Below are 70,033 nucleotides of genomic sequence, written 5' to 3' on the forward strand. Positions count from 1 at the left end.
CAGGTATAAAGGGAATCAAACAGACAAAGAGCTGCACTGGTCCAGAGAAGGAGACACTGGACAGTCTGGGACACTGGAGGAAGAGGAATTAACTGCCGGCTGGGGAACTTGCTCAGAACCCATTTGGTTTCAACAGCTCCTCCAATTTCGGATTTTGGTGAGTTCTCCCAACTGTGAGATGTGATCTGGCTTCATTCAATTAAATTTTGATAAGTCCTATTGTCTTCAGCTACTTGTCCTATCAAAGCAGCTTCTTATGCTCTCTAAATTACATTGTGTCAACATTTATTTTGCCACTCTGGTTTCCTGCTTTTGATGGTTCATGCCCCTTTTTTTTCTAACTCCAACATTACTGTTTTGAATCTCTTTACTTTATCTGCCTCACCTAAGATCCTAGACTTGTGCTGTCCAATACAGTAACTACAAGCCTCACATGGCCACTACATTGAAATCAAGGCAACTAAATAGCAAAATTTCATATCCTTGGTAGTGCTCACCACGTCACATATTCTGTCAGCGGACATGCATGGCAGTTACTGTTTTGTACCAAGCAGATGTAAAGGTTGTCCTTCATCTTGGAACGTTTACTGGCACATTGACCTACATCTGATGCTTTTATTTAATTTGTATGGAAATACTTCATTTTCTGCTTCCTTTAATTAATTAATTTCCTTTCACAGATTTCATCAAATGATTTCCTTCATTTTATTTCTTATATGTCTAGGGATAGGTTTTATGTGGGTTTTTTTGTTTGTTTGTTTGTTTTGTGTGTGTTTTTTGGGGCCACAACCGCGGCATATGGAAGTTCCCAGGCTAGGGGTTTAATCGGAGCTACAGTTGCCAGCCTACATCACAGCTACAGCAGTGCCAGATCCAAACCACATCTGCAACCTACACCAGAACTCATGGCAATGCTGGATCCTTAATCCACTGAGCGAGGCCAGGGATGGACCCCTCAACATCATGGTTCCTAGTCGGATTCGTTTCTGCTGCACCACAACAGGAACTCCCCAGGTTTTTATGTTAAAATAATTACCTCAAGATAACATAAATCTCTTGAGATATTTATTTTATTTCTTCCAAAGAATTAATACATCATGAATTGTCCTGGATATTTGATACATATCCACAGTTAGCAAATTATGGATTAACCCAGGGCTTCTCTATTTCTGGTTGAAGCTGGTAACTGCACTTCCAGGTTGAAGGGAGGGCAGGAGAACAGCAACTTAGCAAATATCTTTAGGGAGATTTCTGTTTCAAGAGAGATGGGACATAATGAAGGGAAAGATTGTGGATATATGGAGAGGTGTGGACTGCTCTTTATTCACTGCTTTTCTTTGGCACCCACTTTTAAAATAGTGTCTCGAAAGTGTGAACTTTCTGTATCTGAACAAAGAATGAAAAATAAATTGCTTAGCCTCTAAATGCACTCGGCCAACCACCAGATTCCATAACTGCTTGGGCACTGCCCCTCACATGCAGGGGAGTTTGAACCATCTTGTCATAATTGTCACTTGAAGGATGTATTTTATCCTTTCTCCTAGGAAATGTGATTACAACTTGAAGAATCCATACCTTAGGTGGAGAGCCACCTTGGTGGCTATTTCTCCAGTTGGACTAATTTTCTGAGGTAAAAACCAGGGACCAAAATGTAATGGAAACCAACCTGAAATCTTTCTGTTGGCTTCTCTGTGTCAGCAGATTCTAGGAGAGTGGGATGCTTCCAAACTCTGCTGGACACGATGCAGCTGCCAGGAAGCCGAGAAGGTTCCCTCCCAGCTTCTTCCCCAGGCAGGTGACCCTTAAGGTGATCTCATCATATCCTGAAAAACAGGTAAACTTTTGGTTACATTTCCAAGCAATTAAAGCTGTTCATACACATACCCATGTGTGCTTTTAAACATTAATATGTCCTGGGAGTGAAAACATGCCCATTTACCAAGAAGCTCTGTTCCATTCTGCACTTTACCTTTTGATTCAAATAACTGTTCCCAAAAAAGTCTTCCTGCTGACACGGCCATCAGGTTCATTCAGGTCTGTCCTGCTTTGCCCTTTACTCCTGGGCATGCACCAAGTTGCTGTTTTGCCTCCTTCCTCCTGGTGTCTGGCATTTTCATAGTTTTCAATGTATTTCTTCCAATAGAAATCAAGCCCCAGATCCCTGTGGACAAGTGTCCTTGTTCATACAAATTTGGGCGAGTGATGGCCTTTCAGGCATGTTCCCAGGTGTCCAGTCTCGGAGTGATCTCTGACCTCAAAGCCTGGTGGCAGGGATTCCAGGGATCCTCTAAGTCTCAGGCAGGAATGATCAGACTTCTCTGTGCAGCAATGACCCAGGGCTGGGCTCATCCACAGCTGGCTGGACCAGCAGAGGGAGGCCCAGCACACAGAAGAGGTTCATAGACTTCTTGAGGGCCTCGGAAAACTGCTCTTGCTTGGATGGATATCAGCGTTTCTGAGGAGCCTTCAGGCTACATGAGTCACAAGAATCAAATATGCCAAAAACAAAACAGAACAAAAAAATCCAAACAAAACCCCAAAGAAACTCTCCATCAACAAAGAGCTCTTCAAACACAGCACAAATGGCCAGTCCAAAGGCAGTTTCCAGACCCAGTGATCAAGCAGTCCTCTCCAGCAACGTCATTGTGGAAGCCCCCCACCCTCATCCTACCCCCGACCCCACTCCGAGCTCCCCTGTAACAAGTTCATACTGAATACTTTTGGACTTGCAACACAAACTGCTTCCTTTATGTATCCAGGAGTGTTTGAGTGTGTTGCAGGGGTGCAGCACAGCTCACTGCAGTGCCAGAGGCCTCTGCTTCTTCTTGTTCTTTTTCTTGGAGGCCTTGGTCCTCCTTCCAGACAAGGGATGCTCCCCATGTTCGTTGCGCCCTCAGGTGGGGCGTCCCTGGTTGAAGTGCTGACCCCGCAGTTTTCCTGTGCGGGCAGTTTCCTTCCGGTCCCATCTCCGAATTTCGACCTGTGGATGACGACTGCATTGGTCGGGAGGGCAGGCTCTACTTTCCTGAGGTTGAATTCAGCCTTAGGTCGGCTGTGTTCCTGGTGGCGTCTCCACTGCTCCAAGGTGATCTCCTGGATGTCAGTTTCTGCCAGAGGCCCCTCCGATGCAGACACTCTGATGCTGGAGGGGCTTCTGGGCTCCCCAACCGCTGCATCCCTGCCTATAGGATCAGCTCCCGGAGACCGAGGTGCCCTGTCTGCTGACGCTCCACCGGTGGCTCTTTCCAGCTCGCCCCTCTGGATGTAAAAGAGGACATAGGCGCTTTGGCTCAGGGCAGAAGCAGTGTCACAGGCGGTGACCTTCGAATCATCCATTCTGTACCACCAGCCATTTCCCGCTCTGATGTAGCAGAAGTAGTGTCCTTGGTGACAGGTCCACCCAGAGTGCACCAGCACAGCGAAGAGCTCGTAGTCCAGGGCTCCGGCCTTCTGCACAGACAGGTAGGGCTGCAGGTCCAGGTGCTCAGGGTATCGCACTTTCTTGTCCATCTTGTCGCCAGTGACATCCGTGAACCGCTTCAGCACAAGGATCAGGACCTTGGAGGCCCTGTGCAAAGTCAGCCTCTTGGTGGCGGGTCCCTTCCTGAGACAAACACCACAATGGTAGGCATTTCCCCGTCCAGTTTTTCAGCCTTCACCAGCTCTCTCAGGGCTTGCTCCACACTCTGAGCTGCCGTGATATCCAGGGTGACGTCCAGATAAGGGTCAAAAGTGTCTGAAACACCAAGACAGCGGAGACACTGGATCTGAGATCTCCAGCACCCTCCAAAGATTTGCTGGATGAGGGTGTCTTCCGAGGGACATCTCTGCATGGCATCCAGAGCGAACATTAGGAACTCGTGGGCATCTTCCTGCCTGTGTCTGTGGAAGCTGGCGACCAGGTCCTTCCGAGGCTGGATGACATCTCCGGGATGCAGGAGGGCTCGGGTCACGTGAGCTCGCACAGCACACAGCATGCAGAAGGGCTGCTTCTGGCAGGCTCTCTGGTGCTGCCCATTCAGCAGAGAGATGGCCAGGGGGGCGTGTGTGTCAGACACTGCAGCACTGCGTTCACATAGCACGTGTTGCCCAGGTTCTGAAGCCCAGCACCCACCACGGATGGTCTCCAACTCAGAGGCCCCTTTGTGGGCACCGGTCCTACTGCCGCCACAGGAGCCGCATCAGCCTGCTGGTTGCAAAGTGCCTGGGATGATGGCGATGGTTTCTCGGGTCCAGAGGGTCCCCAAGGCAAATCAACAGCTGCAGCTGACCACGGAGATGTGCGTTTTGGTGGAAAGATGTTGGGCAGACGCTCCTGGCCCCAGCCAAGAGAAGCAACCTCCATGACTGCAGATGACCGCCCAAGACTTCCTATCTCAGAGCTGCGCTGCACAAGGACGCGGCCTTCCCCAGGACTGTCTGCAAATGGCCCCTTTGGGCGCTCCACCAGCCCTTTTATAGCCCATCCCACTCGCGTCAGGGCCAAGATCCAATCCGCTGCGAGCTCTGGATTGGATTATGGGCTGTGGGCGTGGCCACTCTTAATCCCCTGACCGAGGAATGAATACAAGGATTTCTGTTCACAAACCCTTGGAAACAGCTCTGATGGGGTTATGTGTAAAGATGCTCCGAATATGAATGAGTTGGGGCCAAGTAGATACAGGCCTTAGCCTTGCTCAACCCACTCATTTTGGGGAAGTGGGGAGGACCACGATTCAGTTCATAACAAACTGCTTCAAAAGATTTCTGCCCTTTAGGCCACCCTCACCCAAAGGAAAAACAAATATTTTTACACCACTTTCTCAACTCTAATTTCCACTGTACTCTTTCCAGACAGGTTTTCTTGAGAGTTTTTTTTTTTTTGTCTTTTGTCTTTTTTGTTGTTGTTTTGTTGTTGTTGTTGTTGTTGTTGCTATTTCTTGGGCCGCTCCCGCGGCATATGGAGGTTCCCAGGCTAGGGGTTGAATCGGAGCTGTAGCCACCGGCCTACGCCAGAGCCACAGCAACGCTGGATCCGAGCCGCGTCTGCAACCTACACCACAGCTCACGGCAACGCCGGATCGTTAACCCACTGAGCAAGGGCAGGGACCGAACCCGCAACCCCATGGTTCCTAGTCGGATTCGTTAACCACTGCGCCACGACGGGAACTCCGAGAGTTTTTGATTTAAATTTAAATAGTTTATGAATATCCCCTGGCTTTCAGAGTCATTTCAAGTGATCCCAGGAGTATGGGACATTTAGTTTTTCATGAACTAGATGAGCATTTTGCAAAGTGAGTTCACATGCTACATAGGCAGATCCCTTTACTTCCAACCCAGAATGTGTATAGAACTGGATTTTTTTTGGCCAGGCCCCACACGCAGTAGTTCCTGGGCAAGGGATAGAACCTGCGCCACAGCAGTGACAACACCAGATCCTTCACCACAGGCCACAGGAAAACTCCTAGAACTGTAACTCTTTTAAAAAAATTGCTATCCGATGCTTTTGCTTCTAACGGAGCACAGTGCTGGAGGCCAGAAGTCCCCAGGTCAGGGTGTAGGTGGGTTTGTTTTCTGCGAGCCCTCTGTCCACAGAGTGTGGACTGCTAAGGACTTTCTGTGTCCTCACATGGCCTTTCCCCTCCACACACCCTGGAGTCTCTTGATTTTCTTCTAGGGACATCAGTCTGATTGGATGAGGGACCCACCCCAGAGGGTCACTGTAACCTAACCACCACTTTATCTGCCCCTTCTCATCTGGTATACAGGCCCAGCCTGATGTATTAAAGGTGAGGGATTCCCATATGAATGTGGGGGATGGGAACACAATCAGCTCCTAAAGTTGGTTCAGGGAGTCTTGTTGCTGTACAGTGGAAATGAATCTGACTAGGTTCTGTAAGGATGGGATTCGATCCCTGCCTCACTCAGTGAGTGGGTTAAGGATCCCACTGCTCTGAGCTTTGGTGTAGTTCATAGATGCAGCTCACATCCTGCATTGGTGTGGATGTGGTGTAGGCCAGGATCTGTAGCTCCCATTTGCCCCTTAGTCTGGGAACTTCCCTATGCTGCTGGTTCAGCCCTAAAAAAAGAAAAGTTGGCTCATTCTTTTTGTGTTTGTTATGTTTTATTTATTATTTTATTGCGTTTATTGTTTGTTATTTATTATGTTATTGTTTTATTTATTATTTTTATTCATTTTTTCATTTATGTACAGTTGATATAAGGTATGATATTCATTTCAAGTATACAACTCAGTCATTCAGTGTTTTTATCAATAATACTGCATGTAAAGTAATTATAAAATATTGGCTATACAGCCATTGTTGTACATTATAACTCTGTTACTAGTCTATTTCATGCCTTGTAGTATAAAGGGTTGGTGCTGACTTTGGAGACTGGCTTGACATGTTTCAGGATGTTCCTCACAAGCAAAAATATCATGTGATGCTCAGGAAACATTTCCCTCAAGAGAATCCCCTCAGCATTGTAGATCAACAACCATCATCTAATATAATATATATAGGAAAGTTGTGGTGGAAATAGTGAAGATGAACAACAGTAAGGATGATGCTGATGATGATCATGGCGAGGGAAATGTATATATTCATGTGATAACCCTGCAGTTATGGAGATGAGAGGACAGACGTCCCTGATGGGGGAAGAGGTAATGACATTATTTCTCAGGGGGTAGCTGTCACAGTTCTGGGTTCAACAGAGGAGTATGTTCCACAAGGGCAAAGCCTATTGGCAGGAAGATAAAGCCACCATCCTATCCCTTGGAGAGCAATGGGAACTTTGGTCCTCCGCAGCCGTGGGAGCAGAGGCTGAAGGGCAAAGGGAGACCTTGAGCATGGAACCCCACCAGACACTATCAGCTCTCAGCGGTGAGGGCAGCTGGCTGACAGGGTGTGGTCCACCTGGGGAGGCAGATCCTGGCCACACCTAGCACTGAAGCCTCGCTCAGGTTTTGTCCCCCCTCACACAAAGCTGCATTCCTGCCAGCTGCAGCTGGCAGGCCCACAGGACTCAGACCTCTAGACCCTGCTAGGGACAGAGTTGCTGTAGGTCAGCATCCTCATCACCCTCCATCTGCATGGTGACAGGGCTGTGGGACCTGTCATGGGCTCACTGGAGGACTTGATGTCAGCACCGGCAAAGATGATCAGCTCCAAAGAACCACCTGCCTTCAGGGGACAGCCTCCCCAGAAGGGGGGACATGCAGGGAGTGGCAGTGGGAGGGAAGATACTGCTCTGGATGCTCTGGCCCCATTCACACAGATACAAAGGACCAGGTTAGGACCCCGCCGCAACCTGTGGAGTTGACAGGCTCTTGTTCAAGGCTGAGGCGCAGCTCGACTTCCCATTTGCATGTATTTCTCCCTCCTCATCATTTCCAAAGACTTTTCACTCCGAGATCATCCTGAAAAAATATCCAGCACACAGAACCCCTTTTGTCTGCCCTCTGGGAACCAAAATAGTGACACATGTGAAAGGATTGCTGGGAAAATGGAGAAAAATTGTTTTATTTTATTATTTTATTTTATGATATTTTACTTTTTTAGGGATGCACCCGTAGCATAGGAAAGTTCCCAGGCTAGGGGTGGAATTGGAGCTGCAGCTGCTGGCCCACACCACAGCCACAGCAACAGCAGATGGGAAACCTACAGCACAGCTCATGGCAACACCACATCCATAACCCACTGATCAAAGCCAGGGATCGAACTGCATCCTCATGAGTACTAGCCTGGTTTTTAACATACTAAGCCAAAATGGGAACTCCCTGCATTTTTTTTTTTTTTGTCTTTTGTCTTTTTTTTGTTGTTGTTGTTGTTGTTGTTGTTGTTATTATTGTTGCTATTTCTTGGCCGCTCCCACGGCACATGGAGGTTCCCAGGCTAGGGGTTGAATCGGAGCTGTAGCTGCCAGCCTACGCCAGAGCCACAGCAACGCGGGATCCGAGCCGCGTCTGCAACCTACACCACAGCTCACGGCAACGCCGGATCGTTAACCCACTGAGCAAGGGCAGGGACCGAACCCGCAACCTCATGGCTCCTAGTCGGATTCGTTAACCACTGCGCCACAACGGGAACTCCGGAACTCCCTGCATTTTATTTTCAATTCTATATTTCTCCCAGGGAATTCTAGCTCCATTTCCACAGAATCCCCTTGCCTGAGGCCTGCTTATTTGGAAGACACAGAATGTTTCCCAGTGTACAGAACACACTCAAAAGTACTTATGAGTAAGAAAGAATGAATGGATTCTTTTTTTCCAAAATGTCCTTACATTTTGATCTCCAGATTTGCATGAGGTTACAACTTTGCATTAATCGAGGAAATCCAATCAAATTGAACAGGGTGTATTTCCCAGACTGAAACCATATTAGGGTCAGTAACCTTCTAGATAGGGTGTATCCCTGGAGACTAGCCCAGACTGGGTTATAAATTGTCCTGCAGGTATAAAGGGAATCAAACAGACAAAGAGCTGCACTGGTCCAGAGAAGGAGACACTGGACAGTCTGGGACACTGGAGGAAGAGGAATTAACTGCCGGCTGGGGAACTTGCTCAGAACCCATTTGGTTTCAACAGCTCCTCCAATTTCGGATTTTGGTGAGTTCTCCCAACTGTGAGATGTGATCTGGCTTCATTCAATTAAATTTGATAAGTCCTATTGTCTTCAGCTACTTGTCCTATCAAAGCAGCTTCTTATGCTCTCTAAATTACATTGTGTCAACATTTATTTTGCCACTCTGGTTTCCTGCTTTTGATGGTTCATGCCCTTTTTTTTCTAACTCCAACATTACTGTTTTGAATCTCTTTACTTTATCTGCCTCACCTAAGATCCTAGACTTGTGCTGTCCAATACAGTAACTACAAGCCTCACATGGCCACTACATTGAAATCAAGGCAACTAAATAGCAAAATTTCATATCCTTGGTAGTGCTCACCACGTCACATATTCTGTCAGCGGACATGCATGGCAGTTACTGTTTTGTACCAAGCAGATGTAAAGGTTGTCCTTCATCTTGGAACGTTTACTGGCACATTGACCTACATCTGATGCTTTTATTTAATTTGTATGGAAATACTTCATTTTCTGCTTCCTTTAATTAATTAATTTCCTTTCACAGATTTCATCAAATGATTTCCTTCATTTTATTTCTTATATGTCTAGGGATAGTTTTATGTGGGTTTTTTTGTTTGTTTGTTTGTTTTGTGTGTGTTTTTTGGGGCCACAACCGCGGCATATGGAAGTTCCCAGGCTAGGGGTTTAATCGGAGCTACAGTTGCCAGCCTACATCACAGCTACAGCAGTGCCAGATCCAAACCACATCTGCAACCTACACCAGAACTCATGCAATGCTGGATCCTTAATCCACTGAGCGAGGCCAGGGATGGACCCCTCAACATCATGGTTCCTAGTCGGATTCGTTTCTGCTGCACCACAACAGGAACTCCCCAGGTTTTTATGTTAAAATAATTACCTCAAGATAACATAAATCTCTTGAGATATTTATTTTATTTCTTCCAAGAATTAATACATCATGAATTGTCCTGGATATTTGATACATATCCACAGTTAGCAAATTATGGATTAACCCAGGGCTTCTCTATTTCTGGTTGAAGCTGGTAACTGCAACTTCCAGGTTGAAGGGAGGGCAGGAGAACAGCAACTTAGCAAATATCTTTAGGGAGATTTCTGTTCAAGAGAGATGGGACATAATGAAGGGAAAGATTGTGGATATATGGAGAGGTGTGGACTGCTCTTTATTCACTGCTTTTCTTTGGCACCCACTTTTAAAATAGTGTCTCGAAAGTGTGAACTTTCTGTATCTGAACAAAGAATGAAAAATAAATTGCTTAGCCTCTAAATGCACTCGGCCAACCACCAGATTCCATAACTGCTTGGGCACTGCCCCTCACATGCAGGGAGTTTGAACCATCTTGTCATAATTGTCACTTGAAGGATGTATTTTATCCTTTCTCCTAGGAAATGTGATTACAACTTGAAGAATCCATACCTTAGGTGGAGAGCCACCTTGGTGGCTATTTCTCCAGTTGGACTAATTTTCTGAGGTAAAAACCAGGGACCAAAATGTAATGGAAACCAACCTGAAATCTTTCTGTTGGCTTCTCTGTGTCAGCAGATTCTAGGAGAGTGGGATGCTTCCAAACTCTGCTGGACACGATGCAGCTGCCAGGAAGCCGAGAAGGTTCCTCCCAGCTTCTTCCCCAGGCAGGTGACCCTTAAGGTGATCTCATCATATCCTGAAAAACAGGTAAACTTTTGGTTACATTTCCAAGCAATTAAAGCTGTTCATACACATACCCATGTGTGCTTTTAAACATTAATATGTCCTGGGAGTGAAAACATGCCCATTTACCAAGAAGCTCTGTTCCATTCTGCACTTTACCTTTTGATTCAAATAACTGTTCCCAAAAAAGTCTTCCTGCTGACACGGCCATCAGGTTCATTCAGGTCTGTCCTGCTTTGCCCTTTACTCCTGGGCATGCACCAAGTTGCTGTTTTGCCTCCTTCCTCCTGGTGTCTGGCATTTTCATAGTTTTCAATGTATTTCTTCCAATAGAAATCAAGCCCCAGATCCCTGTGGACAAGTGTCCTTGTTCATACAAATTTGGGCGAGTGATGGCCTTTCAGGCATGTTCCCAGGTGTCCAGTCTCAGAGTGATCTCTGACCTCAAAGCCTGGTGGCAGGGATTCCAGGGATCCTCTAAGTCTCAGGCAGGAATGATCAGACTTCTCTGTGCAGCAATGACCCAGGGCTGGGCTCATCCACAGCTGGCTGGACCAGCAGAGGGAGGCCAGCACACAGAAGAGGTTCATAGACTTCTTGAGGGCCTCGGAAACTGCTCTTGCTTGGATGGATATCAGCGTTTCTGAGGAGCCTTCAGGCTACATGAGTCACAAGAATCAAATATGCCAAAAACAAAACAGAACAAAAAATCCAAACAAAACCCCAAAGAAACTCTCCATCAACAAAGAGCTCTTCAAACACAGCACAAATGGCCAGTCCAAAGGCAGTTTCCAGACCCAGTGATCAAGCAGTCCTCTCCAGCAACGTCATTGTGGAAGCCCCCCACCCTCATCCTACCCCCGACCCCACTCCGAGCTCCCCTGTAACAAGTTCATACTGAATACTTTTGGACTTGCAACACAAACTGCTTCCTTTATGTATCCAGGAGTGTTTGAGTGTGTTGCAGGGGTGCAGCACAGCTCACTGCAGTGCCAGAGGCCTCTGCTTCTTCTTGTTCTTTTTCTTGGAGGCCTTGGTCCTCCCTTCCAGACAAGGGATGCTCCCCATGTTCGTTGCGCCCTCAGGTGGGGCGTCCCTGGTTGAAGTGCTGACCCCGCAGTTTTCCTGTGCGGGCAGTTTCCTTCCGGTCCCATCTCCGAATTTCGACCTGTGGATGACGACTGCATTGGTCGGGAGGGCAGGCTCTACTTTCCTGAGGTTGAATTCAGCCTTAGGTCGGCTGTGTTCCTGGTGGCGTCTCCACTGCTCCAAGGTGATCTCCTGGATGTCAGTTTCTGCCAGAGGCCCCTCCGATGCAGACACTCTGATGCTGGAGGGGCTTCTGGGCTCCCCAACCGCTGCATCCCTGCCTATAGGATCAGCTCCCGGAGACCGAGGTGCCCTGTCTGCTGACGCTCCACCGGTGGCTCTTTCCAGCTCGCCCCTCTGGATGTAAAAGAGGACATAGGCGCTTTGGCTCAGGGCAGAAGCAGTGTCACAGGCGGTGACCTTCGAATCATCCATTCTGTACCACCAGCCATTTCCCGCTCTGATGTAGCAGAAGTAGTGTCCTTGGTGACAGGTCACCCAGAGTGCACCAGCACAGCGAAGAGCCGTAGTCCAGGGCTCCGGCCTTCTGCACAGACAGGTAGGGCTGCAGGTCCAGGTGCTCAGGGTATCGCACTTTCTTGTCCATCTTGTCGCCAGTGACATCCGTGAACCGCTTCAGCACAAGGATCAGGACCTTGGAGGCCCTGTGCAAAGTCAGCCTCTTGGTGGCGGGTCCCTTCCTGAGACAAACACCACAATGGTAGGCATTTTCCCCGTCCAGTTTTTCAGCCTTCACCAGCTCTCTCAGGGCTTGCTCCACACTCTGAGCTGCCGTGATATCCAGGGTGACGTCCAGATAAGGGTCAAAAGTGTCTGAAACACCAAGACAGCGGAGACACTGGATCTGAGATCTCCAGCACCCTCCAAAGATTTGCTGGATGAGGGTGTCTTCCGAGGGACATCTCTGCATGGCATCCAGAGCGAACATTAGGAACTCGTGGGCATCTTCCTGCCTGTGTCTGTGGAAGCTGGCGACCAGGTCCTTCCGAGGCTGGATGACATCTCCGGGATGCAGGAGGGCTCGGGTCACGTGAGCTCGCACAGCACACAGCATGCAGAAGGGCTGCTTCTGGCAGGCTCTCTGGTGCTGCCCATTCAGCAGAGAGATGGCCAGGGGGGGCGTGTGTGTCAGACACTGCAGCACTGCGTTCACATAGCACGTGTTGCCCAGGTTCTGAAGCCCAGCACCCACCACGGATGGTCTCCAACTCAGAGGCCCCTTTGTGGGCACCGGTCCTACTGCCGCCACAGGAGCCGCATCAGCCTGCTGGTTGCAAAGTGCCTGGGATGATGGCGATGGTTTCTCGGGTCCAGAGGGTCCCCAAGGCAAATCAACAGCTGCAGCTGACCACGGAGATGTGCGTTTTGGTGGAAAGATGTTGGGCAGACGCTCCTGGCCCCAGCCAAGAGAAGCAACCTCCATGACTGCAGATGACCGCCCAAGACTTCCTATCTCAGAGCTGCGCTGCACAAGGACGCGGCCTTCCCCAGGACTGTCTGCAAATGGCCCCTTTGGGCGCTCCACCAGCCCTTTTATAGCCCATCCCACTCGCGTCAGGGCCAAGATCCAATCCGCTGCGAGCTCTGGATTGGATTATGGGCTGTGGGCGTGGCCACTCTTAATCCCCTGACCGAGGAATGAATACAAGGATTTCTGTTCACAAACCCTTGGAAACAGCTCTGATGGGGTTATGTGTAAAGATGCTCCGAATATGAATGAGTTGGGGCCAAGTAGATACAGGCCTTAGCCTTGCTCAACCCACTCATTTTGGGGAGTGGGAGGACCACGATTCAGTTCATAACAAACTGCTTCAAAAGATTTTGCCCTTTAGGCCACCCTCACCCAAAGGAAAAACAAATATTTTACACCACTTTCTCAACTCTAATTTCCACTGTACTCTTTCCAGACAGGTTTTCTTGAGAGTTTTTTTTTTTTTTTTTTTTTTTTTTTTTTTTTTTTGTCTTTTGTCTTTTTTGTTGTTGTTTTGTTGTTGTTGTTGTTGTTGTTGCTATTTCTTGGGCCGCTCCCACGGCATATGGAGGTTCCCAGGCTAGGGTTGAATCGGAGCTGTAGCCACCGGCCTACGCCAGAGCCACAGCAACGCTGGATCCGAGCCGCGTCTGCAACCTACACCACAGCTCACGGCAACGCCGGATCGTTAACCCACTGAGCAAGGGCAGGGACGAACCCGCAACCTCATGGTTCCTAGTCGGATTCGTTAACCACTGCGCCACGACGGGAACTCCGAGAGTTTTTGATTTAAATTTAAATAGTTTATGAATATCCCCTGGCTTTCAGAGTCATTTCAAGTGATCCCAGGAGTATGGGACATTTAGTTTTTCATGAACTAGATGAGCATTTTGCAAAGTGAGTTCACATGCTACATAGGCAGATCCCTTTACTTCCAACCCAGAATGTGTATAGAACTGGATTTTTTTTGGCCAGGCCCCACACGCAGTAGTTCCTGGGCAAGGGATAGAACCTGCGCCACAGCAGTGACAACACCAGATCCTTCACCACAGGCCACAGGAAACTCCTAGAACTGTAACTCTTTTAAAAAAATTGCTATCCGATGCTTTTGCTTCTAACGGAGCACAGTGCTGGAGGCCAGAAGTCCCCAGGTCAGGGTGTAGGTGGGTTTGTTTTCTGCGAGCCCTCTGTCCACAGAGTGTGGACTGCTAAGGACTTTCTGTGTCCTCACATGGCCTTTCCCTCCACACACCCTGGAGTCTCTTGATTTTCTTCTAGGGACATCAGTCTGATTGGATGAGGGACCCACCCCAGAGGGTCACTGTAACTAACCACCACTTTATCTGCCCCTTCTCATCTGGTATACAGGCCCAGCCTGATGTATTAAAGGTGAGGGATTCCATATGAATGTGGGGGATGGGAACACAATCAGCTCCTAAAGTTGGTTCAGGGAGTCTTGTTGCTGTACAGTGGAAATGAATCTGACTAGGTTCTGTAAGGATGGGGATTCGATCCCTGCCTCACTCAGTGAGTGGGTTAAGGATCCCACTGCTCTGAGCTTTGGTGTAGTTCATAGATGCAGCTCACATCCTGCATTGGTGTGGATGTGGTGTAGGCCAGGATCTGTAGCTCCCATTTGCCCCTTAGTCTGGGAACTTCCCTATGCTGCTGGTTCAGCCCTAAAAAAGAAAAGTTGGCTCATTCTTTTTTGTGTTTGTTATGTTTTATTTATTATTTATTGTGTTTATTGTTTGTTATTTATTATGTATTGTTTTATTTATTATTTTTTATTCATTTTTTCATTTATGTACAGTTGATATAAGGTATGATATTCATTTCAAGTATACAACTCAGTCATTCAGTGTTTTTATCAATAATACTGCATGTAAAGTAATTATAAAATATTGGCTATACAGCCATTGTTGTACATTATAACTCTGTTACTAGTCTATTCATGCCTTGTAGTATAAAGGGTTGGTGCTGACTTTGGAGACTGGCTTGACATGTTTCAGGATGTTCCTCACAAGCAAAAATATCATGTGATGCTCAGGAAACATTTCCCTCAAGAGAATCCCCTCAGCATTGTAGATCAACAACCATCATCTAATATAATATATATAGGAACGTTGTGGTGGAAATAGTGAAGATGAACAACAGTAAGGATGATGCTGATGATGATCATGGCGAGGGAAATGTATATATTCATGTGATAACCCTGCAGTTATGGAGATGAGAGGACAGACGTCCCTGATGGGGGAAGAGGTAATGACATTATTTCTCAGGGGGTAGCTGTCACAGTTCTGGGTTCAACAGAGGAGTATGTTCCACAAGGGCAAAGCCTATTGGCAGGAAGATAAAGCCACCATCCTATCCCTTGGAGAGCAATGGGAACTTTGGTCCTCCGCAGCCGTGGGAGCAGAGGCTGAAGGGCAAAGGGAGACCTTGAGCATGGAACCCCACCAGACACTATCAGCTCTCAGCGGTGAGGGCAGCTGGCTGACAGGGTGTGGTCCACCTGGGGAGGCAGATCCTGGCCACACCTAGCACTGAAGCCTCGCTCAGGTTTTGTCCCCCTCACACAAAGCTGCATTCCTGCCAGCTGCAGCTGGCAGGCCCACAGGACTCAGACCTCTAGACCCTGCTAGGGACAGAGTTGCTGTAGGTCAGCATCCTCATCACCCTCCATCTGCATGGTGACAGGGCTGTGGGACCTGTCATGGGCTCACTGGAGGACTTGATGTCAGCACCGGCAAAGATGATCAGCTCCAAAGAACCACCTGCCTTCAGGGGACAGCCTCCCCAGAAGGGGGGGACATGCAGGGAGTGGCAGTGGGAGGGAAGATACTGCTCTGGATGCTCTGGCCCCATTCACACAGATACAAAGGACCAGGTTAGGACCCCGCCGCAACCTGTGGAGTTGACAGGCTCTTGTTCAAGGCTGAGGCGCAGCTCGACTTCCCATTTGCATGTATTTCTCCTCCTCATCATTTCCAAAGACTTTTCACTCCGAGATCATCCTGAAAAAATATCCAGCACACAGAACCCCTTTTTGTCTGCCCTCTGGGAACCAAAATAGTGACACATGTGAAAGGATTGCTGGGAAAATGGAGAAAAATTGTTTTATTTTATTATTTTATTTATGATATTTTACTTTTTTAGGGATGCACCCGTAGCATAGGAAAGTTCCCAGGCTAGGGGTGGAATTGGAGCTGCAGCTGCTGGCCCACACCACAGCCACAGCAACAGCAGATGGGAAACCTACAGCACAGCTCATGGCAACACCACATCCATAACCCACTGATCAAAGCCAGGGATCGAACTGCATCCTCATGAGTACTAGCCTGGTTTTTAACATACTAAGCCAAAATGGGAACTCCCTGCATTTTTTTTTTTTTTTTTGTCTTTTGTCTTTTTTTTTGTTGTTGTTGTTGTTGTTGTTGTTGTTATTATTGTTGCTATTTCTTGGGCCGCTCCCACGGCACATGGAGGTTCCCAGGCTAGGGGTTGAATCGGAGCTGTAGCTGCCAGCCTACGCCAGAGCCACAGCAACGCGGGATCCGAGCCGCGTCTGCAACCTACACCACAGCTCACGGCAACGCCGGATCGTTAACCCACTGAGCAAGGGCAGGGACTGAACCCGCAACCTCATGGTTCCTAGTCGGATTCGTTAACCACTGCGCCACGACGGGAACTCCGAGAGTTTTTGATTTAAATTTAAATAGTTTATGAATATCCCCTGGCTTTCAGAGTCATTTCAAGTGATCCCAGGAGTATGGGACATTTAGTTTTTCATGAACTAGATGAGCATTTTGCAAAGTGAGTTCACATGCTACATAGGCAGATCCCTTTACTTCCAACCCAGAATGTGTATAGAACTGGATTTTTTTTTGGCCAGGCCCCACACGCAGTAGTTCCTGGGCAAGGGATAGAACCTGCGCCACAGCAGTGACAACACCAGATCCTTCACCACAGGCCACAGGAAAACTCCTAGAACTGTAACTCTTTTAAAAAAATTGCTATCCGATGCTTTTGCTTCTAACGGAGCACAGTGCTGGAGGCCAGAAGTCCCCAGGTCAGGGTGTAGGTGGGTTTGTTTTCTGCGAGCCCTCTGTCCACAGAGTGTGGACTGCTAAGGACTTTCTGTGTCCTCACATGGCCTTTCCCCTCCACACACCCTGGAGTCTCTTGATTTTCTTCTAGGGACATCAGTCTGATTGGATGAGGGACCCACCCCAGAGGGTCACTGTAACCTAACCACCACTTTATCTGCCCCTTCTCATCTGGTATACAGGCCCAGCCTGATGTATTAAAGGTGAGGGATTCCCATATGAATGTGGGGATGGGAACACAATCAGCTCCTAAAGTTGGTTCAGGGAGTCTTGTTGCTGTACAGTGGAAATGAATCTGACTAGGTTCTGTAAGGATGGGATTCGATCCCTGCCTCACTCAGTGAGTGGGTTAAGGATCCCACTGCTCTGAGCTTTGGTGTAGTTCATAGATGCAGCTCACATCCTGCATTGGTGTGGATGTGGTGTAGGCCAGGATCTGTAGCTCCCATTTGCCCCTTAGTCTGGGAACTTCCCTATGCTGCTGGTTCAGCCCTAAAAAAGAAAAGTTGGCTCATTCTTTTTTGTGTTTGTTATGTTTTATTTATTATTTTATTGTGTTTATTGTTTGTTATTTATTATGTTATTGTTTTATTTATTATTTTTTATTCATTTTTTCATTTATGTACAGTTGATATAAGGTATGATATTCATTTCAAGTATACAACTCAGTCATTCAGTGTTTTTATCAATAATACTGCATGTAAAGTAATTATAAAATATTGGCTATACAGCCATTGTTGTACATTATAACTCTGTTACTAGTCTATTTCATGCCTTGTAGTATAAAGGGTTGGTGCTGACTTTGGAGACTGGCTTGACATGTTTCAGGATGTTCCTCACAAGCAAAAATATCATGTGATGCTCAGGAAACATTTCCCTCAAGAGAATCCCCTCAGCATTGTAGATCAACAACCATCATCTAATATAATATATATAGGAACGTTGTGGTGGAAATAGTGAAGATGAACAACAGTAAGGATGATGCTGATGATGATCATGGCGAGGGAAATGTATATATTCATGTGATAACCCTGCAGTTATGGAGATGAGAGGACAGACGTCCCTGATGGGGAAGAGGTAATGACATTATTTCTCAGGGGGTAGCTGTCACAGTTCTGGGTTCAACAGAGGAGTATGTTCCACAAGGGCAAAGCCTATTGGCAGGAAGATAAAGCCACCATCCTATCCCTTGGAGAGCAATGGGAACTTTGGTCCTCCGCAGCCGTGGGAGCAGAGGCTGAAGGGCAAAGGGAGACCTTGAGCATGGAACCCCACCAGACACTATCAGCTCTCAGCGGTGAGGGCAGCTGGCTGACAGGGTGTGGTCCACCTGGGGAGGCAGATCCTGGCCACACCTAGCACTGAAGCCTCGCTCAGGTTTTGTCCCCCTCACACAAAGCTGCATTCCTGCCAGCTGCAGCTGGCAGGCCCACAGGACTCAGACCTCTAGACCCTGCTAGGGACAGAGTTGCTGTAGGTCAGCATCCTCATCACCCTCCATCTGCATGGTGACAGGGCTGTGGACCTGTCATGGGCTCACTGGAGGACTTGATGTCAGCACCGGCAAAGATGATCAGCTCCAAAGAACCACCTGCCTTCAGGGGACAGCCTCCCCAGAAGGGGGGGACATGCAGGGAGTGGCAGTGGGAGGGAAGATACTGCTCTGGATGCTCTGGCCCCATTCACACAGATACAAAGGACCAGGTTAGGACCCCGCCGCAACCTGTGGAGTTGACAGGCTCTTGTTCAAGGCTGAGGCGCAGCTCGACTTCCCATTTGCATGTATTTCTCCTCCTCATCATTTCCAAAGACTTTTCACTCCGAGATCATCCTGAAAAAATATCCAGCACACAGAACCCCTTTTTGTCTGCCCTCTGGGAACCAAAATAGTGACACATGTGAAAGGATTGCTGGGAAAATGGAGAAAAATTGTTTTATTTTATTATTTTATTTTATGATATTTTACTTTTTTAGGGATGCACCCGTAGCATAGGAAAGTTCCCAGGCTAGGGTGGAATTGGAGCTGCAGCTGCTGGCCCACACCACAGCCACAGCAACAGCAGATGGGAAACCTACAGCACAGCTCATGGCAACACCACATCCATAACCCACTGATCAAAGCCAGGGATCGAACTGCATCCTCATGAGTACTAGCCTGGTTTTTAACATACTAAGCCAAAATGGGAACTCCCTGCATTTTTTTTTTTTTTTTGTCTTTTGTCTTTTTTTTGTTGTTGTTGTTGTTGTTGTTGTTGTTATTATTGTTGCTATTTCTTGGGCCGCTCCCACGGCACATGGAGGTTCCCAGGCTAGGGGTTGAATCGGAGCTGTAGCTGCCAGCCTACGCCAGAGCCACAGCAACGCGGGATCCGAGCCGCGTCTGCAACCTACACCACAGCTCACGGCAACGCCGGATCGTTAACCCACTGAGCAAGGGCAGGGACCGAACCCGCAACCTCATGGTTCCTAGTCGGATTCGTTAACCACTGCGCCACGACGGGAACTCCGAGAGTTTTTGATTTAAATTTAAATAGTTTATGAATATCCCTGGCTTTCAGAGTCATTTCAAGTGATCCAGGAGTATGGGACATTTAGTTTTTCATGAACTAGATGAGCATTTTGCAAAGTGAGTTCACATGCTACATAGGCAGATCCCTTTACTTCCAACCCAGAATGTGTATAGAACTGGATTTTTTTTTGGCCAGGCCCCACACGCAGTAGTTCCTGGGCAAGGGATAGAACCTGCGCCACAGCAGTGACAACACCAGATCCTTCACCACAGGCCACAGGAAAACTCCTAGAACTGTAACTCTTTTAAAAAAATTGCTATCCGATGCTTTTGCTTCTAACGGAGCACAGTGCTGGAGGCCAGAAGTCCCAGGTCAGGGTGTAGGTGGGTTTGTTTTCTGCGAGCCCTCTGTCCACAGAGTGTGGACTGCTAAGGACTTTCTGTGTCCTCACATGGCCTTTCCCCTCCACACACCCTGGAGTCTCTTGATTTTCTTCTAGGGACATCAGTCTGATTGGATGAGGGACCACCCAGAGGGTCACTGTAACCTAACCACCACTTTATCTGCCCCTTCTCATCTGGTATACAGGCCCAGCCTGATGTATTAAAGGTGAGGGATTCCCATATGAATGTGGGGGATGGGAACACAATCAGCTCCTAAAGTTGGTTCAGGGAGTCTTGTTGCTGTACAGTGGAATGAATCTGACTAGGTTCTGTAAGGATGGGGATTCGATCCCTGCCTCACTCAGTGAGTGGGTTAAGGATCCCACTGCTCTGAGCTTTGGTGTAGTTCATAGATGCAGCTCACATCCTGCATTGGTGTGGATGTGGTGTAGGCCAGGATCTGTAGCTCCCATTTGCCCTTAGTCTGGGAACTTCCCTATGCTGCTGGTTCAGCCCTAAAAAAGAAAAGTTGGCTCATTCTTTTTGTGTTTGTTATGTTTTATTTATTATTTTATTGTGTTTATTGTTTGTTATTTATTATGTTATTGTTTATTTATTATTTTTTATTCATTTTTTCATTTATGTACAGTTGATATAAGGTATGATATTCATTTCAAGTATACAACTCAGTCATTCAGTGTTTTATCAATAATACTGCATGTAAAGTAATTATAAAATATTGGCTATACAGCCATTGTTGTACATTATAACTCTGTTACTAGTCTATTTCATGCCTTGTAGTATAAAGGGTTGGTGCTGACTTTGGAGACTGGCTTGACATGTTTCAGGATGTTCCTCACAAGCAAAATATCATGTGATGCTCAGGAAACATTTCCCTCAAGAGAATCCCCTCAGCATTGTAGATCAACAACCATCATCTAATATAATATATATAGGAACGTTGTGGTGGAAATAGTGAAGATGAACAACAGTAAGGATGATGCTGATGATGATCATGGCGAGGGAAATGTATATATTCATGTGATAACCCTGCAGTTATGGAGATGAGAGGACAGACGTCCCTGATGGGGGAAGAGGTAATGACATTATTTCTCAGGGGGTAGCTGTCACAGTTCTGGGTTCAACAGAGGAGTATGTTCCACAAGGCAAAGCCTATTGGCAGGAAGATAAAGCCACCATCCTATCCCTTGGAGAGCAATGGGAACTTTGGTCCTCCGCAGCCGTGGGAGCAGAGGCTGAAGGGCAAAGGGAGACCTTGAGCATGGAACCCCACCAGACACTATCAGCTCTCAGCGGTGAGGGCAGCTGGCTGACAGGGTGTGGTCCACCTGGGGAGGCAGATCCTGGCCACACCTAGCACTGAAGCCTCGCTCAGGTTTTGTCCCCCTCACACAAAGCTGCATTCCTGCCAGCTGCAGCTGGCAGGCCCACAGGACTCAGACCTCTAGACCCTGCTAGGGACAGAGTTGCTGTAGGTCAGCATCCTCATCACCTCCATCTGCATGGTGACAGGGCTGTGGGACCTGTCATGGGCTCACTGGAGGACTTGATGTCAGCACCGGCAAAGATGATCAGCTCCAAAGAACACCTGCCTTCAGGGACAGCCTCCCCAGAAGGGGGGGACATGCAGGGAGTGGCAGTGGGAGGGAAGATACTGCTCTGGATGCTCTGGCCCATTCACACAGATACAAAGGACCAGGTTAGGACCCCGCCGCAACCTGTGGAGTTGACAGGCTCTTGTTCAAGGCTGAGGCGCAGCTCGACTTCCCATTTGCATGTATTTCTCCCTCCTCATCATTTCCAAAGACTTTTCACTCCGAGATCATCCTGAAAAAATATCCAGCACACAGAACCCTTTTTGTCTGCCTCTGGGAACCAAAATAGTGACACATGTGAAAGGATTGCTGGGAAAATGGAGAAAAATTGTTTTATTTTATTATTTTATTTTATGATATTTTACTTTTTTAGGGATGCACCCGTAGCATAGGAAAGTTCCCAGGCTAGGGGTGGAATTGGAGCTGCAGCTGCTGGCCCACACCACAGCCACAGCAACAGCAGATGGGAAACCTACAGCACAGCTCATGGCAACACCACATCCATAACCCACTGATCAAGCCAGGGATCGAACTGCATCCTCATGAGTACTAGCCTGGTTTTTAACATACTAAGCCAAAATGGGAACTCCCTGCATTTTTTTTTTTTTTTTTTTGTCTTTTGTCTTTTTTTTGTTGTTGTTGTTGTTGTTGTTGTTGTTATTATTGTTGCTATTTCTTGGGCCGCTCCCACGGCACATGGAGGTTCCCAGGCTAGGGGTTGAATCGGAGCTGTAGCTGCCAGCCTACGCCAGAGCCACAGCAACGCGGGATCCGAGCCGCGTCTGCAACCTACACCACAGCTCACGGCAACGCCGGATCGTTAACCCACTGAGCAAGGGCAGGGACCGAACCCGCAACCTCATGGTTCCTAGTCGGATTCGTTAACCACTGCGCCACGACGGGAACTCCGAGAGTTTTTGATTTAAATTTAAATAGTTTATGAATATCCCTGGCTTTCAGAGTCATTTCAAGTGATCCCAGGAGTATGGGACATTTAGTTTTTCATGAACTAGATGAGCATTTTGCAAAGTGAGTTCACATGCTACATAGGCAGATCCCTTTACTTCCAACCCAGAATGTGTATAGAACTGGATTTTTTTTTGGCCAGGCCCCACACGCAGTAGTTCCTGGGCAAGGGATAGAACCTGCGCCACAGCAGTGACAACACCAGATCCTTCACCACAGGCCACAGGAAAACTCCTAGAACTGTAACTCTTTTAAAAAATTGCTATCCGATGCTTTTGCTTCTAACGGAGCACAGTGCTGGAGGCCAGAAGTCCCCAGGTCAGGGTGTAGGTGGGTTTGTTTTCTGCGAGCCCTCTGTCCACAGAGTGTGGACTGCTAAGGACTTTCTGTGTCCTCACATGGCCTTTCCCTCCACACACCCTGGAGTCTCTTGATTTTCTTCTAGGGACATCAGTCTGATTGGATGAGGGACCCACCCCAGAGGGTCACTGTAACCTAACCACCACTTTATCTGCCCCTTCTCATCTGGTATACAGGCCCAGCCTGATGTATTAAAGGTGAGGGATTCCCATATGAATGTGGGGGATGGGAACACAATCAGCTCCTAAAGTTGGTTCAGGGAGTCTTGTTGCTGTACAGTGGAAATGAATCTGACTAGGTTCTGTAAGGATGGGGATTCGATCCCTGCCTCACTCAGTGAGTGGGTTAAGGATCCCACTGCTCTGAGCTTTGGTGTAGTTCATAGATGCAGCTCACATCCTGCATTGGTGTGGATGTGGTGTAGGCCAGGATCTGTAGCTCCCATTTGCCCCTTAGTCTGGGAACTTCCCTATGCTGCTGGTTCAGCCCTAAAAAAGAAAAGTTGGCTCATTCTTTTTTGTGTTTGTTATGTTTTATTTATTATTTTATTGTGTTTATTGTTTGTTATTTATTATGTTATTGTTTTATTTATTATTTTTATTCATTTTTTCATTTATGTACAGTTGATATAAGGTATGATATTCATTTCAAGTATACAACTCAGTCATTCAGTGTTTTTATCAATAATACTGCATGTAAAGTAATTATAAATATTGGCTATACAGCCATTGTTGTACATTATAACTCTGTTACTAGTCTATTTCATGCCTTGTAGTATAAAGGGTTGGTGCTGACTTTGGAGACTGGCTTGACATGTTTCAGGATGTTCCTCACAAGCAAAAATATCATGTGATGCTCAGGAAACATTTCCCTCAAGAGAATCCCCTCAGCATTGTAGATCAACAACCATCATCTAATATAATATATATAGGAACGTTGTGGTGGAAATAGTGAAGATGAACAACAGTAAGGATGATGCTGATGATGATCATGGCGAGGGAAATGTATATATTCATGTGATAACCCTGCAGTTATGGAGATGAGAGGACAGACGTCCCTGATGGGGGAAGAGGTAATGACATTATTTCTCAGGGGTAGCTGTCACAGTTCTGGGTTCAACAGAGGAGTATGTTCCACAAGGGCAAAGCCTATTGGCAGGAAGATAAAGCCACCATCCTATCCCTTGGAGAGCAATGGGAACTTTGGTCCTCCGCAGCCGTGGGAGCAGAGGCTGAAGGGCAAAGGGAGACCTTGAGCATGGAACCCCACCAGACACTATCAGCTCTCAGCGGTGAGGGCAGCTGGCTGACAGGGTGTGGTCCACCTGGGGAGGCAGATCCTGGCCACACCTAGCACTGAAGCCTCGCTCAGGTTTTGTCCCCCTCACACAAAGCTGCATTCCTGCCAGCTGCAGCTGGCAGGCCCACAGGACTCAGACCTCTAGACCCTGCTAGGGACAGAGTTGCTGTAGGTCAGCATCCTCATCACCCTCCATCTGCATGGTGACAGGGCTGTGGGACCTGTCATGGGCTCACTGGAGGACTTGATGTCAGCACCGGCAAAGATGATCAGCTCCAAAGAACCACCTGCCTTCAGGGGACAGCCTCCCCAGAAGGGGGGGACATGCAGGGAGTGGCAGTGGGAGGGAAGATACTGCTCTGGATGCTCTGGCCCATTCACACAGATACAAAGGACCAGGTTAGGACCCCGCCGCAACCTGTGGAGTTGACAGGCTCTTGTTCAAGGCTGAGGCGCAGCTCGACTTCCCATTTGCATGTATTTCTCCCTCCTCATCATTTCCAAAGACTTTTCACTCCGAGATCATCCTGAAAAAATATCCAGCACACAGAACCCCTTTTTGTCTGCCCTCTGGGAACCAAAATAGTGACACATGTGAAAGGATTGCTGGGAAAATGGAGAAAAATTGTTTTATTTTATTATTTTATTTTATGATATTTTACTTTTTAGGGATGCACCCGTAGCATAGGAAAGTTCCCAGGCTAGGGGTGGAATTGGAGCTGCAGCTGCTGGCCCACACCACAGCCACAGCAACAGCAGATGGGAAACCTACAGCACAGCTCATGGCAACACCACATCCATAACCCACTGATCAAAGCCAGGGATCGAACTGCATCCTCATGAGTACTAGCCTGGTTTTTAACATACTAAGCCAAAATGGGAACTCCCTGCATTTTTTTTTTTTTTTGTCTTTTGTCTTTTTTTGTTGTTGTTGTTGTTGTTGTTGTTGTTATTATTGTTGCTATTTCTTGGGCCGCTCCCACGGCACATGGAGGTTCCCAGGCTAGGGGTTGAATCGGAGCTGTAGCTGCCAGCCTACGCCAGAGCCACAGCAACGCGGGATCCGAGCCGCGTCTGCAACCTACACCACAGCTCACGGCAACGCCGGATCGTTAACCCACTGAGCAAGGGCAGGGACCGAACCCGCAACCTCATGGCTCCTAGTCGGATTCGTTAACCACTGCGCCACAACGGGAACTCCGGAACTCCCTGCATTTTATTTTCAATTCTATATTTCTCCCAGGGAATTCCAGCTCCATTTCCACAGAATCCCCTTGCCTGAGGCCCTGCTTATTTGGAAGACACAGAATGTTTCCCAGTGTACAGAACACACTCAAAAGTACTTATGAGTAAGAAAAGAATGAATGGATTCTTTTTTTCCAAAATGTCCTTACATTTTGATCTCCAGATTTGCATGAGGTTACAACTTTGCATTAATCGAGGAAATCCAATCAAATTGAACAGGGTGTATTTCCCAGACTGAAACCATATTAGGGTCAGTAACCTTCTAGATAGGGTGTATCCCTGGAGACTAGCCCAGACTGGGTTATAAATTGTCCTGCAGGTATAAAGGGAATCAAACAGACAAAGAGCTGCACTGGTCCAGAGAAGGAGACACTGGACAGTCTGGGACACTGGAGGAAGAGGAATTAACTGCCGGCTGGGGAACTTGCTCAGAACCCATTTGGTTTCAACAGCTCCTCCAATTTCGGATTTTGGTGAGTTCTCCCAACTGTGAGATGTGATCTGGCTTCATTCAATTAAATTTTGATAAGTCCTATTGTCTTCAGCTACTTGTCCTATCAAAGCAGCTTCTTATGCTCTCTAAATTACATTGTGTCAACATTTATTTTGCCACTCTGGTTTCCTGCTTTTGATGGTTCATGCCCCTTTTTTTTCTAACTCCAACATTACTGTTTTGAATCTCTTTACTTTATCTGCCTCACCTAAGATCCTAGACTTGTGCTGTCCAATACAGTAACTACAAGCCTCACATGGCCACTACATTGAAATCAAGGCAACTAAATAGCAAAATTTCATATCCTTGGTAGTGCTCACCACGTCACATATTCTGTCAGCGGACATGCATGGCAGTTACTGTTTTGTACCAAGCAGATGTAAAGGTTGTCCTTCATCTTGGAACGTTTACTGGCACATTGACCTACATCTGATGCTTTTATTTAATTTGTATGGAAATACTTCATTTTCTGCTTCCTTTAATTAATTAATTTCCTTTCACAGATTTCATCAAATGATTTCCTTCATTTTATTTCTTATATGTCTAGGGATAGGTTTTATGTGGGTTTTTTTGTTTGTTTGTTTGTTTTGTGTGTGTTTTTTGGGGCCACAACCGCGGCATATGGAAGTTCCCAGGCTAGGGGTTTAATCGGAGCTACAGTTGCCAGCCTACATCACAGCTACAGCAGTGCCAGATCCAAACCACATCTGCAACCTACACCAGAACTCATGGCAATGCTGGATCCTTAATCCACTGAGCGAGGCCAGGGATGGACCCCTCAACATCATGGTTCCTAGTCGGATTCGTTTCTGCTGCACCACAACAGGAACTCCCCAGGTTTTTATGTTAAAATAATTACCTCAAGATAACATAAATCTCTTGAGATATTTATTTTATTTCTTCCAAAGAATTAATACATCATGAATTGTCCTGGATATTTGATACATATCCACAGTTAGCAAATTATGGATTAACCCAGGGCTTCTCTATTTCTGGTTGAAGCTGGTAACTGCACTTCCAGGTTGAAGGGAGGGCAGGAGAACAGCAACTTAGCAAATATCTTTAGGGAGATTTCTGTTTCAAGAGAGATGGGACATAATGAAGGGAAAGATTGTGGATATATGGAGAGGTGTGGACTGCTCTTTATTCACTGCTTTTCTTTGGCACCCACTTTTAAAATAGTGTCTCGAAAGTGTGAACTTTCTGTATCTGAACAAAGAATGAAAAATAAATTGCTTAGCCTCTAAATGCACTCGGCCAACCATCAGATTCCATAACTGCTTGGGCACTGCCCCTCACATGCAGGGGAGTTTGAACCATCTTGTCATAATTGTCACTTGAAGGATGTATTTTATCCTTTCTCCTAGGAAATGTGATTACAACTTGAAGAATCCATACCTTAGGTGGAGAGCCACCTTGGTGGCTATTTCTCCAGTTGGACTAATTTTCTGAGGTAAAAACCAGGGACCAAAATGTAATGGAAACCAACCTGAAATCTTTCTGTTGGCTTCTCTGTGTCAGCAGATTCTAGGAGAGTGGGATGCTTCCAAACTCTGCTGGACACGATGCAGCTGCCAGGAAGCCGAGAAGGTTCCCTCCCAGCTTCTTCCCCAGGCAGGTGACCCTTAAGGTGATCTCATCATATCCTGAAAAACAGGTAAACTTTTGGTTACATTTCCAAGCAATTAAAGCTGTTCATACACATACCCATGTGTGCTTTTAAACATTAATATGTCCTGGGAGTGAAAACATGCCCATTTACCAAGAAGCTCTGTTCCATTCTGCACTTTACCTTTTGATTCAAATAACTGTTCCCAAAAAAGTCTTCCTGCTGACACGGCCATCAGGTTCATTCAGGTCTGTCCTGCTTTGCCCTTTACTCCTGGGCATGCACCAAGTTGCTGTTTTGCCTCCTTCCTCCTGGTGTCTGGCATTTTCATAGTTTTCAATGTATTTCTTCCAATAGAAATCAAGCCCCAGATCCCTGTGGACAAGTGTCCTTGTTCATACAAATTTGGGCGAGTGATGGCCTTTCAGGCATGTTCCCAGGTGTCCAGTCTCGGAGTGATCTCTGACCTCAAAGCCTGGTGGCAGGGATTCCAGGGATCCTCTAAGTCTCAGGCAGGAATGATCAGACTTCTCTGTGCAGCAATGACCCAGGGCTGGGCTCATCCACAGCTGGCTGGACCAGCAGAGGGAGGCCCAGCACACAGAAGAGGTTCATAGACTTCTTGAGGGCCTCGGAAAACTGCTCTTGCTTGGATGGATATCAGCGTTTCTGAGGAGCCTTCAGGCTACATGAGTCACAAGAATCAAATATGCCAAAACAAAACAGAACAAAAAAATCCAAACAAAACCCAAAGAAACTCTCCATCAACAAAGAGCTCTTCAAACACAGCACAAATGGCCAGTCCAAAGGCAGTTTCCAGACCCAGTGATCAAGCAGTCCTCTCCAGCAACGTCATTGTGGAAGCCCCCCACCCTCATCCTACCCCCGACCCCACTCCGAGCTCCCCTGTAACAAGTTCATACTGAATACTTTTGGACTTGCAACACAAACTGCTTCCTTTATGTATCCAGGAGTGTTTGAGTGTGTTGCAGGGGTGCAGCACAGCTCACTGCAGTGCCAGAGGCCTCTGCTTCTTCTTGTTCTTTTTCTTGGAGGCCTTGGTCCTCCCTTCCAGACAAGGGATGCTCCCCATGTTCGTTGCGCCCTCAGGTGGGGCGTCCCTGGTTGAAGTGCTGACCCGCAGTTTTCCTGTGCGGGCAGTTTCCTTCCGGTCCCATCTCCGAATTTCGACCTGTGGATGACGACTGCATTGGTCGGGAGGGCAGGCTCTACTTTCCTGAGGTTGAATTCAGCCTTAGGTCGGCTGTGTTCCTGGTGGCGTCTCCACTGCTCCAAGGTGATCTCCTGGATGTCAGTTTCTGCCAGAGGCCCCTCCGATGCAGACACTCTGATGCTGGAGGGGCTTCTGGGCTCCCCAACCGCTGCATCCCTGCCTATAGGATCAGCTCCCGGAGACCGAGGTGCCCTGTCTGCTGACGCTCCACCGGTGGCTCTTTCCAGCTCGCCCCTCTGGATGTAAAAGAGGACATAGGCGCTTTGGCTCAGGGCAGAAGCAGTGTCACAGGCGGTGACCTTCGAATCATCCATTCTGTACCACCAGCCATTTCCCGCTCTGATGTAGCAGAAGTAGTGTCCTTGGTGACAGGTCCACCCAGAGTGCACCAGCACAGCGAAGAGCTCGTAGTCCAGGGCTCCGGCCTTCTGCACAGACAGGTAGGGCTGCAGGTCCAGGTGCTCAGGGTATCGCACTTTCTTGTCCATCTTGTCGCCAGTGACATCCGTGAACCGCTTCAGCACAAGGATCAGGACCTTGGAGGCCCTGTGCAAAGTCAGCCTCTTGGTGGCGGGTCCCTTCCTGAGACAAACACCACAATGGTAGGCATTTTCCCCGTCCAGTTTTTCAGCCTTCACCAGCTCTCTCAGGGCTTGCTCCACACTCTGAGCTGCCGTGATATCCAGGGTGACGTCCAGATAAGGGTCAAAAGTGTCTGAAACACCAAGACAGCGGAGACACTGGATCTGAGATCTCCAGCACCCTCCAAAGATTTGCTGGATGAGGGTGTCTTCCGAGGGACATCTCTGCATGGCATCCAGAGCGAACATTAGGAACTCGTGGGCATCTTCCTGCCTGTGTCTGTGGAAGCTGGCGACCAGGTCCTTCCGAGGCTGGATGACATCTCCGGGATGCAGGAGGGCTCGGGTCACGTGAGCTCGCACAGCACACAGCATGCAGAAGGGCTGCTTCTGGCAGGCTCTCTGGTGCTGCCCATTCAGCAGAGAGATGGCCAGGGGGGCGTGTGTGTCAGACACTGCAGCACTGCGTTCACATAGCACGTGTTGCCCAGGTTCTGAAGCCCAGCACCCACCACGGATGGTCTCCAACTCAGAGGCCCCTTTGTGGGCACCGGTCCTACTGCCGCCACAGGAGCCGCATCAGCCTGCTGGTTGCAAAGTGCCTGGGATGATGGCGATGGTTTCTCGGGTCCAGAGGGTCCCCAAGGCAAATCAACAGCTGCAGCTGACCACGGAGATGTGCGTTTTGGTGGAAAGATGTTGGGCAGACGCTCCTGGCCCCAGCCAAGAGAAGCAACCTCCATGACTGCAGATGACCGCCCAAGACTTCCTATCTCAGAGCTGCGCTGCACAAGGACGCGGCCTTCCCCAGGACTGTCTGCAAATGGCCCCTTTGGGCGCTCCACCAGCCCTTTTATAGCCCATCCCACTCGCGTCAGGGCCAAGATCCAATCCGCTGCGAGCTCTGGATTGGATTATGGGCTGTGGGCGTGGCCACTCTTAATCCCCTGACCGAGGAATGAATACAAGGATTTCTGTTCACAAACCCTTGGAAACAGCTCTGATGGGGTTATGTGTAAAGATGCTCCGAATATGAATGAGTTGGGGCCAAGTAGATACAGGCCTTAGCCTTGCTCAACCCACTCATTTTGGGGAAGTGGGGAGGACCACGATTCAGTTCATAACAAACTGCTTCAAAAGATTTCTGCCCTTTAGGCCACCCTCACCCAAAGGAAAAACAAATATTTTTACACCACTTTCTCAACTCTAATTTCCACTGTACTCTTTCCAGACAGGTTTTCTTGAGAGTTTTTTTTTTTTTTTTTTTTTTTTTTTTTTTTTTTTGTCTTTGTCTTTTTGTTGTTGTTTTGTTGTTGTTGTTGTTGTTGTTGCTATTTCTTGGGCCGCTCCCGCGGCATATGGAGGTTCCCAGGCTAGGGGTTGAATCGGAGCTGTAGCCACCGGCCTACGCCAGAGCCACAGCAACGCTGGATCCGAGCCGCGTCTGCAACCTACACCACAGCTCACGGCAACGCCGGATCGTTAACCCACTGAGCAAGGGCAGGGACCGAACCCGCAACCCCATGGTTCCTAGTCGGATTCGTTAACCACTGCGCCACGACGGGAACTCCGAGAGTTTTTGATTTAAATTTAAATAGTTTATGAATATCCCCTGGCTTTCAGAGTCATTTCAAGTGATCCCAGGAGTATGGGACATTTAGTTTTTCATGAACTAGATGAGCATTTTGCAAAGTGAGTTCACATGCTACATAGGCAGATCCCTTTACTTCCAACCCAGAATGTGTATAGAACTGGATTTTTTTTTGGCCAGGCCCCACACGCAGTAGTTCCTGGGCAAGGGATAGAACCTGCGCCACAGCAGTGACAACACCAGATCCTTCACCACAGGCCACAGGAAAACTCCTAGAACTGTAACTCTTTTAAAAAATTGCTATCCGATGCTTTTGCTTCTAACGGAGCACAGTGCTGGAGGCCAGAAGTCCCCAGGTCAGGGTGTAGGTGGGTTTGTTTTCTGCGAGCCCTCTGTCCACAGAGTGTGGACTGCTAAGGACTTTCTGTGTCCTCACATGGCCTTTCCCCTCCACACACCCTGGAGTCTCTTGATTTTCTTCTAGGGACATCAGTCTGATTGGATGAGGGACCCACCCAGAGGGTCACTGTAACCTAACCACCACTTTATCTGCCCCTTCTCATCTGGTATACAGGCCCAGCCTGATGTATTAAAGGTGAGGGATTCCCATATGAATGTGGGGGATGGGAACACAATCAGCTCCTAAAGTTGGTTCAGGGAGTCTTGTTGCTGTACAGTGGAAATGAATCTGACTAGGTTCTGTAAGGATGGGGATTCGATCCCTGCCTCACTCAGTGAGTGGGTTAAGGATCCCACTGCTCTGAGCTTTGGTGTAGTTCATAGATGCAGCTCACATCCTGCATTGGTGTGGATGTGGTGTAGGCCAGGATCTGTAGCTCCCATTTGCCCCTTAGTCTGGGAACTTCCCTATGCTGCTGGTTCAGCCCTAAAAAAGAAAAGTTGGCTCATTCTTTTTTGTGTTTGTTATGTTTTATTTATTATTTTATTGCGTTTATTGTTTGTTATTTATTATGTTATTGTTTTATTTATTATTTTTTATTCATTTTTTCATTTATGTACAGTTGATATAAGGTATGATATTCATTTCAAGTATACAACTCAGTCATTCAGTGTTTTTATCAATAATACTGCATGTAAAGTAATTATAAATATTGGCTATACAGCCATTGTTGTACATTATAACTCTGTTACTAGTCTATTTCATGCCTTGTAGTATAAAGGGTTGGTGCTGACTTTGGAGACTGGCTTGACATGTTTCAGGATGTTCCTCACAAGCAAAAATATCATGTGATGCTCAGGAAACATTTCCCTCAAGAGAATCCCCTCAGCATTGTAGATCAACAACCATCATCTAATATAATATATATAGGAAAGTTGTGGTGGAAATAGTGAAGATGAACAACAGTAAGGATGATGCTGATGATGATCATGGCGAGGGAAATGTATATATTCATGTGATAACCCTGCAGTTATGGAGATGAGAGGACAGACGTCCCTGATGGGGGAAGAGGTAATGACATTATTTCTCAGGGGGTAGCTGTCACAGTTCTGGGTTCAACAGAGGAGTATGTTCCACAAGGGCAAAGCCTATTGGCAGGAAGATAAAGCCACCATCCTATCCCTTGGAGAGCAATGGGAACTTTGGTCCTCCGCAGCCGTGGGAGCAGAGGCTGAAGGGCAAAGGGAGACCTTGAGCATGGAACCCCACCAGACACTATCAGCTCTCAGCGGTGAGGGCAGCTGGCTGACAGGGTGTGGTCCACCTGGGGAGGCAGATCCTGGCCACACCTAGCACTGAAGCCTCGCTCAGGTTTTGTCCCCCCTCACACAAAGCTGCATTCCTGCCAGCTGCAGCTGGCAGGCCCACAGGACTCAGACCTCTAGACCCTGCTAGGGACAGAGTTGCTGTAGGTCAGCATCCTCATCACCCTCCATCTGCATGGTGACAGGGCTGTGGGACCTGTCATGGGCTCACTGGAGGACTTGATGTCAGCACCGGCAAAGATGATCAGCTCCAAAGAACCACCTGCCTTCAGGGGACAGCCTCCCCAGAAGGGGGGACATGCAGGGAGTGGCAGTGGGAGGGAAGATACTGCTCTGGATGCTCTGGCCCCATTCACACAGATACAAAGGACCAGGTTAGGACCCCGCCGCAACCTGTGGAGTTGACAGGCTCTTGTTCAAGGCTGAGGCGCAGCTCGACTTCCCATTTGCATGTATTTCTCCCTCCTCATCATTTCCAAAGACTTTTCACTCCGAGATCATCCTGAAAAAATATCCAGCACACAGAACCCCTTTTTGTCTGCCCTCTGGGAACCAAAATAGTGACACATGTGAAAGGATTGCTGGGAAAATGGAGAAAAATTGTTTTATTTTATTATTTTATTTTATGATATTTTACTTTTTTAGGGATGCACCCGTAGCATAGGAAAGTTCCCAGGCTAGGGGTGGAATTGGAGCTGCAGCTGCTGGCCCACACCACAGCCACAGCAACAGCAGATGGGAAACCTACAGCACAGCTCATGGCAACACCACATCCATAACCCACTGATCAAAGCCAGGGATCGAACTGCATCCTCATGAGTACTAGCCTGGTTTTTAACATACTAAGCCAAAATGGGAACTCCCTGCATTTTTTTTTTTTTTTTGTCTTTGTCTTTTTTTTGTTGTTGTTGTTGTTGTTGTTGTTGTTATTATTGTTGCTATTTCTTGGGCCGCTCCCACGGCACATGGAGGTTCCCAGGCTAGGGGTTGAATCGGAGCTGTAGCTGCCAGCCTACGCCAGAGCCACAGCAACGCGGGATCCGAGCCGCGTCTGCAACCTACACCACAGCTCACGGCAACGCCGGATCGTTAACCCACTGAGCAAGGGCAGGGACCGAACCCGCAACCTCATGGCTCCTAGTCGGATTCGTTAACCACTGCGCCACAACGGGAACTCCGGAACTCCCTGCATTTTATTTTCAATTCTATATTTCTCCCAGGGAATTCTAGCTCCATTTCCACAGAATCCCCTTGCCTGAGGCCCTGCTTATTTGGAAGACACAGAATGTTTCCCAGTGTACAGAACACACTCAAAAGTACTTATGAGTAAGAAAAGAATGAATGGATTCTTTTTTTCCAAAATGTCCTTACATTTTGATCTCCAGATTTGCATGAGGTTACAACTTTGCATTAATCGAGGAAATCCAATCAAATTGAACAGGGTGTATTTCCCAGACTGAAACCATATTAGGGTCAGTAACCTTCTAGATAGGGTGTATCCCTGGAGACTAGCCCAGACTGGGTTATAAATTGTCCTGCAGGTATAAAGGGAATCAAACAGACAAAGAGCTGCACTGGTCCAGAGAAGGAGACACTGGACAGTCTGGGACACTGGAGGAAGAGGAATTAACTGCCGGCTGGGGAACTTGCTCAGAACCCATTTGGTTTCAACAGCTCCTCCAATTTCGGATTTTGGTGAGTTCTCCCAACTGTGAGATGTGATCTGGCTTCATTCAATTAAATTTTGATAAGTCCTATTGTCTTCAGCTACTTGTCCTATCAAAGCAGCTTCTTATGCTCTCTAAATTACATTGTGTCAACATTTATTTTGCCACTCTGGTTTCCTGCTTTTGATGGTTCATGCCCCTTTTTTTTCTAACTCCAACATTACTGTTTTGAATCTCTTTACTTTATCTGCCTCACCTAAGATCCTAGACTTGTGCTGTCCAATACAGTAACTACAAGCCTCACATGGCCACTACATTGAAATCAAGGCAACTAAATAGCAAAATTTCATATCCTTGGTAGTGCTCACCACGTCACATATTCTGTCAGCGGACATGCATGGCAGTTACTGTTTTGTACCAAGCAGATGTAAAGGTTGTCCTTCATCTTGGAACGTTTACTGGCACATTGACCTACATCTGATGCTTTTATTTAATTTGTATGGAAATACTTCATTTTCTGCTTCCTTTAATTAATTAATTTCCTTTCACAGATTTCATCAAATGATTTCCTTCATTTTATTTCTTATATGTCTAGGGATAGGTTTTATGTGGGTTTTTTTGTTTGTTTGTTTGTTTTGTGTGTGTTTTTTGGGGCCACAACCGCGGCATATGGAAGTTCCCAGGCTAGGGGTTTAATCGGAGCTACAGTTGCCAGCCTACATCACAGCTACAGCAGTGCCAGATCCAAACCACATCTGCAACCTACACCAGAACTCATGGCAATGCTGGATCCTTAATCCACTGAGCGAGGCCAGGGATGGACCCCTCAACATCATGGTTCCTAGTCGGATTCGTTTCTGCTGCACCACAACAGGAACTCCCCAGGTTTTTATGTTAAAATAATTACCTCAAGATAACATAAATCTCTTGAGATATTTATTTTATTTCTTCCAAAGAATTAATACATCATGAATTGTCCTGGATATTTGATACATATCCACAGTTAGCAAATTATGGATTAACCCAGGGCTTCTCTATTTCTGGTTGAAGCTGGTAACTGCACTTCCAGGTTGAAGGGAGGGCAGGAGAACAGCAACTTAGCAAATATCTTTAGGGAGATTTCTGTTTCAAGAGAGATGGGACATAATGAAGGGAAAGATTGTGGATATATGGAGAGGTGTGGACTGCTCTTTATTCACTGCTTTTCTTTGGCACCCACTTTTAAAATAGTGTCTCGAAAGTGTGAACTTTCTGTATCTGAACAAAGAATGAAAAATAAATTGCTTAGCCTCTAAATGCACTCGGCCAACCATCAGATTCCATAACTGCTTGGGCACTGCCCCTCACATGCAGGGGAGTTTGAACCATCTTGTCATAATTGTCACTTGAAGGATGTATTTTATCCTTTCTCCTAGGAAATGTGATTACAACTTGAAGAATCCATACCTTAGGTGGAGAGCCACCTTGGTGGCTATTTCTCCAGTTGGACTAATTTTCTGAGGTAAAAACCAGGGACCAAAATGTAATGGAAACCAACCTGAAATCTTTCTGTTGGCTTCTCTGTGTCAGCAGATTCTAGGAGAGTGGGATGCTTCCAAACTCTGCTGGACACGATGCAGCTGCCAGGAAGCCGAGAAGGTTCCCTCCCAGCTTCTTCCCCAGGCAGGTGACCCTTAAGGTGATCTCATCATATCCTGAAAAACAGGTAAACTTTTGGTTACATTTCCAAGCAATTAAAGCTGTTCATACACATACCCATGTGTGCTTTTAAACATTAATATGTCCTGGGAGTGAAAACATGCCCATTTACCAAGAAGCTCTGTTCCATTCTGCACTTTACCTTTTGATTCAAATAACTGTTCCCAAAAAAGTCTTCCTGCTGACACGGCCATCAGGTTCATTCAGGTCTGTCCTGCTTTGCCCTTTACTCCTGGGCATGCACCAAGTTGCTGTTTTGCCTCCTTCCTCCTGGTGTCTGGCATTTTCATAGTTTTCAATGTATTTCTTCCAATAGAAATCAAGCCCCAGATCCCTGTGGACAAGTGTCCTTGTTCATACAAATTTGGGCGAGTGATGGCCTTTCAGGCATGTTCCCAGGTGTCCAGTCTCAGAGTGATCTCTGACCTCAAAGCCTGGTGGCAGGGATTCCAGGGATCCTCTAAGTCTCAGGCAGGAATGATCAGACTTCTCTGTGCAGCAATGACCCAGGGCTGGGCTCATCCACAGCTGGCTGGACCAGCAGAGGGAGGCCCAGCACACAGAAGAGGTTCATAGACTTCTTGAGGGCCTCGGAAAACTGCTCTTGCTTGGATGGATATCAGCGTTTCTGAGGAGCCTTCAGGCTACATGAGTCACAAGAATCAAATATGCCAAAAACAAAACAGAACAAAAAAATCCAAACAAAACCCCAAAGAAACTCTCCATCAACAAAGAGCTCTTCAAACACAGCACAAATGGCCAGTCCAAAGGCAGTTTCCAGACCCAGTGATCAAGCAGTCCTCTCCAGCAACGTCATTGTGGAAGCCCCCCACCCTCATCCTACCCCGACCCCACTCCGAGCTCCCCTGTAACAAGTTCATACTGAATACTTTTGGACTTGCAACACAAACTGCTTCCTTTATGTATCCAGGAGTGTTTGAGTGTGTTGCAGGGGTGCAGCACAGCTCACTGCAGTGCCAGAGGCCTCTGCTTCTTCTTGTTCTTTTTCTTGGAGGCCTTGGTCCTCCCTTCCAGACAAGGGATGCTCCCCATGTTCGTTGCGCCCTCAGGTGGGGCGTCCCTGGTTGAAGTGCTGACCCCGCAGTTTTCCTGTGCGGGCAGTTTCCTTCCGGTCCCATCTCCGAATTTCGACCTGTGGATGACGACTGCATTGGTCGGGAGGGCAGGCTCTACTTTCCTGAGGTTGAATTCAGCCTTAGGTCGGCTGTGTTCCTGGTGGCGTCTCCACTGCTCCAAGGTGATCTCCTGGATGTCAGTTTCTGCCAGAGGCCCCTCCGATGCAGACACTCTGATGCTGGAGGGGCTTCTGGGCTCCCCAACCGCTGCATCCCTGCCTATAGGATCAGCTCCCGGAGACCGAGGTGCCCTGTCTGCTGACGCTCCACCGGTGGCTCTTTCCAGCTCGCCCCTCTGGATGTAAAAGAGGACATAGGCGCTTTGGCTCAGGGCAGAAGCAGTGTCACAGGCGGTGACCTTCGAATCATCCATTCTGTACCACCAGCCATTTCCCGCTCTGATGTAGCAGAAGTAGTGTCCTTGGTGACAGGTCCACCCAGAGTGCACCAGCACAGCGAAGAGCCCGTAGTCCAGGGCTCCGGCCTTCTGCACAGACAGGTAGGGCTGCAGGTCCAGGTGCTCAGGGTATCGCACTTTCTTGTCCATCTTGTCGCCAGTGACATCCGTGAACCGCTTCAGCACAAGGATCAGGACCTTGGAGGCCCTGTGCAAAGTCAGCCTCTTGGTGGCGGGTCCCTTCCTGAGACAAACACCACAATGGTAGGCATTTTCCCCGTCCAGTTTTTCAGCCTTCACCAGCTCTCTCAGGGCTTGCTCCACACTCTGAGCTGCCGTGATATCCAGGGTGACGTCCAGATAAGGGTCAAAAGTGTCTGAAACACCAAGACAGCGGAGACACTGGATCTGAGATCTCCAGCACCCTCCAAAGATTTGCTGGATGAGGGTGTCTTCCGAGGGACATCTCTGCATGGCATCCAGAGCGAACATTAGGAACTCGTGGGCATCTTCCTGCCTGTGTCTGTGGAAGCTGGCGACCAGGTCCTTCCGAGGCTGGATGACATCTCCGGGATGCAGGAGGGCTCGGGTCACGTGAGCTCGCACAGCACACAGCATGCAGAAGGGCTGCTTCTGGCAGGCTCTCTGGTGCTGCCCCTTCAGCAGAGAGATGGCCAGGGGGGGCGTGTGTGTCAGACACTGCAGCACTGCGTTCACATAGCACGTGTTGCCCAGGTTCTGAAGCCCAGCACCCACCACGGATGGTCTCCAACTCAGAGGCCCCTTTGTGGGCACCGGTCCTACTGCCGCCACAGGAGCCGCATCAGCCTGCTGGTTGCAAAGTGCCTGGGATGATGGCGATGGTTTCTCGGGTCCAGAGGGTCCCCAAGGCAAATCAACAGCTGCAGCTGACCACGGAGATGTGCGTTTTGGTGGAAAGATGTTGGGCAGACGCTCCTGGCCCCAGCCAAGAGAAGCAACCTCCATGACTGCAGATGACCGCCCAAGACTTCCTATCTCAGAGCTGCGCTGCACAAGGACGCGGCCTTCCCCAGGACTGTCTGCAAATGGCCCCTTTGGGCGCTCCACCAGCCCTTTTATAGCCCATCCCACTCGCGTCAGGGCCAAGATCCAATCCGCTGCGAGCTCTGGATTGGATTATGGGCTGTGGGCGTGGCCACTCTTAATCCCCTGACCGAGGAATGAATACAAGGATTTCTGTTCACAAACCCTTGGAAACAGCTCTGATGGGGTTATGTGTAAAGATGCTCCGAATATGAATGAGTTGGGGCCAAGTAGATACAGGCCTTAGCCTTGCTCAACCCACTCATTTTGGGGAAGTGGGGAGGACCACGATTCAGTTCATAACAAACTGCTTCAAAAGATTTCTGCCCTTTAGGCCACCCTCACCCAAAGGAAAAACAAATATTTTTACACCACTTTCTCAACTCTAATTTCCACTGTACTCTTTCCAGACAGGTTTTCTTGAGAGTTTTTTTTTTTTTTTTTTTTTTTTTTTTTTTTTTTTTGTCTTTTGTCTTTTTTGTTGTTGTTTTGTTGTTGTTGTTGTTGTTGTTGCTATTTCTTGGGCCGCTCCCGCGGCATATGGAGGTTCCCAGGCTAGGGGTTGAATCGGAGCTGTAGCCACCGGCCTACGCCAGAGCCACAGCAACGCTGGATCCGAGCCGCGTCTGCAACCTACACCACAGCTCACGGCAACGCCGGATCGTTAACCCACTGAGCAAGGGCAGGGACCGAACCCGCAACCTCATGGTTCCTAGTCGGATTCGTTAACCACTGCGCCACGACGGGAACTCCGAGAGTTTTTGATTTAAATTTAAATAGTTTATGAATATCCCCTGGCTTTCAGAGTCATTTCAAGTGATCCCAGGAGTATGGGACATTTAGTTTTTCATGAACTAGATGAGCATTTTGCAAAGTGAGTTCACATGCTACATAGGCAGATCCCTTTACTTCCAACCCAGAATGTGTATAGAACTGGATTTTTTTTTGGCCAGGCCCCACACGCAGTAGTTCCTGGGCAAGGGATAGAACCTGCGCCACAGCAGTGACAACACCAGATCCTTCACCACAGGCCACAGGAAAACTCCTAGAACTGTAACTCTTTTAAAAAAATTGCTATCCGATGCTTTTGCTTCTAACGGAGCACAGTGCTGGAGGCCAGAAGTCCCCAGGTCAGGGTGTAGGTGGGTTTGTTTTCTGCGAGCCCTCTGTCCACAGAGTGTGGACTGCTAAGGACTTTCTGTGTCCTCACATGGCCTTTCCCCTCCACACACCCTGGAGTCTCTTGATTTTCTTCTAGGGACATCAGTCTGATTGGATGAGGGACCCACCCCAGAGGGTCACTGTAACCTAACCACCACTTTATCTGCCCCTTCTCATCTGGTATACAGGCCCAGCCTGATGTATTAAAGGTGAGGGATTCCCATATGAATGTGGGGGATGGGAACACAATCAGCTCCTAAAGTTGGTTCAGGGAGTCTTGTTGCTGTACAGTGGAAATGAATCTGACTAGGTTCTGTAAGGATGGGGATTCGATCCCTGCCTCACTCAGTGAGTGGGTTAAGGATCCCACTGCTCTGAGCTTTGGTGTAGTTCATAGATGCAGCTCACATCCTGCATTGGTGTGGATGTGGTGTAGGCCAGGATCTGTAGCTCCCATTTGCCCCTTAGTCTGGGAACTTCCCTATGCTGCTGGTTCAGCCCTAAAAAAAGAAAAGTTGGCTCATTCTTTTTTGTGTTTGTTATGTTTTATTTATTATTTTATTGTGTTTATTGTTTGTTATTTATTATGTTATTGTTTTATTTATTATTTTTTATTCATTTTTTCATTTATGTACAGTTGATATAAGGTATGATATTCATTTCAAGTATACAACTCAGTCATTCAGTGTTTTTATCAATAATACTGCATGTAAAGTAATTATAAAATATTGGCTATACAGCCATTGTTGTACATTATAACTCTGTTACTAGTCTATTTCATGCCTTGTAGTATAAAGGGTTGGTGCTGACTTTGGAGACTGGCTTGACATGTTTCAGGATGTTCCTCACAAGCAAAAATATCATGTGATGCTCAGGAAACATTTCCCTCAAGAGAATCCCCTCAGCATTGTAGATCAACAACCATCATCTAATATAATATATATAGGAACGTTGTGGTGGAAATAGTGAAGATGAACAACAGTAAGGATGATGCTGATGATGATCATGGCGAGGGAAATGTATATATTCATGTGATAACCCTGCAGTTATGGAGATGAGAGGACAGACGTCCCTGATGGGGGAAGAGGTAATGACATTATTTCTCAGGGGGTAGCTGTCACAGTTCTGGGTTCAACAGAGGAGTATGTTCCACAAGGGCAAAGCCTATTGGCAGGAAGATAAAGCCACCATCCTATCCCTTGGAGAGCAATGGGAACTTTGGTCCTCCGCAGCCGTGGGAGCAGAGGCTGAAGGGCAAAGGGAGACCTTGAGCATGGAACCCCACCAGACACTATCAGCTCTCAGCGGTGAGGGCAGCTGGCTGACAGGGTGTGGTCCACCTGGGGAGGCAGATCCTGGCCACACCTAGCACTGAAGCCTCGCTCAGGTTTTGTCCCCCCTCACACAAAGCTGCATTCCTGCCAGCTGCAGCTGGCAGGCCCACAGGACTCAGACCTCTAGACCCTGCTAGGGACAGAGTTGCTGTAGGTCAGCATCCTCATCACCCTCCATCTGCATGGTGACAGGGCTGTGGGACCTGTCATGGGCTCACTGGAGGACTTGATGTCAGCACCGGCAAAGATGATCAGCTCCAAAGAACCACCTGCCTTCAGGGGACAGCCTCCCCAGAAGGGGGGACATGCAGGGAGTGGCAGTGGGAGGGAAGATACTGCTCTGGATGCTCTGGCCCCATTCACACAGATACAAAGGACCAGGTTAGGACCCCGCCGCAACCTGTGGAGTTGACAGGCTCTTGTTCAAGGCTGAGGCGCAGCTCGACTTCCCATTTGCATGTATTTCTCCCTCCTCATCATTTCCAAAGACTTTTCACTCCGAGATCATCCTGAAAAAATATCCAGCACACAGAACCCCTTTTTGTCTGCCCTCTGGGAACCAAAATAGTGACACATGTGAAAGGATTGCTGGGAAAATGGAGAAAAATTGTTTTATTTTATTATTTTATTTTATGATATTTTACTTTTTTAGGGATGCACCCGTAGCATAGGAAAGTTCCCAGGCTAGGGGTGGAATTGGAGCTGCAGCTGCTGGCCCACACCACAGCCACAGCAACAGCAGATGGGAAACCTACAGCACAGCTCATGGCAACACCACATCCATAACCCACTGATCAAAGCCAGGGATCGAACTGCATCCTCATGAGTACTAGCCTGGTTTTTAACATACTAAGCCAAAATGGGAACTCCCTGCATTTTTTTTTTTTTTTTGTCTTTTGTCTTTTTTTTTGTTGTTGTTGTTGTTGTTGTTGTTGTTATTGTTGCTATTTCTTGGGCCGCTCCCACGGCACATGGAGGTTCCCAGGCTAGGGGTTGAATCGGAGCTGTAGCTGCCAGCCTACGCCAGAGCCACAGCAACGCGGGATCCGAGCCGCGTCTGCAACCTACACCACAGCTCACGGCAACGCCGGATCGTTAACCCACTGAGCAAGGGCAGGGACCGAACCCGCAACCTCATGGCTCCTAGTCGGATTCGTTAACCACTGCGCCACGACGGGAACTCCGAGAGTTTTTGATTTAAATTTAAATAGTTTATGAATATCCCCTGGCTTTCAGAGTCATTTCAAGTGATCCCAGGAGTATGGGACATTTAGTTTTTCATGAACTAGATGAGCATTTTGCAAAGTGAGTTCACATGCTACATAGGCAGATCCCTTTACTTCCAACCCAGAATGTGTATAGAACTGGATTTTTTTTTGGCCAGGCCCCACACGCAGTAGTTCCTGGGCAAGGGATAGAACCTGCGCCACAGCAGTGACAACACCAGATCCTTCACCACAGGCCACAGGAAAACTCCTAGAACTGTAACTCTTTTAAAAAAATTGCTATCCGATGCTTTTGCTTCTAACGGAGCACAGTGCTGGAGGCCAGAAGTCCCCAGGTCAGGGTGTAGGTGGGTTTGTTTTCTGCGAGCCCTCTGTCCACAGAGTGTGGACTGCTAAGGACTTTCTGTGTCCTCACATGGCCTTTCCCCTCCACACACCCTGGAGTCTCTTGATTTTCTTCTAGGGACATCAGTCTGATTGGATGAGGGACCCACCCCAGAGGGTCACTGTAACCTAACCACCACTTTATCTGCCCCTTCTCATCTGGTATACAGGCCCAGCCTGATGTATTAAAGGTGAGGGATTCCCATATGAATGTGGGGGATGGGAACACAATCAGCTCCTAAAGTTGGTTCAGGGAGTCTTGTTGCTGTACAGTGGAAATGAATCTGACTAGGTTCTGTAAGGATGGGGATTCGATCCCTGCCTCACTCAGTGAGTGGGTTAAGGATCCCACTGCTCTGAGCTTTGGTGTAGTTCATAGATGCAGCTCACATCCTGCATTGGTGTGGATGTGGTGTAGGCCAGGATCTGTAGCTCCCATTTGCCCCTTAGTCTGGGAACTTCCCTATGCTGCTGGTTCAGCCCTAAAAAAAGAAAAGTTGGCTCATTCTTTTTGTGTTTGTTATGTTTTATTTATTATTTTATTGTGTTTATTGTTTGTTATTTATTATGTTATTGTTTTATTTATTATTTTTTATTCATTTTTTCATTTATGTACAGTTGATATAAGGTATGATATTCATTTCAAGTATACAACTCAGTCATTCAGTGTTTTTATCAATAATACTGCATGTAAAGTAATTATAAAATATTGGCTATACAGCCATTGTTGTACATTATAACTCTGTTACTAGTCTATTTCATGCCTTGTAGTATAAAGGGTTGGTGCTGACTTTGGAGACTGGCTTGACATGTTTCAGGATGTTCCTCACAAGCAAAAATATCATGTGATGCTCAGGAAACATTTCCCTCAAGAGAATCCCCTCAGCATTGTAGATCAACAACCATCATCTAATATAATATATATAGGAACGTTGTGGTGGAAATAGTGAAGATGAACAACAGTAAGGATGATGCTGATGATGATCATGGCGAGGGAAATGTATATATTCATGTGATAACCCTGCAGTTATGGAGATGAGAGGACAGACGTCCCTGATGGGGGAAGAGGTAATGACATTATTTCTCAGGGGGTAGCTGTCACAGTTCTGGGTTCAACAGAGGAGTATGTTCCACAAGGGCAAAGCCTATTGGCAGGAAGATAAAGCCACCATCCTATCCCTTGGAGAGCAATGGGAACTTTGGTCCTCCGCAGCCGTGGGAGCAGAGGCTGAAGGGCAAAGGGAGACCTTGAGCATGGAACCCCACCAGACACTATCAGCTCTCAGCGGTGAGGGCAGCTGGCTGACAGGGTGTGGTCCACCTGGGGAGGCAGATCCTGGCCACACCTAGCACTGAAGCCTCGCTCAGGTTTTGTCCCCCCTCACACAAAGCTGCATTCCTGCCAGCTGCAGCTGGCAGGCCCACAGGACTCAGACCTCTAGACCCTGCTAGGGACAGAGTTGCTGTAGGTCAGCATCCTCATCACCCTCCATCTGCATGGTGACAGGGCTGTGGGACCTGTCATGGGCTCACTGGAGGACTTGATGTCAGCACCGGCAAAGATGATCAGCTCCAAAGAACCACCTGCCTTCAGGGGACAGCCTCCCCAGAAGGGGGGACATGCAGGGAGTGGCAGTGGGAGGGAAGATACTGCTCTGGATGCTCTGGCCCCATTCACACAGATACAAAGGACCAGGTTAGGACCCCGCCGCAACCTGTGGAGTTGACAGGCTCTTGTTCAAGGCTGAGGCGCAGCTCGACTTCCCATTTGCATGTATTTCTCCCTCCTCATCATTTCCAAAGACTTTTCACTCCGAGATCATCCTGAAAAAATATCCAGCACACAGAACCCCTTTTTGTCTGCCCTCTGGGAACCAAAATAGTGACACATGTGAAAGGATTGCTGGGAAAATGGAGAAAAATTGTTTTATTTTATTATTTTATTTTATGATATTTTACTTTTTTAGGGATGCACCCGTAGCATAGGAAAGTTCCCAGGCTAGGGGTGGAATTGGAGCTGCAGCTGCTGGCCCACACCACAGCCACAGCAACAGCAGATGGGAAACCTACAGCACAGCTCATGGCAACACCACATCCATAACCCACTGATCAAAGCCAGGGATCGAACTGCATCCTCATGAGTACTAGCCTGGTTTTTAACATACTAAGCCAAAATGGGAACTCCCTGCATTTTTTTTTTTTTTTTTGTCTTTTGTCTTTTTTTTGTTGTTGTTGTTGTTGTTGTTGTTGTTATTATTGTTGCTATTTCTTGGGCCGCTCCCACGGCACATGGAGGTTCCCAGGCTAGGGGTTGAATCGGAGCTGTAGCTGCCAGCCTACGCCAGAGCCACAGCAACGCGGGATCCGAGCCGCGTCTGCAACCTACACCACAGCTCACGGCAACGCCGGATCGTTAACCCACTGAGCAAGGGCAGGGACCGAACCCGCAACCCCATGGTTCCTAGTCGGATTCGTTAACCACTGCGCCACGACGGGAACTCCGAGAGTTTTTGATTTAAATTTAAATAGTTTATGAATATCCCCTGGCTTTCAGAGTCATTTCAAGTGATCCCAGGAGTATGGGACATTTAGTTTTTCATGAACTAGATGAGCATTTTGCAAAGTGAGTTCACATGCTACATAGGCAGATCCCTTTACTTCCAACCCAGAATGTGTATAGAACTGGATTTTTTTTTGGCCAGGCCCCACACGCAGTAGTTCCTGGGCAAGGGATAGAACCTGCGCCACAGCAGTGACAACACCAGATCCTTCACCACAGGCCACAGGAAAACTCCTAGAACTGTAACTCTTTTAAAAAAATTGCTATCCGATGCTTTTGCTTCTAACGGAGCACAGTGCTGGAGGCCAGAAGTCCCCAGGTCAGGGTGTAGGTGGGTTTGTTTTCTGCGAGCCCTCTGTCCACAGAGTGTGGACTGCTAAGGACTTTCTGTGTCCTCACATGGCCTTTCCCCTCCACACACCCTGGAGTCTCTTGATTTTCTTCTAGGGACATCAGTCTGATTGGATGAGGGACCCACCCCAGAGGGTCACTGTAACCTAACCACCACTTTATCTGCCCCTTCTCATCTGGTATACAGGCCCAGCCTGATGTATTAAAGGTGAGGGATTCCCATATGAATGTGGGGGATGGGAACACAATCAGCTCCTAAAGTTGGTTCAGGGAGTCTTGTTGCTGTACAGTGGAAATGAATCTGACTAGGTTCTGTAAGGATGGGGATTCGATCCCTGCCTCACTCAGTGAGTGGGTTAAGGATCCCACTGCTCTGAGCTTTGGTGTAGTTCATAGATGCAGCTCACATCCTGCATTGGTGTGGATGTGGTGTAGGCCAGGATCTGTAGCTCCCATTTGCCCCTTAGTCTGGGAACTTCCCTATGCTGCTGGTTCAGCCCTAAAAAAAGAAAAGTTGGCTCATTCTTTTTTGTGTTTGTTATGTTTTATTTATTATTTTATTGTGTTTATTGTTTGTTATTTATTATGTTATTGTTTTATTTATTATTTTTTATTCATTTTTTCATTTATGTACAGTTGATATAAGGTATGATATTCATTTCAAGTATACAACTCAGTCATTCAGTGTTTTTATCAATAATACTGCATGTAAAGTAATTATAAAATATTGGCTATACAGCCATTGTTGTACATTATAACTCTGTTACTAGTCTATTTCATGCCTTGTAGTATAAAGGGTTGGTGCTGACTTTGGAGACTGGCTTGACATGTTTCAGGATGTTCCTCACAAGCAAAAATATCATGTGATGCTCAGGAAACATTTCCCTCAAGAGAATCCCCTCAGCATTGTAGATCAACAACCATCATCTAATATAATATATATAGGAACGTTGTGGTGGAAATAGTGAAGATGAACAACAGTAAGGATGATGCTGATGATGATCATGGCGAGGGAAATGTATATATTCATGTGATAACCCTGCAGTTATGGAGATGAGAGGACAGACGTCCCTGATGGGGGAAGAGGTAATGACATTATTTCTCAGGGGGTAGCTGTCACAGTTCTGGGTTCAACAGAGGAGTATGTTCCACAAGGGCAAAGCCTATTGGCAGGAAGATAAAGCCACCATCCTATCCCTTGGAGAGCAATGGGAACTTTGGTCCTCCGCAGCCGTGGGAGCAGAGGCTGAAGGGCAAAGGGAGACCTTGAGCATGGAACCCCACCAGACACTATCAGCTCTCAGCGGTGAGGGCAGCTGGCTGACAGGGTGTGGTCCACCTGGGGAGGCAGATCCTGGCCACACCTAGCACTGAAGCCTCGCTCAGGTTTTGTCCCCCCTCACACAAAGCTGCATTCCTGCCAGCTGCAGCTGGCAGGCCCACAGGACTCAGACCTCTAGACCCTGCTAGGGACAGAGTTGCTGTAGGTCAGCATCCTCATCACCCTCCATCTGCATGGTGACAGGGCTGTGGGACCTGTCATGGGCTCACTGGAGGACTTGATGTCAGCACCGGCAAAGATGATCAGCTCCAAAGAACCACCTGCCTTCAGGGGACAGCCTCCCCAGAAGGGGGGGACATGCAGGGAGTGGCAGTGGGAGGGAAGATACTGCTCTGGATGCTCTGGCCCCATTCACACAGATACAAAGGACCAGGTTAGGACCCCGCCGCAACCTGTGGAGTTGACAGGCTCTTGTTCAAGGCTGAGGCGCAGCTCGACTTCCCATTTGCATGTATTTCTCCCTCCTCATCATTTCCAAAGACTTTTCACTCCGAGATCATCCTGAAAAAATATCCAGCACACAGAACCCCTTTTTGTCTGCCCTCTGGGAACCAAAATAGTGACACATGTGAAAGGATTGCTGGGAAAATGGAGAAAAATTGTTTTATTTTATTATTTTATTTTATGATATTTTACTTTTTTAGGGATGCACCCGTAGCATAGGAAAGTTCCCAGGCTAGGGGTGGAATTGGAGCTGCAGCTGCTGGCCCACACCACAGCCACAGCAACAGCAGATGGGAAACCTACAGCACAGCTCATGGCAACACCACATCCATAACCCACTGATCAAAGCCAGGGATCGAACTGCATCCTCATGAGTACTAGCCTGGTTTTTAACATACTAAGCCAAAATGGGAACTCCCTGCATTTTTTTTTTTTTTTTGTCTTTTGTCTTTTTTTTTTTGTTGTTGTTGTTGTTGTTGTTGTTATTATTGTTGCTATTTCTTGGGCCGCTCCCACGGCACATGGAGGTTCCCAGGCTAGGGGTTGAATCGGAGCTGTAGCTGCCAGCCTACGCCAGAGCCACAGCAACGCGGGATCCGAGCCGCGTCTGCAACCTACACCACAGCTCACGGCAACGCCGGATCGTTAACCCACTGAGCAAGGGCAGGGACCGAACCCGCAACCTCATGGCTCCTAGTCGGATTCGTTAACCACTGCGCCACAACGGGAACTCCGGAACTCCCTGCATTTTATTTTCAATTCTATATTTCTCCCAGGGAATTCCAGCTCCATTTCCACAGAATCCCCTTGCCTGAGGCCCTGCTTATTTGGAAGACACAGAATGTTTCCCAGTGTACAGAACACACTCAAAAGTACTTATGAGTAAGAAAAGAATGAATGGATTCTTTTTTTCCAAAATGTCCTTACATTTTGATCTCCAGATTTGCATGAGGTTACAACTTTGCATTAATCGAGGAAATCCAATCAAATTGAACAGGGTGTATTTCCCAGACTGAAACCATATTAGGGTCAGTAACCTTCTAGATAGGGTGTATCCCTGGAGACTAGCCCAGACTGGGTTATAAATTGTCCTGCAGGTATAAAGGGAATCAAACAGACAAAGAGCTGCACTGGTCCAGAGAAGGAGACACTGGACAGTCTGGGACACTGGAGGAAGAGGAATTAACTGCCGGCTGGGGAACTTGCTCAGAACCCATTTGGTTTCAACAGCTCCTCCAATTTCGGATTTTGGTGAGTTCTCCCAACTGTGAGATGTGATCTGGCTTCATTCAATTAAATTTTGATAAGTCCTATTGTCTTCAGCTACTTGTCCTATCAAAGCAGCTTCTTATGCTCTCTAAATTACATTGTGTCAACATTTATTTTGCCACTCTGGTTTCCTGCTTTTGATGGTTCATGCCCCTTTTTTTTCTAACTCCAACATTACTGTTTTGAATCTCTTTACTTTATCTGCCTCACCTAAGATCCTAGACTTGTGCTGTCCAATACAGTAACTACAAGCCTCACATGGCCACTACATTGAAATCAAGGCAACTAAATAGCAAAATTTCATATCCTTGGTAGTGCTCACCACGTCACATATTCTGTCAGCGGACATGCATGGCAGTTACTGTTTTGTACCAAGCAGATGTAAAGGTTGTCCTTCATCTTGGAACGTTTACTGGCACATTGACCTACATCTGATGCTTTTATTTAATTTGTATGGAAATACTTCATTTTCTGCTTCCTTTAATTAATTAATTTCCTTTCACAGATTTCATCAAATGATTTCCTTCATTTTATTTCTTATATGTCTAGGGATAGGTTTTATGTGGGTTTTTTTGTTTGTTTGTTTGTTTTGTGTGTGTTTTTTGGGGCCACAACCGCGGCATATGGAAGTTCCCAGGCTAGGGGTTTAATCGGAGCTACAGTTGCCAGCCTACATCACAGCTACAGCAGTGCCAGATCCAAACCACATCTGCAACCTACACCAGAACTCATGGCAATGCTGGATCCTTAATCCACTGAGCGAGGCCAGGGATGGACCCCTCAACATCATGGTTCCTAGTCGGATTCGTTTCTGCTGCACCACAACAGGAACTCCCCAGGTTTTTATGTTAAAATAATTACCTCAAGATAACATAAATCTCTTGAGATATTTATTTTATTTCTTCCAAAGAATTAATACATCATGAATTGTCCTGGATATTTGATACATATCCACAGTTAGCAAATTATGGATTAACCCAGGGCTTCTCTATTTCTGGTTGAAGCTGGTAACTGCACTTCCAGGTTGAAGGGAGGGCAGGAGAACAGCAACTTAGCAAATATCTTTAGGGAGATTTCTGTTTCAAGAGAGATGGGACATAATGAAGGGAAAGATTGTGGATATATGGAGAGGTTTTCCCCACACTGAGTGATAAAAATGAAGAGAGATTGATGGAAGATCCATCAATACCCGAAGGTTTCCATGCAATAGAGATCTGGGAATAAGGAGACATATGGGGAAAATGCAAGAGGGGAAAGAGGTTGTAATAACACGGAGCTTCTTCTGATGCTTAACATTAGAGGTTGTACTACAGGTAAAACCTAGGTGATCTTGGTTGTGCCAAAGGAATTTGAGCAGAGGAAACAGACTGAGCAAAACTGATAGTTGTTGCTTATTCTAGATGTATAACTTTGCCATATACTAAAGTTTTTGGAACGTCTGCTTGTCAGTTGTAAACTGGCAAATAAAGCCAATATCCAGGAGTTCCTGTTGTTGCTTAGAGGGTTACGAACCCAACTAGTATCCATGAGCATGCTGGTTTGATCCCTGGCCTTGCTCAGTAGGTTAAGGATCCTGCATCGCCAAGAGCTGTGGTGTAGGCTGAAGACACAGCTTGAATCTGGTGTTGCTGTGGCTGTGGTGTAGGCTGGCAGCTGCAGCTCTGATTTGACCTCTAGACTGGGAACTTTCATATGCTACAGGTGCAGTCCTGAAAAGCAAAATAAAATAAAATGTATAGTAAAGGGAAGTAAAATAAAATTAAATTTAAAATAAAACCAATTTCCTCCTAAACCTCAGACACTCAGACATTGCATTATTTCTGAGTATCCTTGACCTCAAAATGAAACCATCTATTACGGTAACAGGACTCTTGTCCCCCTGCTGCTTTCAGGTGATGGGGATGGAAAGTCTAGTCTGGCAGGTGGGTACCATGGTTCCTTGAATTAACTCCATCCTCAAAGAGATTCTTAGCTGATTGCCTTCCAAGTCCATGGGGGACAGAACTAAAAATCAGGGTGGAGGGAGAGCTGGAAGGGAGGGAGGATCCAGAGGGAGAGAACCATTGTTAGTGCCTTAGGCAAGAGAATTGGGCAGGGTGGCCCTCAGTGTTCTCCTGCAGGGGGCAGGAGGCAGGAGGCAGGAGGCAGGAGGCAGGAGGCAGGGTTCCCTAGCATTGGAATCAAGGAGGACATTGAATAATTCTGGATACCCACAGGCTAATAAACCTACAAAGCTCAGTATTAAGCACATTCTTCTTTGCAAACTCTCTGAACTTTGACCTTATTGACTATCACCCATTCTTTCCCCCAATCACACATTAAATGTTTCAACACTCATAACAGGCTATTAAGTTAGCTTATATTTGGAGAATCAAAGGTTTCCTCTAGGGAAATAATTGAAACCAGTAGTCATGCTTCATAGTAGTACATCATGGTTATTGCTCATCTTGTCATGGATCTATAGTTACTTGAAATTAATAGGGAAGAGATTGAGTTATGAATTTTCAAGTGAATATTTTATTATCACCTGTCTGGAATCCTAATTATGAGGTTGTTGAAAAACTTCCATCATGCGTCATAATACACTGCATGTGCTAATTCTGTAAAATAAGTGATTTATGAAGTCAGAGAGTATGTAGATGACTGTGAATATAACTGAAGGACAGATACCAGCTCAGCAATGGAAGAGAATAGAGGTGAACCACAAACACAAACAATCTCTTATACACCATATTCATGATGTTATAGGAATCAGTGACGTTGGAAGATGTAGCTATAGACTTCACCAAGGAAGAGTAGAGCCTGCTGGACACAGCCCCAAAGAAGCTGTACAGAGATGTGATGCTGGAAAATATTAACCATCTGGCCTCTGTAGGTGAGTCTGTCTACAGGGATGAACTTGTCCAGTCCATTCATTCACTCCATGAACAAGTATTTAGAGCAGCTTCCTTGTGTCCTGTTCCAACTACTTCCTGATTCTTTGACAATCATCATAACTACCTAAAAGGAAGATTTTTTTTTTTACATGGCACTTTTCATTGTCACACTGAAATGTAATTTTTGTTACATTTCATGTATTTGTTGCTACTCAGTCTCAACACTCAGAACAGAATTGGGGATTCAAAGGATATTTTAATGCATAAATAAATGTGTCAAATATTTTTCAAATAATCCCTCTGTTCTAGTCACTGCATGAAGACTGAGACCAGAGTTGTGTAAATGACATACTTGTGATCATTCTTGTGGGGGCTCATCATAATCTGATACTATTTTATAAATAATATTCTGCCAATGTAGGGTCTTTTAATATTTCCCTTTTGGAAAAGACTGGGGACTATATTCTCTCTTTGAACTTGCACATAGGCATCAGCCTCTACAGGTGAGCACTCTTGGCTCCTGCTCTGGATGTCCTCCTGCTCTGTGGAAGGACCCCCACTATTTTGTCTGTTGAAGATATTGCCTGCACTGACCTGTCTCTTTATTTTCCTCACAACCTTACCCTGGACTTGAGGGTAGCAAAGGGTAACTAGCACAGATTAAAAATACACACTCTTTTTCATTAAACAGGGTATTGAATCAGCAAAGTAGATATGATATCCCAGCTGGAGCCAGGAAAAGAGCTGTGGAGAGAAGCAACAGGAGGTCTTCAAGGCTGGAATCCAGGTGAGCAGCAGGGCCCTGTGCTTCAATGCAAAGAGGCTGGGGTCCGTGGGGGACTATGTTTGGAAATACCAACTGAAGCTCTTGTGAACTGAGTGATATATTCTAAAATGGAAGTGAGGACATTGGGGCAAAATTCTTCACGTTGCTGTCATTCTGTGCATACATCAGTCACAATTCATATGTCCTCATGTCACTTTATTTTCTACAGGAAGAAGGATACCTGTGTAATGAATGTGTGTATAGAGTTCAACTTTCACATAGTGACTCTTGTCCTGACCCTCCCTTTTAAGTTATTTTCCTTCACATTACATTTGTATATTTTAATCCTGTTTTTTCTCCTATTAGCTCATTATTTTTCTAGTGTTTCTAGGGTTTCTTTATTTGACACAATTTCCCCATCTAAGTGCCAATTTTTGAAACTTACTCCCAAAGATCTTGGTATTTGCCTACATTATAATTCCCCTAATGTCATTCCTAAATCTAAAGGTTTTCCTATTTTTTTAGGCAGTGAAAGTTCCCTTAGCCAACAAGAAATAATGTCCATGCAACTACTCAACAAGAAGCACCTATCCTCTACCACACCAATAGTAAGTTTTGTGAGTGTGAACAATAGTCACCCAAATTAAAGACCTTGGAAAGAGATAAGCTGGGAACTGAGCATGATTGCATTCGTGGAATTAAGGTATTCTTTATGGGCAAATTTTGGAAATCCTGAAATCAGTTAAGAAATTAGTATGAACTCAAAACTGTTAACTTAAGGAAAAACAGCCAATTTCACAAACATGCTCTTCTCCTAGTCTTTAAAACATAGTGATGTCTTCAAATTAACTGGACAACTCTGGGGTTAGAATTCTATAAATGAGAAAATGTGCCAGCAGGGTAGCAACACAACATGAGTATGAGACTACTACTAGAAATATTTGAAAACGAGACTAATACTGACTGATTCTCTAGGGTTTTTAATGTAGGGAAATTAATGGGTGCATGGATGTAGGCCAACCTGTAACAGCCTCATATCTTCTTGCCCAAAGCAGGTATCCCATGCACAATCTGATCCTGTTGAATGTGATGATTTGAGTGATGAATTTACTCACAGACCTCCACCTCAACATTTATCAGCTCACCTAAGAAGAAAACATAATGTCAGAAAAGCACTTGGGAAATCATCTAGTGAAAGGTCATTGCATAGTGGACATGATCACATTCACACTAGAGGTAAATTATGTGAATGTCCTCTATGTGGGAAAGCCTTCAGTAATGGCCTTAGCCTCAGAAGACACAAGAGAGCTCACAATGGAGAGTAACCATATAAATGCCATCTGTGAGGAAGTGGCTTTTTGCAAAGGTCTGACTTTAGAAACCACAATTGGATCCACACTGGAGAGAAGCCATGCAAATGTCACCTGTGTGGGAAGGTCTTCAGTCACAGTTCCTACTTGAGACAACATGAGAAAACTCACACAGGAGAGAAGCCATACGCATGCCAGCTCTGTGAGAAAACTTTCAATCAAGTCTCTTACCTTCGAAAACATGAGAAAATCCATCCTGTAGAGAAGTGCTATGAATGTCATCAGTGTGGGAAAGCCTTTAGTCAAAGCTCTGGCCTTAGCCACCACAAGAGAATCCACACTGGAGAGAAACCACGTGTATGTCTTGTGTAAGGGAAGGCCTTCAATTAAAGCTCTGAACTGACTTGGCACAAAAGGACCCACCCTGGACAGAAACCTTATGAATGCCAGCAGTGTAGGAGGGCCTTTAGTCAGTTTGCTAATCTGAGTGACATGACAGAACCCACACTGGAGAGCAGCCCTACGAGTGTCAGTTCTGTGGGAGACGCTTCAGTCACAGTTCTCCCCTCGGATGACATGAGGGGACACAGCACTGAAGAGAAGATCAGGGGGCCCTCAGGAGACAGTCTGACCTGGGGCAACGTGGCACAAATGTCAGGTGAGTGCAGGAAAAGTCAGTCATAACTTTATTATTTAAACACATCACAATACACACCCATTAAGGCAGCATCCTCTGTAATCAAAATGGAAGCTGCTTCAGGCATCATTCTCCTCAATCCAGATAGGCTTTAGTACAAGATAGTGGATCATGTGTGTGTTGTCCCTGTGGCAAAGCCTTCAGTCACCACCTGACCCCAGAAAACAATGAATACTCAGTCTGTAAATATAATATGCATGTTTTCAGCAACAGCTCTCAACTCAAAAGACCTAGACAACTTGGGCAGAGGATAACCCCTCATTCTTCATTGATAACTATTGTTAAATGGGAGCCAACTCCACGTGGAGAAGCATTATGCCTGTAGTCACTGGTAACAAACATTCAGCCCAGCACCAGGCTAGACATTCACAAGGCACTCAATGAAAAGGGAAACACTGAAACAGGAAAGAACATGATGTATCAGAAATACCAAAGTATGCTGAGGAACATTAAAGCATACTTAGAAATAATTCATCTTGGAAAAGTACTTCAATCTAAAGCCTGAGAAGTTCTCCTTTCAAAGAGCCAAGCCTCTGGCCCTTGCATGGATTTGGACTGTAGAAAACACCCTCAGTGCCATGAAGTGAGGAAGTCTGAAGGGATCACTTAACATTAAATCCTCACATTGAGGATGTAGCAATCCTCAAAATCAAAGTAGAGTGACAGCTAGATTTCATACCACAAAAAGGGAATGGGTCAGGGAGGGGAGCCTCTAAAGAATGATTTACACACCATCAGGCATATTGTGATTTGGGGAAATACCTCTTCATGAAAATGTGGGATAACATGGAAAGTGAAGAGTTTGAGCTCTATGAAATATGGGGTTTTTTTATGTCATTAAGATTTGCAAATAGAATAATAGCTTCAGATATTCAAACGATAAAGCCCGTGGCTAAAGGAGCTAAATGGTTGTGTCTAGTTTTCTTTCTATCCCTCTACACACAGGGATTCAGGACAAGCGTCCCAGCAAGTGGGAAGAAAATCAGCCCCAATCTCAGAGTCTCTCTTTCTCAACAGCTCTCTCCCCACAATTCAACTCCACTCATTCCAACATCCCTCCAACACCATCTGTCCCCTTCTGGCCCTGGTGGGGACACAACTGTGATCTTCACTGCACTTGCCAGTCTTCCCAGAACATCATGACCCTGGTAAGGCAAGTTTCTGCAGGAGTATCAAAGTATCAAAATAGTTCACATTGGTTTATTTGTGTCTTCATTGTAATTTTTCTAGGAGACTGACCAAAAAATATGTTGTTGTGATTTATGTCAAAGGCCATTCTGGCTATGTTTTCCTCTAGGAGTTTTATAGTGTCTGGCCTTATATTTAGGTCTTTAGTTCATTTTGAGTTTATTTTTTTATATGGTGTTAAAAAATGTTCTACTTTCATTCTTTTACATGTAGCTTTGCTGTTTTCCCAGCACCATTTATTAAAGAGGCTATCTTTCTTCCTTACACTGTATGTTCTGTCCTCCTTTGTCACACACTAGTTGACCATAGGTACTTGGGTTCAATACAAAATAGGACATGCTTTACAATTTGGGACCCAGTGATGATTCCAGAAGAAACCATGCGTCTGTACAGTAAAGAAGGATATTATTTTCAATCCTTCCCTTTAAAAAATCAATGTTATCAACTAAGAGTCCTTGAATAATGTGTAAAGTGTTGCACAGAGGCAAGAAGTCAGAGATACAAACATTTCCTAAAGGTGAATAGTAGATATAATAGGATCAATATGATAAGTATTTTTGAAAGGTGTCAACCCAATAAAGGACATAAAATTATGAAGGACAGGGCAGGCAAGAGGACAGAATGGGCCTCCCGGGACACACGACAGCCTGCACCTCTCCTCAGCCAAAAGATCAGATGAATCTTCTGAAAAGAACACTGGAGAGCAGCTAAATTTCTGAGAATCACTGGGAAGACAGTAGGAGGGGCTGGATAACAGGTACAATTTGAAAGGGAACTTGGGGTAATACCACAGAGCAATCAACAGCAGAGAGTAGGTCCCATGGCTGAACATGTGGGTAGGATACTCTCATTTGGAACCTAGATTTGTTGATGGCAGAATCCTTTCTGGAAGAGGAGTCGAGGGATATTGTGAATCTAAGCAGCTATTTAAAGGACAGCAATAAGTACATAATAAAATGGGGACCAGGGCAAAAGCATTAACTCACTCAAAAAGCTGTAGAGGTGATTTACCATCAAAGCCCCCCTACAGCTTGGGGACGAATCCACGGGTCTCTTCTGTGAAGGGGGGTGTTGCCTTCTGTCCTTCGCTTTCCTCCCTCAACGTTTGCACTTCTGTGCCTTTGGGGAGCGAGGTGGGTGTTGCGCAGAGGAGTGCAGGCAAGAGATGCAAGCGTTTTCCCCAGGTGGATTCCAGACTTAGTAGGCTCGGTGTGGGAGGCCCCCTGGAATGTTGCAGTTCCCCTCAAGGTCATGTGACTTTGCCACGTGACTGGATCAGGCGGGAGAAGGCGGTTCCCCCACGGTCCCTTGCGAGGGAGGCCCGCTTTCAGGCCGCACATTCAGTCCTGGAGCCTGGAGAGCAGCCACCTTTCTGAGACTCTCCCGACAGACAGGGGCTACCCGGCTGCATTGCAGGCCTGACAGGACTTCGTTGCTCGGCTAATCCCTCGGAGAACCCCACCAGCGGACACACGGTTCGTCCCGAGGCTCAAGGGTTTGGGGCCTGGGTTCTCGCCCCGTGGGCTTTGGTCAACCATTCCTCCTGGCCGTGGTGGATTGTTTGGGGATGACGAAGACCCTTGGGGGCCCAAATCCCCTGCTTATGCTTGGCACCAGCCTCTTGGCTTTCTCTCACTCCCCAGCCTGTGGAGAGGCTGTTAAGCCGCTGGGACCCCCTGCTCGTTCCTGACGGGTGCACTGGGCGCTTTGTGAGAGGACGCCTTCTCTGCTGTCCTTTGCTTTCCTCCTTGGGGTTTGCACTTCTGTGCCATTGTGGGGCAGGTTTGGTGTTGCACACACGCGTGTCGCCCAGAGAGGGAAGCCTGTTGTCAAAGCGATCTCCAGACTTCCTCACTCAACGGGAGAGGCGTCCTTGAAAGCTCTCGATCCAAGAAAGGGCATGCCAATGTGCACCAGGCCAGGGTCAGGCAAGAAGGGGAACATACCCCCACCCCGCCCCCTTTCCTCATCCCCCAATTCAGCTGCATCTTCTCCAAGGGAGCCTGGGGAACAGCCACTTTTTGAGAAGCTCTTGGAGGACAGGAGGTACACGGCTGGGTTTCGGGTCTGATGCGATCGGGTTCTCGGGCGAATCCCTCGGAGAAATCCAGCAGCAGACAGTCAGTCCTGTGGCTGAACGTGTGGGCCTGGATCCTCTGCCTTGCCATCTTGACTTTCTTCATTCCGGTATCCTTCCCGGCAGAAGAGGCGAGAGGTTCTCTGTGTCGAGGCAGCCGTTTGAAGGACAGCAGGATGGACAAAAGACCCTGGACGCCAGGGCCTCTGCATTTCCTCAGTCACCAAGCTGTGGAGGCGCTTTACCATCGGAGCCCCCCTGCCGCTTGGGGACGAATCCACGGGTCTCTTCTGTGAAGGGGGGTGTTGCCTTCTGTCCTTCGCTTTCCTCCCTCAACGTTTGCACTTCTGTGCCTTTGGGGAGCGTGGTGGGTGTTGCGCAGAGGAGTGCAGGCAAGAGATGCAAGCGTTTTCCCCAGGTGGATTCCAGACTTAGTAGGCTCCGTGTGGGAGGCCCCCTGGAATGTTGCAGTTCCCCTCAAGGTCATGTGACTTTGCCACGTGACTGGATCAGGCGGGAGAAGGCGGTTCCCCCATGGTCCCTTGCGAGGGAGGCCCGCTTTCAGGCCGCACATTCAGTCCTGGAGCCTGGAGAGCAGCCACCTTTCTGAGACTCTCCCGACAGACAGGGGCTACCCGGCTGCATTGCAGGCCTGACGGGACTTCGTTGCTCGGCTAATCCCTCGGAGAACCCCACCAGCGGACACACGGTTCGTCCCGAGGCTCAAGGGTTTGGGGCCTGGGTTCTCGCCCCGTGGGCTTTGGTCAACCATTCCTCCTGGCCGTGGTGGATTGTTTGGGGATGACGAAGACCCTTGGGGGCCCAAATCCCCTGCTTATGCTTGGCACCAGCCTCTTGGCTTTCTCTCACTCCCCAGCCTGTGGAGAGGCTGTTAAGCCGCTGGGACCCCCTGCTCGTTCCTGACGGGTGCACTGGGCGCTTTGTGAGAGGACGCCTTCTCTGCTGTCCTTTGCTTTCCTCCTTGGGGTTTGCACTTCTGTGCCATTGTGGGGCAGGTTTGGTGTTGCACACACGCGTGTCGCCCAGAGAGGGAAGCCTGTTGTCAAAGCGATCTCCAGACTTCCTCACTCAACGGGAGAGGCGTCCTTGAAAGCTCTCGATCCAAGAAAGGGCATGCCAATGTGCACCAGGCCAGGGTCAGGCAAGAAGGGGAACATACCCCCACCCCGCCCCCTTTCCTCATCCCCCAATTCAGCTGCATCTTCTCCAAGGGAGCCTGGGGAACAGCCACTTTTTGAGAAGCTCTTGGAGGACAGGAGGTACACGGCTGGGTTTCGGGTCTGATGCGATCGGGTTCTCGGGCGAATCCCTCGGAGAAATCCAGCAGCAGACAGTCAGTCCTGTGGCTGAACGTGTGGGCCTGGATCCTCTGCCTTGCCATCTTGACTTTCTTCATTCCGGTATCCTTCCCGGCAGAAGAGGCGAGAGGTTCTCTGTGTCGAGGCAGCCGTTTGAAGGACAGCAGGATGGACAAAAGACCCTGGACGCCAGGGCCTCTGCATTTCCTCAGTCACCAAGCTGTGGAGGCGCTTTACCATCGGAGCCCCCCTGCCGCTTGGGGACGAATCCACGGGTCTCTTCTGTGAAGGGGGGTGTTGCCTTCTGTCCTTCGCTTTCCTCCCTCAACGTTTGCACTTCTGTGCCTTTGGGGAGCGTGGTGGGTGTTGCGCAGAGGAGTGCAGGCAAGAGATGCAAGCGTTTTCCCCAGGTGGATTCCAGACTTAGTAGGCTCGGTGTGGGAGGCCCCCTGGAATGTTGCAGTTCCCCTCAAGGTCATGTGACTTTGCCACGTGACTGGATCAGGCGGGAGAAGGCGGTTCCCCCATGGTCCCTTGCGAGGGAGGCCCGCTTTCAGGCCGCACATTCAGTCCTGGAGCCTGGAGAGCAGCCACCTTTCTGAGACTCTCCCGACAGACAGGGGCTACCCGGCTGCATTGCAGGCCTGACGGGACTTCGTTGCTCGGCTAATCCCTCGGAGAACCCCACCAGCGGACACACGGTTCGTCCCGAGGCTCAAGGGTTTGGGGCCTGGGTTCTCGCCCCGTGGGCTTTGGTCAACCATTCCTCCTGGCCGTGGTGGATTGTTTGGGGATGACGAAGACCCTTGGGGGCCCAAATCCCCTGCTTATGCTTGGCACCAGCCTCTTGGCTTTCTCTCACTCCCCAGCCTGTGGAGAGGCTGTTAAGCCGCTGGGACCCCCTGCTCGTTCCTGACGGGTGCACTGGGCGCTTTGTGAGAGGACGCCTTCTCTGCTGTCCTTTGCTTTCCTCCTTGGGGTTTGCACTTCTGTGCCATTGTGGGGCAGGTTTGGTGTTGCACACACGCGTGTCGCCCAGAGAGGGAAGCCTGTTGTCAAAGCGATCTCCAGACTTCCTCACTCAACGGGAGAGGCGTCCTTGAAAGCTCTCGATCCAAGAAAGGGCATGCCAATGTGCACCAGGCCAGGGTCAGGCAAGAAGGGGAACATACCCCCACCCCGCCCCCTTTCCTCATCCCCCAATTCAGCTGCATCTTCTCCAAGGGAGCCTGGGGAACAGCCACTTTTTGAGAAGCTCTTGGAGGACAGGAGGTACACGGCTGGGTTTCGGGTCTGATGCGATCGGGTTCTCGGGCGAATCCCTCGGAGAAATCCAGCAGCAGACAGTCAGTCCTGTGGCTGAACGTGTGGGCCTGGATCCTCTGCCTTGCCATCTTGACTTTCTTCATTCCGGTATCCTTCCCGGCAGAAGAGGCGAGAGGTTCTCTGTGTCGAGGCAGCCGTTTGAAGGACAGCAGGATGGACAAAAGACCCTGGACGCCAGGGCCTCTGCATTTCCTCAGTCACCAAGCTGTGGAGGCGCTTTACCATCGGAGCCCCCCTGCCGCTTGGGGACGAATCCACGGGTCTCTTCTGTGAAGGGGGGTGTTGCCTTCTGTCCTTCGCTTTCCTCCCTCAACGTTTGCACTTCTGTGCCTTTGGGGAGCGTGGTGGGTGTTGCGCAGAGGAGTGCAGGCAAGAGATGCAAGCGTTTTCCCCAGGTGGATTCCAGACTTAGTAGGCTCGGTGTGGGAGGCCCCCTGGAATGTTGCAGTTCCCCTCAAGGTCATGTGACTTTGCCACGTGACTGGATCAGGCGGGAGAAGGCGGTTCCCCCACGGTCCCTTGCGAGGGAGGCCCGCTTTCAGGCCGCACATTCAGTCCTGGAGCCTGGAGAGCAGCCACCTTTCTGAGACTCTCCCGACAGACAGGGGCTACCCGGCTGCATTGCAGGCCTGACGGGACTTCGTTGCTCGGCTAATCCCTCGGAGAACCCCACCAGCGGACACACGGTTCGTCCCGAGGCTCAAGGGTTTGGGGCCTGGGTTCTCGCCCCGTGGGCTTTGGTCAACCATTCCTCCTGGCCGTGGTGGATTGTTTGGGGATGACGAAGACCCTTGGGGGCCCAAATCCCCTGCTTATGCTTGGCACCAGCCTCTTGGCTTTCTCTCACTCCCCAGCCTGTGGAGAGGCTGTTAAGCCGCTGGGACCCCCTGCTCGTTCCTGACGGGTGCACTGGGCGCTTTGTGAGAGGACGCCTTCTCTGCTGTCCTTTGCTTTCCTCCTTGGGGTTTGCACTTCTGTGCCATTGTGGGGCAGGTTTGGTGTTGCACACACGCGTGTCGCCCAGAGAGGGAAGCCTGTTGTCAAAGCGATCTCCAGACTTCCTCACTCAACGGGAGAGGCGTCCTTGAAAGCTCTCGATCCAAGAAAGGGCATGCCAATGTGCACCAGGCCAGGGTCAGGCAAGAAGGGGAACATACCCCCACCCCGCCCCCTTTCCTCATCCCCCAATTCAGCTGCATCTTCTCCAAGGGAGCCTGGGGAACAGCCACTTTTTGAGAAGCTCTTGGAGGACAGGAGGTACACGGCTGGGTTTCGGGTCTGATGCGATCGGGTTCTCGGGCGAATCCCTCGGAGAAATCCAGCAGCAGACAGTCAGTCCTGTGGCTGAACGTGTGGGCCTGGATCCTCTGCCTTGCCATCTTGACTTTCTTCATTCCGGTATCCTTCCCGGCAGAAGAGGCGAGAGGTTCTCTGTGTCGAGGCAGCCGTTTGAAGGACAGCAGGATGGACAAAAGACCCTGGACGCCAGGGCCTCTGCATTTCCTCAGTCACCAAGCTGTGGAGGCGCTTTACCATCGGAGCCCCCCTGCCGCTTGGGGACGAATCCACGGGTCTCTTCTGTGAAGGGGGGTGTTGCCTTCTGTCCTTCGCTTTCCTCCCTCAACGTTTGCACTTCTGTGCCTTTGGGGAGCGTGGTGGGTGTTGCGCAGAGGAGTGCAGGCAAGAGATGCAAGCGTTTTCCCCAGGTGGATTCCAGACTTAGTAGGCTCCGTGTGGGAGGCCCCCTGGAATGTTGCAGTTCCCCTCAAGGTCATGTGACTTTGCCACGTGACTGGATCAGGCGGGAGAAGGCGGTTCCCCCATGGTCCCTTGCGAGGGAGGCCCGCTTTCAGGCCGCACATTCAGTCCTGGAGCCTGGAGAGCAGCCACCTTTCTGAGACTCTCCCGACAGACAGGGGCTACCCGGCTGCATTGCAGGCCTGACGGGACTTCGTTGCTCGGCTAATCCCTCGGAGAACCCCACCAGCGGACACACGGTTCGTCCCGAGGCTCAAGGGTTTGGGGCCTGGGTTCTCGCCCCGTGGGCTTTGGTCAACCATTCCTCCTGGCCGTGGTGGATTGTTTGGGGATGACGAAGACCCTTGGGGGCCCAAATCCCCTGCTTATGCTTGGCACCAGCCTCTTGGCTTTCTCTCACTCCCCAGCCTGTGGAGAGGCTGTTAAGCCGCTGGGACCCCCTGCTCGTTCCTGACGGGTGCACTGGGCGCTTTGTGAGAGGACGCCTTCTCTGCTGTCCTTTGCTTTCCTCCTTGGGGTTTGCACTTCTGTGCCATTGTGGGGCAGGTTTGGTGTTGCACACACGCGTGTCGCCCAGAGAGGGAAGCCTGTTGTCAAAGCGATCTCCAGACTTCCTCACTCAACGGGAGAGGCGTCCTTGAAAGCTCTCGATCCAAGAAAGGGCATGCCAATGTGCACCAGGCCAGGGTCAGGCAAGAAGGGGAACATACCCCCACCCCGCCCCCTTTCCTCATCCCCCAATTCAGCTGCATCTTCTCCAAGGGAGCCTGGGGAACAGCCACTTTTTGAGAAGCTCTTGGAGGACAGGAGGTACACGGCTGGGTTTCGGGTCTGATGCGATCGGGTTCTCGGGCGAATCCCTCGGAGAAATCCAGCAGCAGACAGTCAGTCCTGTGGCTGAACGTGTGGGCCTGGATCCTCTGCCTTGCCATCTTGACTTTCTTCATTCCGGTATCCTTCCCGGCAGAAGAGGCGAGAGGTTCTCTGTGTCGAGGCAGCCGTTTGAAGGACAGCAGGATGGACAAAAGACCCTGGACGCCAGGGCCTCTGCATTTCCTCAGTCACCAAGCTGTGGAGGCGCTTTACCATCGGAGCCCCCCTGCCGCTTGGGGACGAATCCACGGGTCTCTTCTGTGAAGGGGGGTGTTGCCTTCTGTCCTTCGCTTTCCTCCCTCAACGTTTGCACTTCTGTGCCTTTGGGGAGCGTGGTGGGTGTTGCGCAGAGGAGTGCAGGCAAGAGATGCAAGCGTTTTCCCCAGGTGGATTCCAGACTTAGTAGGCTCCGTGTGGGAGGCCCCCTGGAATGTTGCAGTTCCCCTCAAGGTCATGTGACTTTGCCACGTGACTGGATCAGGCGGGAGAAGGCGGTTCCCCCATGGTCCCTTGCGAGGGAGGCCCGCTTTCAGGCCGCACATTCAGTCCTGGAGCCTGGAGAGCAGCCACCTTTCTGAGACTCTCCCGACAGACAGGGGCTACCCGGCTGCATTGCAGGCCTGACGGGACTTCGTTGCTCGGCTAATCCCTCGGAGAACCCCACCAGCGGACACACGGTTCGTCCCGAGGCTCAAGGGTTTGGGGCCTGGGTTCTCGCCCCGTGGGCTTTGGTCAACCATTCCTCCTGGCCGTGGTGGATTGTTTGGGGATGACGAAGACCCTTGGGGGCCCAAATCCCCTGCTTATGCTTGGCACCAGCCTCTTGGCTTTCTCTCACTCCCCAGCCTGTGGAGAGGCTGTTAAGCCGCTGGGACCCCCTGCTCGTTCCTGACGGGTGCACTGGGCGCTTTGTGAGAGGACGCCTTCTCTGCTGTCCTTTGCTTTCCTCCTTGGGGTTTGCACTTCTGTGCCATTGTGGGGCAGGTTTGGTGTTGCACACACGCGTGTCGCCCAGAGAGGGAAGCCTGTTGTCAAAGCGATCTCCAGACTTCCTCACTCAACGGGAGAGGCGTCCTTGAAAGCTCTCGATCCAAGAAAGGGCATGCCAATGTGCACCAGGCCAGGGTCAGGCAAGAAGGGGAACATACCCCCACCCCGCCCCCTTTCCTCATCCCCCAATTCAGCTGCATCTTCTCCAAGGGAGCCTGGGGAACAGCCACTTTTTGAGAAGCTCTTGGAGGACAGGAGGTACACGGCTGGGTTTCGGGTCTGATGCGATCGGGTTCTCGGGCGAATCCCTCGGAGAAATCCAGCAGCAGACAGTCAGTCCTGTGGCTGAACGTGTGGGCCTGGATCCTCTGCCTTGCCATCTTGACTTTCTTCATTCCGGTATCCTTCCCGGCAGAAGAGGCGAGAGGTTCTCTGTGTCGAGGCAGCCGTTTGAAGGACAGCAGGATGGACAAAAGACCCTGGACGCCAGGGCCTCTGCATTTCCTCAGTCACCAAGCTGTGGAGGCGCTTTACCATCGGAGCCCCCCTGCCGCTTGGGGACGAATCCACGGGTCTCTTCTGTGAAGGGGGGTGTTGCCTTCTGTCCTTCGCTTTCCTCCCTCAACGTTTGCACTTCTGTGCCTTTGGGGAGCGTGGTGGGTGTTGCGCAGAGGAGTGCAGGCAAGAGATGCAAGCGTTTTCCCCAGGTGGATTCCAGACTTAGTAGGCTCGGTGTGGGAGGCCCCCTGGAATGTTGCAGTTCCCCTCAAGGTCATGTGACTTTGCCACGTGACTGGATCAGGCGGGAGAAGGCGGTTCCCCCATGGTCCCTTGCGAGGGAGGCCCGCTTTCAGGCCGCACATTCAGTCCTGGAGCCTGGAGAGCAGCCACCTTTCTGAGACTCTCCCGACAGACAGGGGCTACCCGGCTGCATTGCAGGCCTGACGGGACTTCGTTGCTCGGCTAATCCCTCGGAGAACCCCACCAGCGGACACACGGTTCGTCCCGAGGCTCAAGGGTTTGGGGCCTGGGTTCTCGCCCCGTGGGCTTTGGTCAACCATTCCTCCTGGCCGTGGTGGATTGTTTGGGGATGACGAAGACCCTTGGGGGCCCAAATCCCCTGCTTATGCTTGGCACCAGCCTCTTGGCTTTCTCTCACTCCCCAGCCTGTGGAGAGGCTGTTAAGCCGCTGGGACCCCCTGCTCGTTCCTGACGGGTGCACTGGGCGCTTTGTGAGAGGACGCCTTCTCTGCTGTCCTTTGCTTTCCTCCTTGGGGTTTGCACTTCTGTGCCATTGTGGGGCAGGTTTGGTGTTGCACACACGCGTGTCGCCCAGAGAGGGAAGCCTGTTGTCAAAGCGATCTCCAGACTTCCTCACTCAACGGGAGAGGCGTCCTTGAAAGCTCTCGATCCAAGAAAGGGCATGCCAATGTGCACCAGGCCAGGGTCAGGCAAGAAGGGGAACATACCCCCACCCCGCCCCCTTTCCTCATCCCCCAATTCAGCTGCATCTTCTCCAAGGGAGCCTGGGGAACAGCCACTTTTTGAGAAGCTCTTGGAGGACAGGAGGTACACGGCTGGGTTTCGGGTCTGATGCGATCGGGTTCTCGGGCGAATCCCTCGGAGAAATCCAGCAGCAGACAGTCAGTCCTGTGGCTGAACGTGTGGGCCTGGATCCTCTGCCTTGCCATCTTGACTTTCTTCATTCCGGTATCCTTCCCGGCAGAAGAGGCGAGAGGTTCTCTGTGTCGAGGCAGCCGTTTGAAGGACAGCAGGATGGACAAAAGACCCTGGACGCCAGGGCCTCTGCATTTCCTCAGTCACCAAGCTGTGGAGGCGCTTTACCATCGGAGCCCCCCTGCCGCTTGGGGACGAATCCACGGGTCTCTTCTGTGAAGGGGGGTGTTGCCTTCTGTCCTTCGCTTTCCTCCCTCAACGTTTGCACTTCTGTGCCTTTGGGGAGCGTGGTGGGTGTTGCGCAGAGGAGTGCAGGCAAGAGATGCAAGCGTTTTCCCCAGGTGGATTCCAGACTTAGTAGGCTCGTGTGGGAGGCCCCCTGGAATGTTGCAGTTCCCCTCAAGGTCATGTGACTTTGCCACGTGACTGGATCAGGCGGGAGAAGGCGGTTCCCCCATGGTCCCTTGCGAGGGAGGCCCGCTTTCAGGCCGCACATTCAGTCCTGGAGCCTGGAGAGCAGCCACCTTTCTGAGACTCTCCCGACAGACAGGGGCTACCCGGCTGCATTGCAGGCCTGACGGGACTTCGTTGCTCGGCTAATCCCTCGGAGAACCCCACCAGCGGACACACGGTTCGTCCCGAGGCTCAAGGGTTTGGGGCCTGGGTTCTCGCCCCGTGGGCTTTGGTCAACCATTCCTCCTGGCCGTGGTGGATTGTTTGGGGATGACGAAGACCCTTGGGGGCCCAAATCCCCTGCTTATGCTTGGCACCAGCCTCTTGGCTTTCTCTCACTCCCCAGCCTGTGGAGAGGCTGTTAAGCCGCTGGGACCCCCTGCTCGTTCCTGACGGGTGCACTGGGCGCTTTGTGAGAGGACGCCTTCTCTGCTGTCCTTTGCTTTCCTCCTTGGGGTTTGCACTTCTGTGCCATTGTGGGGCAGGTTTGGTGTTGCACACACGCGTGTCGCCCAGAGAGGGAAGCCTGTTGTCAAAGCGATCTCCAGACTTCCTCACTCAACGGGAGAGGCGTCCTTGAAAGCTCTCGATCCAAGAAAGGGCATGCCAATGTGCACCAGGCCAGGGTCAGGCAAGAAGGGGAACATACCCCCACCCCGCCCCCTTTCCTCATCCCCCAATTCAGCTGCATCTTCTCCAAGGGAGCCTGGGGAACAGCCACTTTTTGAGAAGCTCTTGGAGGACAGGAGGTACACGGCTGGGTTTCGGGTCTGATGCGATCGGGTTCTCGGGCGAATCCCTCGGAGAAATCCAGCAGCAGACAGTCAGTCCTGTGGCTGAACGTGTGGGCCTGGATCCTCTGCCTTGCCATCTTGACTTTCTTCATTCCGGTATCCTTCCCGGCAGAAGAGGCGAGAGGTTCTCTGTGTCGAGGCAGCCGTTTGAAGGACAGCAGGATGGACAAAAGACCCTGGACGCCAGGGCCTCTGCATTTCCTCAGTCACCAAGCTGTGGAGGCGCTTTACCATCGGAGCCCCCCTGCCGCTTGGGGACGAATCCACGGGTCTCTTCTGTGAAGGGGGGTGTTGCCTTCTGTCCTTCGCTTTCCTCCCTCAACGTTTGCACTTCTGTGCCTTTGGGGAGCGTGGTGGGTGTTGCGCAGAGGAGTGCAGGCAAGAGATGCAAGCGTTTTCCCCAGGTGGATTCCAGACTTAGTAGGCTCCGTGTGGGAGGCCCCCTGGAATGTTGCAGTTCCCCTCAAGGTCATGTGACTTTGCCACGTGACTGGATCAGGCGGGAGAAGGCGGTTCCCCCATGGTCCCTTGCGAGGGAGGCCCGCTTTCAGGCCGCACATTCAGTCCTGGAGCCTGGAGAGCAGCCACCTTTCTGAGACTCTCCCGACAGACAGGGGCTACCCGGCTGCATTGCAGGCCTGACGGGACTTCGTTGCTCGGCTAATCCCTCGGAGAACCCCACCAGCGGACACACGGTTCGTCCCGAGGCTCAAGGGTTTGGGGCCTGGGTTCTCGCCCCGTGGGCTTTGGTCAACCATTCCTCCTGGCCGTGGTGGATTGTTTGGGGATGACGAAGACCCTTGGGGGCCCAAATCCCCTGCTTATGCTTGGCACCAGCCTCTTGGCTTTCTCTCACTCCCCAGCCTGTGGAGAGGCTGTTAAGCCGCTGGGACCCCCTGCTCGTTCCTGACGGGTGCACTGGGCGCTTTGTGAGAGGACGCCTTCTCTGCTGTCCTTTGCTTTCCTCCTTGGGGTTTGCACTTCTGTGCCATTGTGGGGCAGGTTTGGTGTTGCACACACGCGTGTCGCCCAGAGAGGGAAGCCTGTTGTCAAAGCGATCTCCAGACTTCCTCACTCAACGGGAGAGGCGTCCTTGAAAGCTCTCGATCCAAGAAAGGGCATGCCAATGTGCACCAGGCCAGGGTCAGGCAAGAAGGGGAACATACCCCCACCCCGCCCCCTTTCCTCATCCCCCAATTCAGCTGCATCTTCTCCAAGGGAGCCTGGGGAACAGCCACTTTTTGAGAAGCTCTTGGAGGACAGGAGGTACACGGCTGGGTTTCGGGTCTGATGCGATCGGGTTCTCGGGCGAATCCCTCGGAGAAATCCAGCAGCAGACAGTCAGTCCTGTGGCTGAACGTGTGGGCCTGGATCCTCTGCCTTGCCATCTTGACTTTCTTCATTCCGGTATCCTTCCCGGCAGAAGAGGCGAGAGGTTCTCTGTGTCGAGGCAGCCGTTTGAAGGACAGCAGGATGGACAAAAGACCCTGGACGCCAGGGCCTCTGCATTTCCTCAGTCACCAAGCTGTGGAGGCGCTTTACCATCGGAGCCCCCCTGCCGCTTGGGGACGAATCCACGGGTCTCTTCTGTGAAGGGGGGTGTTGCCTTCTGTCCTTCGCTTTCCTCCCTCAACGTTTGCACTTCTGTGCCTTTGGGGAGCGTGGTGGGTGTTGCGCAGAGGAGTGCAGGCAAGAGATGCAAGCGTTTTCCCCAGGTGGATTCCAGACTTAGTAGGCTCCGTGTGGGAGGCCCCCTGGAATGTTGCAGTTCCCCTCAAGGTCATGTGACTTTGCCACGTGACTGGATCAGGCGGGAGAAGGCGGTTCCCCCATGGTCCCTTGCGAGGGAGGCCCGCTTTCAGGCCGCACATTCAGTCCTGGAGCCTGGAGAGCAGCCACCTTTCTGAGACTCTCCCGACAGACAGGGGCTACCCGGCTGCATTGCAGGCCTGACGGGACTTCGTTGCTCGGCTAATCCCTCGGAGAACCCCACCAGCGGACACACGGTTCGTCCCGAGGCTCAAGGGTTTGGGGCCTGGGTTCTCGCCCCGTGGGCTTTGGTCAACCATTCCTCCTGGCCGTGGTGGATTGTTTGGGGATGACGAAGACCCTTGGGGGCCCAAATCCCCTGCTTATGCTTGGCACCAGCCTCTTGGCTTTCTCTCACTCCCCAGCCTGTGGAGAGGCTGTTAAGCCGCTGGGACCCCCTGCTCGTTCCTGACGGGTGCACTGGGCGCTTTGTGAGAGGACGCCTTCTCTGCTGTCCTTTGCTTTCCTCCTTGGGGTTTGCACTTCTGTGCCATTGTGGGGCAGGTTTGGTGTTGCACACACGCGTGTCGCCCAGAGAGGGAAGCCTGTTGTCAAAGCGATCTCCAGACTTCCTCACTCAACGGGAGAGGCGTCCAAAAGAGAAGAGATCCCAAACCCTTGAGCCTCGGGACGAACCGTGTGTCCGCTGGTGGGGTTCTCCGAGGGATTAGCCGAGCAACGAAGTCCCGTCAGGCCTGCAATGCAGCCGGGTAGCCCCTGTCTGTCGGGAGAGTCTCAGAAAGGTGGCTGCTCTCCAGGCTCCAGGACTGAATGTGCGGCCTGAAAGCGGGCCTCCCTCGCAAGGGACCATGGGGGAACCGCCTTCTCCCGCCTGATCCAGTCACGTGGCAAAGTCACATGACCTTGAGGGGAACTGCAACATTCCAGGGGGCCTCCCACACGGAGCCTACTAAGTCTGGAATCCACCTGGGGAAAACGCTTGCATCTCTTGCCTGCACTCCTCTGCGCAACACCCACCACGCTCCCCAAAGGCACAGAAGTGCAAACGTTGAGGGAGGAAAGCGAAGGACAGAAGGCAACACCCCCCTTCACAGAAGAGACCCGTGGATTCGTCCCCAAGCGGCAGGGGGGCTCCGATGGTAAAGCGCCTCCACAGCTTGGTGACTGAGGAAATGCAGAGGCCCTGGCGTCCAGGGTCTTTTGTCCATCCTGCTGTCCTTCAAACGGCTGCCTCGACACAGAGAACCTCTCGCCTCTTCTGCCGGGAAGGATACCGGAATGAAGAAAGTCAAGATGGCAAGGCAGAGGATCCAGGCCCACACGTTCAGCCACAGGACTGACTGTCTGTGCTGGATTTCTCCGAGGGATTCGCCCGAGAACCCGATCGCATCAGACCCGAAACCCAGCCGTGTACCTCCTGTCCTCCAGAGCTTCTCAAAAAGTGGCTGTTCCCCAGGCTCCCTTGGAGAAGATGCAGCTGAATTGGGGGATGAGGAAAGGGGGCGGGGTGGGGGTATGTTCCCCTTCTTGCCTGACCCTGGCCTGGTGCACATTGGCATGCCCTTTCTTGGATCGAGAGCTTTCAAGGAC

The 70,033-nt window shown here is 49.1% G+C and overlaps 1 protein-coding gene and 4 pseudogenes across 1 annotated transcript; 1 reads left to right on the forward strand and 4 right to left on the reverse strand.

The window, feature by feature from the left end:
- Window positions 1-2,308: 2,308 nt before the first annotated feature.
- LOC110258491 lies at window positions 2,309-4,345 on the reverse strand (annotated as a pseudogene).
- Window positions 4,346-11,214: 6,869 nt separating this feature from the next.
- Window positions 11,215-12,766, reverse strand: LOC110258492 (annotated as a pseudogene).
- A 2,415-nt stretch (window positions 12,767-15,181) lies between these two features.
- LOC110258493 lies at window positions 15,182-29,962 on the reverse strand (annotated as a pseudogene).
- A 6,904-nt stretch (window positions 29,963-36,866) lies between these two features.
- On the reverse strand, window positions 36,867-38,420 carry LOC100626328 (ubiquitin carboxyl-terminal hydrolase 17-like protein 6). Its single transcript, XM_003359457.2, has one exon. The coding sequence runs from the start codon at window positions 38,418-38,420 to the stop codon at window positions 36,867-36,869; it is 1,554 nt and encodes a 517-aa protein (XP_003359505.2).
- Window positions 38,421-48,916: 10,496 nt separating this feature from the next.
- Window positions 48,917-54,179, forward strand: LOC110258494 (annotated as a pseudogene).
- The last annotated feature ends 15,854 nt before the right edge of the window (window positions 54,180-70,033 follow it).

The sequence above is a fragment of the Sus scrofa genome, unplaced genomic scaffold (genome assembly GCF_000003025.6).
Source record: "Sus scrofa isolate TJ Tabasco breed Duroc unplaced genomic scaffold, Sscrofa11.1 Contig2167, whole genome shotgun sequence".
Lineage (NCBI taxonomy): Eukaryota > Metazoa > Chordata > Mammalia > Artiodactyla > Suidae > Sus > Sus scrofa.

What these genes read in the sequence shown, in the direction of transcription:
- LOC100626328 (XM_003359457.2), bottom strand. Translation starts at nt 38,420, where the DNA reads ATGGAGGTTGCTTCTCTTGGCTGGGGCCAGGAGCGTCTGCCCAACATC.